Source organism: Lagopus leucura, unplaced genomic scaffold (assembly GCF_019238085.1).
Source record: "Lagopus leucura isolate 7727_CA_CO unplaced genomic scaffold, USGS_WTPT01 Super-Scaffold_100004, whole genome shotgun sequence".
Classification (NCBI taxonomy): Eukaryota; Metazoa; Chordata; class Aves; order Galliformes; family Phasianidae; genus Lagopus; species Lagopus leucura.
This window is the reverse complement of record NW_024962264.1, coordinates 63,047,496-63,119,584: the sequence shown is the minus strand read 5'-3', so window position 1 is coordinate 63,119,584 and position 72,089 is coordinate 63,047,496. Positions and strand designations below refer to the sequence as shown.

General features: G+C 41.3%; 1 long non-coding RNA gene across 1 annotated transcript; it reads left to right on the top strand.

Annotated features, from left to right (window-relative positions):
* The first annotated feature begins 25,917 nt into the window (after positions 1-25,917).
* On the top strand, positions 25,918-26,678 carry LOC122179569. Its single transcript, XR_006178747.1, has 3 exons — positions 25,918-25,955; positions 26,033-26,204; positions 26,500-26,678. It is a non-coding gene; the product is annotated as an uncharacterized LOC122179569 (long non-coding RNA).
* Positions 26,679-72,089: the final 45,411 nt, after the last annotated feature.

The window sequence follows — 72,089 nt, the reverse complement described above, 5'->3', positions numbered from 1 at the left end:
TAATTGTAGGTACTCATTTTTAACTGTCTGCTGGGATGCAGCGATATCTTTGTGATATCACAGAATTACAGAATCACAGAATTGTAGGGGTTGGAAGGGACCTCCAGAGATCATCGAGTCCAACCCCCTGCCAAAGCAGGTTCCCTACAGCAGGTCGCACAGGTCGGCATCCAGGCAGGTCTTGAACATCTCCAGAGAAGGAGACTCCACCACCTCCCTGGGCAGCCTGTTCCAGTGCTCCGTCACCTCACTGTAAAGAAGTTCTTGTGCACATTTGTGCGGAACTTCCTATGCTGCAGTTTCCGGCCGTTTCCCCTTGTCCTGTCATATGAGATCATGACAGCTATGGGAAGATGGAAAAGATTCCAGATACTGGGAGAAGACAGTGGGATTAATCCGTGTCCTTCTGAAGTCCTCTTGTTACTTATTTCAAATGATTTGGTGTTCACACAGGCCTTCCTTCAGGCTCAGAGGACCTTTCTGTATCTACAAATGCTCATTTGTCAGTACCCCATCATATAAGAATCACCGGATATCCAGAGGGAGATTTTGCAAGGCAACAATTCTTTGAAAATTCCCAAGTAATGACATTTGTAATCCCTTCTTTATCCTACAAAATAAACTGTTTAATTAAAGGAAGAATTGACTTAAAATGATAAAGATGAAATGACTCTTCAGCAGCTATGCAGGCTATAATTTGTTGCTTGGCTCGGCGCAGTTCAATGAACCATTCTGCACTCAGTGATTTTGAGTATTTAGCACAGCTTTGCAGCTAGCCTAGCTACAGCTACAGCTGTAAAAAAAGCTACAGCTTTCCTAGCTACCGCCATGCAGAAGTTTAAATAATACTTAGAAATGCCTGAGGCTTTATTTTCTCCCCATACTACTCACACTCTGAGAGAAGATGGGAGGGGGAGAAGGCAAACTTGGGTGTTTTGATTTCTCTATTAGAATAATGCTGTTTAAAATTTTGCTTAATCTTATCAGGCTGGCAGGAGTTTCTGCTGTACATTTGTGCATTCACCTTCACAATTAGAGGAAACAGTTGGAGTCATGAAAACTCTGACAAGATCACCCCAGAAATGTTCACTGGCTGAGCAGGCCATCAAAATCCACCCCACCGTTCCCCTCTGCCTGACTTCTTGCATCCAAATGTGGGCAGGATTTAAAGGTGATCCTTACTCTCTACCAATAGTGGGTGAAAATTATAACTTTCTCTGACTTCGGTGGGAGACAACTGGGTTCATCTGCGAGAGCACCACCTGGGTGCCCCCCTTGCCTGTATCTTCAAGATCCCTATTTTATAGTCCAAAATCTAGACCCCTGTATGCCTGAAACGTGATGTTGAAAGAAGAGACAATTTTGTAGGACAAAGAAGTTTTATTAGATTGCTTTATCTAGATCTAACATTACTGACAAGTTGTGAATGCATGAGTCTCTCTTTGAGGCCATAAGTCCAGCAAGATGACGTTTCATTCCAGCTTTAGTAGCCACTACCTCTGAGAAGTCTGCCTATCCCTGGCTGGGACAGTCAATGCATGTTGGCAGATTAATGTGTCTTGATAACCAGGGAGGTGCATGTGTGCATCTGGGCAGACAATGGGAATTCAAGTGAGCAGAGAGCTCAGCAAAATCATGATGCAGGAGAAGAAGAGCAGCTGTACTCATTGCTTTGAGGGAACCTGGCAGGATGGACTGTTCCCTTCGTATTTTGGCACTCCTATTTCTGGAGGGATCTGGGATCCCTGAAGAGCAGAGGGAAAGGGAAGGATTTAGAGAGGAAAGAAAAAACCCACACGATTCAGACTTTTTAAAATCCTTATCAAAGGGTTGATTTGTGTTTTGAACGTGTCTCAGTGTAGGTTGTCATTAGTGACTGACTAGCTATATTTGAATAGATACAAGTAACAACCCTTTTCCCAGACGTTTTTTTTAAACTCTGGTATGTAGGGAAAAAAAAGTTCATTGCATTCTAAACTTCATCTGCAGATGGTGTGCACTCCTTGGCTCTGGTTGGAGCTCAAAGTAAAATACCACAAAATACCCATTGTTGCTAGCACATTCTGCCCTGCGCTGCTAAGAAGCCCTGTTTGCTCTTAGCAGATTTGGATCCCAGCTATTTTCCTTAATGTTTTCATATGAATTTTTTTGGATGACATGCCAAACCCTCTGAGGTTTGCCAGTTTCTGATTATAGGCTGGTACTTGGGAGCGGGAAAAGGCCATGGTACCAATTCTCATCCTGCCCCAAATGTGGACTGCAATCCAGGACCACTGAGGTCAGCAGATCTGTAGCAGCGGATATCAGAGGGAGTCTGAAACCACAATAACTGCTCTGGAGCCCATGGAAAGTGGTAGAGTTCATTGCTGTTGTACTTCCCGTAAGCAAGGAATTTGTATCTAGATCCACAAAGGCATTTGGGTTCCTGATTCTTAGTGGTTTCCTAGCTGTGCTGCAGGTTAGAAGCTGAGTCGTTAAATAATACGTAACCGTGGATGAAGTGACTTAGGGTATTCAGATCTACCTAACATTATCTATGTTATTGCTGTGTTACCAAATTTGATTGGTAATGGTTGAATGGTTGATTGGTTGATTGGAAGCTGAGCTCCTTGAAATAGATATACAGGCTGGGATTTATCTAGCCAAGTGATGATACTTAGAGTGTGAGCTGGAGGCTAAGGAAATAGAACAGTCAATAGAGTAAATAGGAAATGGGACATCATGAAATAGTTGCCTGCAATTGATCTTCTAAGGAAAGACTATTTCTTCACTGGCTGCAAAGAGAGCTGGTGTGATCAATGTCTAAATTTAGATGTGCCATCCAGAATGAGAAGAAAGGTCTCCTTCATTGAGGTAATAATGTGGGGTCAGGACAGCTTGGACAGGGAAGCGAAATGCAGATGCAATTAATTTTAATTCTCTTAGATGCTTATAGGTACCAACTACATTAACCGTCAAGTTTGCCATCTAGTCCTGTACTGCTCCTCCCAGCAGTGAATTGCTACATATTCACATTTGGGTCAACCTGGTCTTCTTTAAACTGTTTTAGAAAATTAATTCTCCAGTGGCAGTGAATTGGCAGACTTCACCTGAACTCAGTAATGTTTCAGGCATGTTTGCTGAATTTTGCTTTATGGAGCATAGGAGACTTTTCACTTGTTTCTGAGTTGTTCAGGAATAATAAAAAAAAAAGAGCCCTCAGCCCTTGCAAATTCGGTTCAGATGTTGTCAGAGCAGATGATGAGAGAACATTTTCTCTTCAGCCCCTTCATGTACACTCATGCAATTTAGCTCAAGAGGCCTTGATCCCCACCCAGCTCTGTGGCCATTCCTGCAGTACACATGCTAGATAATAGCACATTTTCTTTTCTCACATCAAGTATTGGGTGTGTTTCTATCCCCTAGATAAACTTTATAGTGTTTCTATTTCCCTTTCCCCCATGGTACTGATTATCCCAGAAATAGATAGAAGCTGGAAATCTCTTTTCTGGATCTGAACTATTCCTGTGTTGCATCTGGCATTGTGACTGGATCCATTTTGAGGTTGTGATAGTTTAACATTTGCCCTTGTGCCAAGACTTTTAATGTTTTTAATGTTTTTAACGTTTTTTTTTTCCCCCTCCATGAATTGTATAGATTTATTTTATTTTATTTATTTTATTTTGTCTAGTGTTCCTTGTTTGAATCTTCTTTTCTTAATCTTTTCACTTCTCCATCTTGTTGACCCTCTTTTTCTTTTGGGTCTTCTTCTGTTGGGTCACTCACCCTGGTCTCACTGCACTGAGCTTAGGCTCCTGGAGGTTTAACACAGCAACAAAAGGGCATGATATTCTGCAGAGACAGAAAGAAGAGAAAAGCTGTCTTTAAGTTTGCCCTGGCTGAAGAGAAGCTTAAATCTTGGACAAGATACTCATCTGTTTATTATATGTGACCTCAGCATCCAGCAGTTATTCTGGAAGGATGTGAAACATTTGCAGGATTGGGAGATCTCCTGAGATAATAGGGAAAGTTTTGGTGTCCTTCTGGGTAGAGCAACGAATTTTTCAGTGTTGGTTGTTTTACCCAGACAAATTTAAAATGTGTCTCCCAGACTGTGTCCGAAGCTGACTTTGGTCTGTGTGAATCCTGAGCAGAAAGATTCTGTGTCTGGCATGTGGAGTGAGTCAGGACAACAATAAATGGATGTTCTTATTAAAGGAAGATGAGACAAGGAAAACATGCAAAATGATGTGCCAAGGCACATGAGAAAGGAAACTGGTCTTCACAGAATCACAGGATGGCCAAGGTTGGAAGGGGCCTCTGGATACCATCTTGTCCACACCTCTTATCCAACGTCTTTCTCCTTTCTGATTGCCTCTCTAAATGGATGTCAGTGAGCAAAGACTTTCTGCCTGAGGCAAGGGCACTGACTGTCCTGGACAGCTAACAGCAACACAACTGTGTGGCTTGCAGTCTTTGGAAGTGCTCAGACTGGCCCAAATTTTCATCTTGAGATGTCTGTTGGGCAAAGACACTGGTAGTGTTTAAGAAGCAATGGACTCCTTCCTCAGGAAGGTTGTTCATGAATAGTATTTAGAGCCTCTTGCCGTTTATGAGCAGATCCTTGATTTTGTGTGAATGATTTGAGATGTCTGAGTTTTCCCAGTTGATCCTTAGGTCCTTGGAGTGCTGTGCCTCTCCTCCTGCTTATTCCCATGGGAATAAAACTTCAGTGTCCAAGGAGACTGCTACTTTGAAAGGCATGAAGTTCCATAGGCATGAAGTTGAGGTATCTCCTGCCAAGAGAGGTAGTGTCTCTTCCATGATTTGTAAAGCTCTTTCAGGTTTTTGAGATGCAGTTAGTATTTCAACCCTATTGTGAAATCCTGGGGTCGTGACAAGAAATTATTGGCTGTATGGAAATAAGAATGAGTTATTTCTGTAGATGACAGGGCCATCCAGCATCATAGTCAAAACACTTGGAAGACTAGATAAACAAGTACTATGGGAAGGACATAAACTGTTATGTTTCAGGGCAAAACCATTGTGGTTTAGGAAGTAAACCTTTCAGACCATTCAGTCTGTATCTGATGGCTGCAACTGGAGCTGGACCCTGTCAGAATCAGTATCTCATGGCAGAGACACCTCTGTTTGTTAACTTCCAAGTTTTGCAATGAATTCATTGGAAGAAACAAACTTTTGTTTTGCTCTTACAGATTTGACCACCTCCCCACTTCTTGTATTCCCATACTTTATATTCTTCTTGGCACCAATTGCTTGCTTTCAGTCAAGTGTTGTGTTTCTGCTTTCCAAGCTCTGATGTGGGGGCACAGTCACATTTACATCCCTTTGCAGATGTCCCGTTTCTAGCAGTGTCAGTCCTTAGGGTTTATTTTTTGCTCTCTTTATGCTCAGGGCAGACACTGCTCAGTGGGTCTTTGTGATTCTAATCTTTTTTCACACAGTTTGAGGAGCAATGAACTTGAAAAACAAGATCCCTTTCTCCGGGGAGAGAAGGCACCTGAATTTCGGCATGTCTTTACCACCCACTAAGGATGTGTGTGACAGTTTAGAGAGGGCTGAGAGCAGTGTATTTGTTGTTGCTGTAATGCCCTTTGTTGTTTCCATATAGTTCCCATTTCTGCAAACACCATCTGTTTGTTGGGATTTTTTTTTTTAATTTTTTTATTTTTTTTGCCTCGTCATTGCAGGCTTCAGGAAATGCCATCTTGCCAGGTGGCATCTCTGTTTGCTACTGCTCCAGCAACTCTAGAAGCAGGTGCAGCTCATGGCACAATGTAGCTTTGTGCTAACCGATTGCAAGCCACGTCCCATTCAGAGACTTGGATGAAGTTATTGCTTTAACTCAGCTCCATTTGAGACATGGGCACTGCATCTGAAATGCCAGTGGCAGCTGACTTCTCACTTTGATTTATGCTAACCTTAGAGCTGTTGGTAATTGCATGCATGTTGCTGTATTCAGGAAGTTTATGCAGTAGCCAAGGAGCAACATGCATCACTGGGAGGATGAATTATTCATATTGATGAGCATCTCAGACACTTAGGGGCATATGAAAAAGCCTGCCTGTGCACTCCTGGTGACAATGGACAGGCTGGTGGAAGAAGAATTGATAATGCTGCAGCTCTGCTCATCAACTTTGTTTGAAATAATCTGTGGATGTTTCATTGGCCAAAATAAAACATACAGAACAGTGGTTTTGTGTATTCTGTGGCTCATTACAAAAGTTGGATGACCAGCTAGGGCTAGTTGTCCTCTTGGTATTCCTCACAAGTAGTGTAAGGGGGGAAGTGGTCAACACATATTTTCCCTTGGCAGTTTCATCTACCTGCTTCATGTGAACCCAAAGGCCCACAACAAAAACTGTCAAATATTCTTACCCCATTATGAATGTCCAGAAGATGTCACATAGCTGTTCTTTTTACATGGAAATATCTGTTCTGGTCTAGGCAGTGAACTTGCAAGCTACCAGGCATTTCATATTATACATAACATTTCTTCAACTTAGACTCTCCAATGTCCTTAGACTCTTGTTGACTTTTTTATTTTCATGCATTGCAAGGAAACGATTGCATACAGTGAGGTGATGAAAGAAGATGGGTATTGCTGGCTTCAGTGCAAAGTGATGTATTACATATCCTTGGGTAACAGTATCCTCTTTTCTGCAGCTGCTTAAATCAAATTTATAAGCCTCCACTTCAAAATGAGCTAAGGCAGAAGTTGGTGCTGTCTTCACACCTTGTCCTCACTTGCATGGACTGCCAGGGCATCTTGTACCTGCTTTGCTTCTACCGCCCTGCTGCAAAAATCACAAATGCCAAAATGAGTGCCCTTCTCCTTCCTCATATTGAGGTGAAGCTGAGGTCCTCTCTTACATTCCCTCAGTCCATCTTATCCTCATTTGTCACAGTTGTTCATTGTAGTTTTCCTATCCACAAATGAATACCAGATTGCTGGAGGAAGTTGTACTCCTGTGCCCCCTCTGAAGTCATAGGGTGAAGGTGGAATCCTGGAGGCTGCTTTTGTGTTCCATGTGTCAGATCAATCCCCTGCCATGATCACCTGGACTGGACTTCTTAAAGCCGTTAAACTTGGCAGACAGTGCTCTGATTTTCCCCAGAAACCACCTCTTCTGTCACTGCCAGGAATATATAGTCCCTCGCGGGTGCCAGCAAACCAGTAAACACGGAATTTATTACAGTCTTTAACCATCTTTGTTCACAGCTTCTCTATGGTTCAATTCTATGGTTCACAAAATATCTTCACACAAATAATCTCTACACCTCAACACTTTCCCCACATTGCCACAACTTTCCTTTTCAATACAATTCATCATGCTAATAGGGGTAATTAGATGTTTTTTTATTTTATTTTTTTATTTTAATTTCATTGAAGAAAAAAAGGATGAGCCTAGAAATGCTATGGAAAAGGCTGTCTTTGTGGACAATTTAGGTTGTTTTCATTGTTTTGTTTCTTCAAAACAAATGCCAAATTAAAATGATTGACCTAGTATAGTTCCTCTTTCTGGATCTGATCTAAATCTCCTCAAAGGTGCTGAAGTCTTTGCCCTTGTCTCAAGAGACTTTGTCTTACACATTGTTTTCATGTTCATTTCCCCAAAGTAATGATGTACATGTTGATATACACGCTGTTGAATGTATTGTGGGTAGAATTGTAATGCTACTAATAAAAGTTCAACAATTATTTTAAACTTAGTGAAAAAAAAAAAACACAAAAAAACCACAATGTGATCACTCCTCGCACCTACCTATCTTTTCTTCTTTTTATTACATGGCAAATTTCAAAAAGTATTAGGTTAGCAATTAGGAGGAAATTTTTCACTTCACTATTAGGAGGGTGGTGACGCACTGGAACAGGTTGCCCAAGTAGGTTGTGGATGCCCCATCCCTAGAGGCATTCAAGGCCAGGCTGGATGGGGCTCTGGGCAGCCTGGTCTGGTGGCTGGCAACTCTGCACATATCAGGGGCTTGAAACCAGATGGTCATTGTGATCTTTTTCAACACAGGCCATTCTATGATTCTATGATTCTGTGAAATCATTTTTGAGAAGGGAGGTCCAATATAATGAAGTTCCTGCGAGTTCGATGGAACTTGGCAGCTGGGTAGAGGATAGAGATGCAGGTAAATGTCCCAAAAAAGGAAGAGAAGTAGTTGGAATATTTCCATTCTGTTTGTCAGTACGTTATGCTGGTTGGCCAGTTTGTAAGCACATGGGACAAAGCAGAAAGTTGCTTTTCTGCTAGGGACAAACAGAAGGGGGAGAATCAGGGAGATTGCAGGGGGTTGGTATTAGCAGCCAAAGGGCGCATGTTGAGGTGAAACCACATTTCCTCAGTCTCACTCACGGAAATGCTTGCTTAACGTGGGCAAAGGAATGCATTTTTCCCCTTGCCTTTTGCACAAAACCTGAAATGTTTTGTCTTGAATTGACTTGAAACGTTTACCCTGAAGCAGATATCCGGAGCATAACATTTCAGCCCACACAGTTAAAGTCTAGCAAAATAGGAAGTAATTGAAAGTAGGGTCTGTTCCAGGACCATTCAGGAGGAGGCTGAGCTGAGGGGGACAAACTCTGCTTCTTGTTTTACCCCACTTCTGCAAAATATCATTGAAAATGCTGGTTTTTACAGCCATCCTTTGGACAGATGTAACTGAGTTCAAGTAATGGAAGCTATTTCTCAAGAAAAAGATGTACTGAGCTCTTCAGGAACCCGAAACTGCTGTGTGAGGTACAGAAGAAACTCAAAGCTACTTCACCAGCAGCAGTAGAAAACCTGGGGTCAGGATATCATTTTGGCTGAACTGTGTTTGTAAAAAAAAATGTGCCAGAAACACCGAAGAAGAGGAGAGGAGGTGGCAGCAGAAAGCCCAGAGTGGCCACAACTCAGCTCTGAACATAACACCAGCTGACCGCTGAGAGGTTTTAGGTATAGAGTTGACCAGAAAAAGAGACTAAGAAGACAGGGAGAAATTCTTCCTTTCTCTTTGACTCCCACTGTGCCCAGAGCAAAATGGGAACATGAAGTTTTTCTCCACAGATAAGCAGGACTACATAAAAAACCTCAATTTAGTTAGCATCTTTTTTAATGGTCCTAAATATCAGCTCTGTATTGTGGCTTATATAGATTGGATATAAGGAAAAAGATTTTTATGACAAGCGTGGTAAAAAACTGGCACAGGTTGCCCAGAGAGGTGGTGGATGCCCCATCCTTGGAGACACTCAAGGTCAGGCTGAATGGGACGCTGGGAACCTGATGGAGCTGTAGGTGTCTCTGTTCATTGCAGGAGGGTTGGACGAGATGGCCTTTAAAGGTTCTTTCCAACTCAAATGATTCCATGATTCTAAGATATATGAAAAGTATATATTGATGTTGAAAACAAAAGAATGTGAGCTGGACTATGTGCCATTCTATAGGTTTTTTAAAGTAATCCTACTTAAATTTGAGCTTATTTTCATCTGCCATCTGGGTGAGATACCTATGATCAAAAGTAGATGCATGGAACATTGGCATTTCTACCTGAGTTGGCCTCTGTAGCTACCTTTTCTATTTATTCATATTTTTATATCTAAAGTATAATTCTGAATTATACTTTGGCTGCTGAAGCAGGTCAGAAAAAGCCATCTGTTGAAGAGCATGAGGGTGTTCAGGTCTACCTTGTAAGCATCTGAAATTAGGTGAAATGAATTTCCCCCCCCACTGATTCCCAGATACGCAGTGCCTCTTACCTTCATGGGAGTGGGTGGTCCTATCTATCAGGTCTTGGGCAGGATGACAGGACTCTATGGAAGTGGTTTTTCACAAGCTGTCTGTGTTGTTTCCTTTGCAGACAAATGTTAGCTTTTCATCCCTTAGATGCTCCAGCCCTGACCCTGCGTGCTTGTCTTTTTACAGATGTGTGATGTGCCTCATTTCTGCTGCATTTTAGCAATCCAGCCACTGATCCTGGGCACTATTTTGCTCTCTGTGGGATGACTGGTGCCACTGGGTTTGAAGTGCTGTCCATTAACCTAGCTCTAGTAAACCTGCAAAGGAAGGAGTGTGGTGTGGTGAAAGCACCCCACTGGGTGGCAGGAGATCTGAGCTCAGCTCTTCTCCCTGCCACAAAAAAAAAAAAAAAAAAAAAAAAAAAAAAAAAAAAGCTGTTGATTTTGGGCACATTTCTTACACTTTTTGTTCCACCACAGCTTCCCCATCTGTAAAATGTGAATGATTTTTACCTACCTGGCTGAAAACTGAGAACATCACAACTGGAACTTGAGGAACCTAAAGGGAAGCTCTGGTCTGGATTTGCTCATGACAAAGCATCTACTAATACATATTTTCAGCCAGTGCCTGGCAGAGCAGAAGTGTTCAAATTTCTGTTTAAATAAGCTCTTTCATCAGATGAAAGAACACACCAGGAACTGGTCAGCAGTATGTTCTGCAGAATGGCCCCTGAAAAGGGAGCTCAGACCAAGGAATTAATAGCTTCCAGGTAAGGAGTGCAGAGCTGCACCAAAGCGAAGTGATTATCCGAGGACTGACTCAGGGAGCTCCTCTCTTCTGAGCAATCACAGTTATCAGCCACTGGTCATGTGTGCAGTGGGAGAACAAGGAGAAGGAGGCTGTCTCAGTGTGCTCCATTGTTGGATATTGAACAATAACCTACACCATAAAGCTTTTGACTTGAACTGGCACGAATTAAAGGCTTTGGTCAGGTTGGCTATGGAATTGTTTAGGATGAAAATGATTCCTTTTAGCCCTCGAGAGGGTCCAATTTAAGCTGTTTAGCTGAGCAGTGTGGAAAATACTGCAGTTTAGTTATTTTGTGGTCAAACTGAAGAACAGGCGCAATTTACCGATATTGCTAGATCCATAACCCCACATCCTCTCGGAAACACCGTACTTATTACACTTTCTATCGTGTGTCATTGTGGCCACCAGTGGTGAAAATCCAGCCTGCTTTACCCATCACGTTTCTTGGCTTCCACATTGCTTAGAGGTCTTACATGTCCCTCAGTACATTCACTGCAGGGCAACACACATGCACTGCAGGGTTTGTGCTCCTCTCGGAAATGTGCGTGTTTTGAGGCAGAAGGGCAGGAAACGCTTTTGCTAGATGTCAATGGCCTTAGAGTTTATTGGGATAAATGGAGCCACAAACACTCTTATGAAAAGCAAACACTTGTAAGAGACTGATTACTTATTCTTTTAACCCTAAAGCTATTTTAGGCTGGCTGCAGCGGCGTATTGTTTTACTTCTGCAGTTTGCTGTAATTAGGCAGTCTCTGCCTGTCCTACCAGAGAAATTGTTTCCCTATCAGCATGGGAAGTGGCTGATTTGTGCCTTGAAAACTAGAGGCTGATTCTTTTGTTCAGACCCATTTTACATTCATGTGCCTCCTTTGAATGGATGCAGATCCCTCTACATCCCAATTGAACTGTGTTGATCTCATGAACACTAGTTTACTTGTGATCAATATTTGCACGGTTGTTTACTGTGATTCTCACCTGCTATGAAGTGATGCAAAGTATGAATTAGTGAGTTCAATAAATTCAAAGTATGAATTTATATCAACTGGCGTTGTGACTTAAATTTTGGACCATGAGTGATATAGACAGAGGAAAGCATAAGTTTTGGTGGTTCTCTGGAATGAAAAGTTTTTCTTTTCACAGCTTCCCTGAGGAGCTGTGAATGTACACGGAGGAGCAAAGAGAAAAAATTAGGACAGGAAAATTCAGGACAGCTGCTAGTAAAGTGAGGTGTTAATCTTTCCCCTTGAGGATGAGGTGATCATTTATCAGCAACATGTGGTTGGAAGAGATAGAAAAAGTGAAGGAATAGAAAGGGAATCTTGGTTCAGTGGGCACATAAAGAAGCTCTGAGGAAAGCAAACAAAATATGGACTCCTCTTCAGCAGAAAATAATCCTGTGAGAGGATTCCGAGGCTGGACTGCCAGGGCTGATTGCTGTCCCAAAGGCATAAAGCCCCCTGCTTGGAGCATCTGCCTAGACTGACACAGTGAGATTTCTGATGCCATACCCAAATAAAAGTGAAGGTTCTTTGATAGAGAATTTTATACAAAGACTACATGAAAGATAGCAGAGGTATAATCCTGCCTCAGCAGGCAATGAGCATGGATGATCTTGGAGGCATTTTCCATTCCTCTCTTCCTTGTTTTACACCAGAGTAATTAAGCCTCAAAGAGGTCAGTGTTTATCCAAACACTTTGGGTCTGGAAAACAGGCAGGAATCCTCTGGAAGGAGAGAGTTCTTATAAGTTTTCCTGCCCACCCTTGCACTGGCAGTCACAAACACTGTGGGGCTGGCATTGTTTGTGATGTCTCTTTGCTCCCATTTCTGGCACAACTCCTCGGAAGAGCAGAACCACACAAACAAACAAATGAAAAATAAAGGAAGCCCTAATAACAAGGCACTTTAAAGTCAGTCTGACCGTCTGCAGAAAGGTCTGCTGGAAACGCTTTGTCCTTGGCTTGTGGAGCTAGATCCCAGCTATGAATGCTGGTAGTACAGCATCCATGGCTGTTTCCCCTGGTTAGTTTCTTATTAGGAAGGTTTTTCTGGTCCAGGATGGCCCATCATATCTTTTTCTTCCTGTGTGTGGGAAAAAAAAAAATTAGAAAGTTTGAGTTTTCATTCATCTGTAGAACAAATACAAATCTTAAAAAACTCACAAAAGATGAACTTGTTTACTGATACAATCACAGTGCATCCCCTCCAGCAGGGCCCAAACCGGAGTCTATTCCCTTAATGTCGGCATGGCTGTTGTGAAGGAAATGGTTCTTGTCCAACTGTGACAATAGATACACATGTAGAAGTTTGTAAACAATCACTTAACATGGCCATCTCATTCTTTAATCTCCTGAAAATAAACATGAAATTTTTCTATTTGGACTGCTGGAGAATCTTTAAAAAGTATAGTTGCATGTTAACTGATATAGATGGAGTTAAAACTTAGCAGTCCCTCCTCGAATAAAAATCATGTTATAATTATCATGGAGTCTAAGCAAGCACTCCCATCAATCATGTCTTTATTTAGTACAGGTTTGGGAGACAACAGCTTTATCTCTGGCTCTTCCAAAGCTGGTCTCCACTACGAAACAGTACTGCTACTACTTACAGTGGTTTGAACAAATTGGGACTGTCTGTACCGGTGTTGTTTCCATCCTAGCAAAGGGAACCTGTCTCCTTAATACTAATCACACTTTTTTCAAGAATTATAGTTTGATATCCTGGAAAATGGTCTGCTAGCTGCTGGAAGTGATGGCTTGTGTCAGCAGCAGTTGCTTCTCCTCAACCAAGGACATGCCAGATTTAAAAAGATGACTTAGACATCAGCTTTGCTAGAAGAGCTGTTCCTTTTTGGGGAAGGCTTACTTCATAGAAATGTAAATTTAGATGATGATTAAAACAACCAAGCCTTCGTCTTGGTTAGGACCTTTGATCTCAGTGGAGTATCATGACAATAGCAATGTTCTCTGAGAAACAGAGCTGTGAGCAAGCAACAGTTACATTGGTTGGGTAGATGCCAGGGAATGGCTGACAGGGATGAAGTACCACAATAGAAGAACTGGGACAGTCAGAAAATGTTTTTTTGTTCCGAAAAATCTATGGAAGGAGAAAGTGGGTCTTATTGATAAAGCACTGGCCTGGGACAAAGAGCTGGGTTAAATACTATTGCTGGCACAGACTTTGGGTTCGCATCCAAAAAAAAGTCATGGGACCTTCTGCCCTGGTTCTCAGCCCATAAAATGGAGATGTGGAAGAGGATAATTACAGCCTCTTTCCTTTATCCTTGCTTTGTATGTGTCAGACCAAAAATCTGGGGGAAGGGGCTGCATCAGAAACAATAGAGGCTTGTTCCCTTTTCAGGCCTCTGAGCATTACTGTGCAACAGACACAGGTTGTGCTATCAGAAGGTCCCTTTCAAGGTTATACGGTTGGGACCAGTGTTTAATTCTAGGCTTTAGAAATAGAAAATCAAAAGACCCAACTGTTTCAAAGACCAAATTGTCCACCTGTCCTGGGCAGTCTCCTAGGCTGATTTAGTAGTGCATACTGTAACATTTTACTTTGCTTAGAGCCTGAGATGTGAGTTCAATGGCAATTTGCAGACCAAAGTGATAACTTAATTGGCAAATCTTTAAACGAAAAAGGTTGGGCTCAGCACAATCTAACTTTTCTTCTAGGACTGCATTTCATTTTAAGGTCCTAGTTTAAGTCACTTTGTCCTGGACTAAACTTTCATCAGAAATGCTCTCACAACTGGGAAGATAACCTATACTTTGTAAAATAAGAAAAATGGAGAAGATGATTACTGATTCTCAGCTCTATATTTTGTTTTGATTTTGTGTGTTTTGTTTTGTTAGAATGAGTGCATTAGCAAGAAAAAACAAGTTCACTCATTTATTTTCATTTTTTTTTCAGCAGGAAAAAATATTTGTTTTTTTATTTGTTCACCAAATTGAAACATCTCCAATATTGCGAAGGCTTCTTGTCTTTAAATTTTGGAATGAAAAGCTTTCTTAAAAGAGAGTTTTATTTTTCCTTTAAAAAAAAAAAAAAAAAATCACATTTTTGACATCAGGTCATTCTTGGGTAGAAAACTTTGGGGTAAAATGTTTTTAGCTGGTTGCTGAACTGCACCTTTCTTGTCTGCATTCGTTGGCTGGTAGATTGCATGGACTATGAAACCATAAAGACTATGAGTTACTCTAAATTGCTTCTGTGAAAAGTCCATATGTATTTCACTGACAGTTACTTTAGAAACACTGGCAATAAGTATGGAATATGTTACTACTTACACTTCACTTTCTGTCTGCTCCTCAAGGTACCTTTTTGAAAACGTGGTGGTGGATTGTAAAGAAGAGGATCGTGTAGAAGAGAAAAAAGGATAAACACATGTAACAAGATTTGAGAAAAATCCAGAAATGTGTTTTTCCTCACCTATGATCAATGTACGAAGGCTAATAATGCTGTTGCATATGGCTGATAAAGTTTAATATCATTTTGTTTTCCTTTCAAACCATTATGGAGTTGTGCTAAGCAGAATTCCTGAGGCTGAAGGAAAACTCAGGTACTACAAACAAATACAGTTTGAAGTGAATGGTTTTTGGCAAGGTGTTTCATGGTATGCATTGAATAATTCCATCCAAGATATTTTGATACCTTGTTTTAGGAAAAAAAAAAAAAAAAAAGCTGAGGATTCAAAGTAAAATAAGACTGCAGGGCAAAGAAAACTAATCTGTTTTTTTGGAACATCCCTCAGAATGTTTCAAACCTTGCAGAAATTTATGGGTAGCCAGAAGTATCAACTGAAGACCTCACCATTCACCAGTCTGTTACTGAAAATGATCACTAGAGGATATTTCCATTCTATGTTGGTTTATATGACAATTTTTTGATCTACTGAGATCAGGTTTGGACTAGCTCCTTAGGAATGTCACTCTAAACTCACCTGAAAATTCTCAGTGTTAGGTGGTGCATTGTGTTTTAAAAGATCCACTCATCAATCACCACCTCACAATATTAACTAATCCTGCAACACACTCGTCAGAAGTGGAAATTTAAAGAAAAAAAAAAGTTATATTCCATATGGTGAAGGGATCCCTAATTCTGGAATCAGGATAAAAAACATGAATTTCCAAACAATAGCCAAATCTTGAATTCTAGGGATATCTGGACATACATCTCCTAGTGAAAACTAGAGATGATGAGGACATGTTTCTACTTCTTCTGTACTCAGTATTCCAAGCCTTTTCTCTCTTCTGTACCACAGACATGATTTATATATTTGTGGGAGTTACTATAGAACTATAGGAAACACTGAAATGCATAAAATATTTGGAGTGAGTGCACTGAAAGTGGTTGTGCATTTCTGGGATGAAAGTTGAGTACTTCTAGCCATACCCTCTACTGCTGAAAATTTATGAGTGAAACCTGATTTTATTGACTGGCAAAATGCCCATGCACTTCAGCTGAATGTCAGGTGTACTTATAGCTCGCTAGACAGAGGCAGGAGCTTGTCAATATGAGTGGGGGGATGGAAGGATTGAGCACAGCCCTGCTGAGAAGGACTTTTGGGGTACTGGTGGATGGGAAGCTGGATATGAGCCAGCACTGTGCCTTTGCAGCTCAGAAAGCCAACCATATCCAGGGCTGCATCAAAAGAAGCGTGGCCAGCAGAGTGAGGGAGATGATCCTGCCTCTATCCTCTGCAGTGGTGAGGCCTCACCTGGAGCACTGTGTCCAGATGTGGAGTCCTCAGTACAGGAGACACATGGACCTGTTGGAGTGCTTCCAGAGGAGGGCTACAAAAATGACTCAAGGAATGGAACACCTTTCCTACAGGCTGAGAGAGTTGGGGCTATTCAGCCTGGAGAAGAGAGGGCTCTGGGGAGACCTGATAGCTGCTTTTCAGTGCCTAAAGGGGAGCTTTAAGAAAGAAGGTGGCAAACTCTTTAGCAGGGTCTCTTGGGATAGGACAAGATGAAATGGTTTCAAACTGAAAGAGGGGACATAGATTAGATAAAAGGAAAGAAGTTTTTTATGATAAGGGTGAGGTTCCATTCACATTTCTCAGAGGGGTGGAGGATGCCCCGATGCACTCAAGGTCAGACTGGACGGGGCTCTGAGCACCTGATGGAGCACTGGATTCAGAGATTCTTTTATAAAGGGCTGTAGAATCCCTGTGTGATCAAGGGGACTGGCATGACTAGGGGACTTTCCTCCTCCAACCTTGAGCTGGGTACACTCATGGGACAGAAGAGGAACTTGGCTACAGACACGAGAGAGGTGTATAGTCCTGTCCATCTGCTTCTAGGATGTGTTAAAACTTATCCTAATTAACCACAAATAATTCAGATGAATTGTCTCCTAAGGTGCTTGGTTGCTCCACTGGCTGGGACAGTCTATAAGTAGACATCCCCTGTTCAATGGAATGCAACTCAGCTCAGCAGATTTTGTTTCAGTGACTTGCTCCTACGTGAGTTGCTGAACCCTTAACCTGCTTTCTTTCTCTAGCCTTTAGGGTGACTGATTCATTGGCAAAAGCAGTGGTCACTGATGCTCTAAGGTTAATCTGCCAGCTGTAGAAAACTTCCTCTGTGCCTTGTCCACAAATAGGATGTGAAGGGTCATAAGGTCCCTACTTGGGTCTTGAGAGACTCCCAGATGTTTGGAACTGTCATCAACATCATTCAGCTCCATGCCTGTAGTGATGGGCTCCAATCCAATGGATTTGTGGCTGTAGCAGAGGCACCTCTCAGTCAGGCACAAGGTCTGCACGAAGCCTCCTGTATCCACATCATGCCAGGATTGAGACAAGGCCTTGAAAAATGATGCAGCCAGCATGAAGACAGCAGGGGGAGGCTTCTGAAGACCATTCTGGAAAGCTGAAAACAGGAAATGTTTAATCAATGTCTGAGAGAGAGAGAGGAAAAAAAAAAAAAGAACTTAAAAATATCTCTGTGCAGCCAGGATGTTTGTGAAATCCTTGCTCCGTTTATTATGATGCTGAGTTTCAGCTGGCTGTTTTATTAAAGACAGCTGGGACACATTACTTGCGCATTAACACTGAGCCAGTTTTCATTTTAAAACTTACCCGTTGCTGGGAGCTTTCCTTAATGCGTTCCTGCTGCTGCCAGCTCCATAATCCACACCAGCGGTCATGGGGGAAGATCACTTCGCTTTACCATTCTTCTTATTTCCGGACAAAGGCCTCATAAAAGCCAGCCTGGCTGCGCTGGAGCAGGATGGCCTCTCTCCTTGCTGCAGCTCCAAGATGGAGCAAGGCTTGCTGGAGCAAGAGGTCGACTGTGTATCCGCCAAAAGGACATCTGCTCACAAAGCAAAACCCTTAACACTCATATGCAGCTCTCTCTTAATTGCTTTCCAGGGACATATTAGAGCTTTTTGCAATGTAAACTGTGTTTCAGTACATCACAAATCACTGCATGATGGCTCCAGGGTAGATTGCTGTGGAGGCTGGTGAGCCCCATTGTGAAAGTTGGTGGGGATGAGCTGGTAAAAGTTTGTCCATGCAGTGCATCAAGAGGAATTTCTTGGGGTTTGGTGGTTGCTGTCCCTGTCCTCCAGCACATGTCCTTCAGGAGCTTGATCTTGTCAGAGATCTGGAAAATAACTGCAATCCTTCATCCAGAATCTGCTCTCTATAGAAATATTCAGGTGTGAATGAAAGGAAGTGAGTGTGTCTCTTATGCTCTCACCCTATAGTCTAGGATCATAAAATCAGAATCATACAGTCATCAGTGTTGGAAAAGACCCCTAAGATAATCTAGTCCAAATGTCCAGCTATGACCAATACTGCCCTCTAAACCATGTCCCTAAGTACCATATCTCCCCGCATTTCTTGAAAACCTCCTGGAATGTTAGCTCCACCAGCACCCTGGGCAGCCTATTCCAATGCATTACCACTCTTTCAGAGAATAAGTTTCTCCTAAATTCCAACCTCAACCTTAAGCCAACCCCACCTTGCTAAACCTCCTTTAAGGGAGTTGTAAAGAATGATAAGGTCTCCCCTGAGCCTCCTCTTCTTCTGACTAAACAGTCTCAGGATGTCAAAGGCCATTTGACCCCTACCTGCTATCCTGATCCCAGCTCTAAACATGGCTATGGATGCTGTCCCAGAGTGCAGATGTAAAATGCTGCTGTGGATTCATGTCCAGATTTTGGGAGGGAGTGAAAGATGTAATGTTTCTGTGTCCACACTGCTGTTTAGGCTGATCTCATAAAGGTGTAACACTTGTGCCATTGCTCAGTGTGTTGTATGTGTGCATGTATGTGTTTATGTAGCAAGCTTCTTTCCTAACTAGTTTTGAACTCATGAGTCAATTTCAACTGCATGTAACAGAAGGGTAGAGATTTCAAACATACTGAGTTCTGACAAGAGTAAATAAGCTTTTGGATAGAGAAGAGTTGCTTTGTTAACACCCTGCCTGACAAACAGCATCAGGACCTCAGGTTTTATCAGACATATAAGAATTCACTCAAGCATGCTCCATTGAATGTTTTAATTGCAGAAGACATTTCCATTCCTGTTTATGCCTTATTAGATACCAGAGGGATCACACAGAAGGAGAACTGTTATCAGATCTGATGGTATCATCAGTGCTGCAAAACTACTGTTCTCTTCCAAGAAGGAAGGCGATAAAGATGTCCAGCCTACTACAGTTCCCTGAAATCCCTCCTTAAAACTCACCTTCATCATGGTTTCTCCAGAGAATTTGATAACTGGTGAGTACTAGCATGCTGACACTGCTTTTTAGTGAGATATTCTGTAATGTCTCATCATCTGCTTTTACTTCCCCCATTGTTTGTACCTCCCTGTTGCCTCTTTAGACTTGGAACACACTTAGATTAGGAACTGTTGGGAGAAGTACTGTCTTTTTTTTTTTTCTACACCATCTAACACAAGAACCAAATCCAAGTTTAGGGTTCACCTGTGGTAACACTACTGCCTGGAAGTACTCATGCCCCTTGGCTGCTGCTGCTGTCATCAGTAAATCTGGTGCAAATCAGTATACAAGGGTCCTTTGTTGTTTTTGATGCAACCTTTTGGTTATTGCTGCTCCTACTGGATGGCTACTTAGAGTGCTGCAGACAAAGGCAGGTGAGCACTATCCATATGATCTGTTTTGCTAGATCTGCCATTGATGGAGTGACAGAAAACAGCTGCAAACAGCATCCATGGGCCCCATTCCTCTTTGAGAAAAAATAAATTTCCACATTAAAGCATCTTTACACCAACATAACTGCTCCTAAAATTGGTCTTGTCCTGATGAATCAACAAAATTCTCACCTAACCAGAACTAATCCAGTACGGAAGGGGATTTTTGGTCAGATTACACTTATCCGCCCTGTAAAGTTTACAACCTAAATCTTTTTACTTTTTAAAATAGTTTCTGTTTTTCTAGTAATTTATGTAGGCGTGAAGCCATCTTATTCTTGAGTATCCATCCTTACTGTCATTCAAGGTAAGCAAGCAGTTCTTAGAGATGCCCAGGAAGGTGGCGTGGAAGAACAGAGATGACCACAAGGAAAGATTTTAACCTGAAATATTGCACAAAACCATCTGTAAAAAGGGAATATTTCATAATGAATAAAAAATGCCCAGTCTGCCAAGTGGCCCTTGAAATTATTGGCATAATTATAGGTATTCATTCTACACTAGAGGTGTCTCAAGTCCTCAGTGGCACTTGATAGACTCCTTAAACTCATCTCCCATGACAGAAACTGGTGTGAAACCAGAGCCATGACCCAGTGTCAGAGTGGCTACCCAGTGTGTGCCTCAGCACGATCGGGTTGAGCTGACATCGTAACAAAGACAAGAGATTCCTCCCAAGGATTAATTTCAGCAGTGCTGTGGTTGCACATAAGTAAGTTTGATGTACTAGCAGCAGAGGGGGTTAGGTGCCTGGGGAAGCCAGAGGTACTTATCAGAGCCCTCCAAAAATGATGTTTGGAAGATAAACCACTGAGTTCTTGGAAATTATTAAGGATGTTTCTTAAATATTAGGCAAAATACTGTAGGGGAATAAGTCAGAATGGAACTGATATGTGTACACAGATCCAGAAGGGTATACATTGTGCATCTGCCTGATATTTCCAAAACCTTTCCCCCTCCCTGGTAAAACACATGAATTGGAATTGCTCATATGTAATTTTGGTTTCACTGGACTGGTACTTGTCAAAGGAAAAGTCGTTCTCTAGAAAATTCCTGACGGTCTCCAAAGAGCATCACATGAAGTGAGGGAGAGGAGATGGGAGGTGAGCACACAGTCCTGCTAGGGTGTACGCTTTCCCTATCAGAGGCTGTTAGAGGAGTGACTTGAGCTTCCATGAAATGTCACCAGTTTTTGGTGAAGCAAAGTGCCACTGAGGCGAAGGAGCTACTCTCTCGTATTTGTTTTTGGGTAAAATTTTCCTTTCTTTCTACCTCCTGCTCAAGCAAGTGACAAAGTTGCCCTATGGTCTTCAGGCTTTATACAGTGTGATCTTTCACAACACTCCTTCATTTCCTTGCCTTGAGCCACCTCGTCTTCTCATGCTTCTCCATCATTATGTCGAAATATTCATCTGAATAAAAGTAAATGTGCTATTTCGTACCACATACTTTGCTCTAGTAGGGAATTAATTACTGGAGTTAAGTATAGAAAAGAGCTCTGCAGTTCATTCATTGCAGTTCTATTTAATGAAGTTGAGGACCATTGGTTCAGACCCTGGGCTCAAGTAAATCTACATAGCTGCACTAAACCAGGTGACGATCTGCCCCATTATTTTTCTTACAGTGCTGCAATTTGCCTGGGACACTTAGTTTAACATTCACATCCTGAGCCTTGCAAAAAGTGCCAGGGGAAATTTATAACCACAAGTTAATTAACCATGAATCAGTTAATATTTGGGCATGTGAAGTGCTATATACATGCAAGGGATTAAGCTGTCAGAAGGAACTTTGGTTTTAAATCTCCCAGGAAAGCCGTCACTTCTGGCAGCCTGCTGGGCTCCAAGTTGATGCTGTGCAGGGTGGCTGCATGAGCACTGGTTTAGGAGAAAGGTAGTTTTTGCTATTTTCTACAGTTTCTGGTATTCACAACCAAATATTCCCCATCTTGCCTTAAAAACAGGCCCAAGAAAACAAATACCTTTGATTTGGGATAATTAACATGCAGTTCACTGGGTGAGATGCATACACCTGCACTGTACAGGTCACAGTGATTGTAGTGTGTCGTTCTAGCTCTGCAAGATGGACACCTGTATGGTCCCTGAAGGCCCTGCTGTCTGCAAAGATGCTGGCAGTATCCATGAGCTCTGCAGAGAGAGAGGGATTTAGCAATGAATTTAAGAGCCCATCTGCTCTTGCTTCTCTTCCTGGCTGGTTTTGCTGGAGGATTTATGCTCTAATCAATCCCACATTGCCTTTTTCCTTGACCTGTGCTAATAAAGAGTTAGCATACTGACCATCTGCTCCTAGCTAATCTGTTCTGTCGTACCCCAGACCAGACTCAACGAATGCAGGCAGAGGTGGGCATCTGCACATAGAAGCCAGTTTCTCATACCACCTTGTTACTTGGACCACTGTGCTTCCACCAGAACTTTAAAACAGATGCTGAACTGATTGGTCTCCTTGGTTCTCCCTCCATTGTCTGCTTTTAAGGCCCCATCTGGAGTACTATGTCCACAAGAAAGGTGTGGAACTGTTGGAGTGGGTCCAGAGGAGGACCACAAAGATGCTTAAAGAGCTGGAGCACTTCTATGAAGAAAGGTTGAGGCAGTTGGGCTTGTTCAGCCTGGAAAAGAGAAGGCTCTGGGGAGACCTCATTGTGACCTTCCACTGAAGGGACCTGAAGGGAGCTCACAAAAAGAAGGCGGACTGACATTTTACACAGTCTGATAGTGACAAGGCAAAGGAGAATGGCTTTAAACTACAAGAGGGGAAATTTAGGTCAGATGTTAAGAAGAAATTTTTCGCTCAGAGGGTGGTGAGGCCATGGCACAGGCTGCCTGGAGAGCTGCAGGTGCCCCATCCCTGGAGGTGCTCAAGAATGGGTTGGATGGACCCTGGGGGTCAGGCCAGCTTTCCCATGGGCTGCAGGTGACCCACTGGGAACAGGAAGGGATTAAGGGCCGTGGACAGTACTGCCAGTGACTATGCACTACTGTGAACCCAAAGAAACTTATATAACCCTGCATAGCCACCCAAATTGTGAGAACTTGTCAAGCTCAGGGTGCCGATGTGGTTGCTCCCAGCTCCCCAAGGTGGAAACAATCTCATTCACAGAACTTCATGGAGCCAGGTTTGACATAAGAAACCCACTTTTTTTCCTGCCCACTTGAATCCAATGAGTGCACAGCATCTGCAGAAGTTGTTGAGTAGTAGTGACAGCCTACATGAAGAAAATGAGCATGAATGGAGCATTAATAAAGCTCTGCTAGAGCCATTTAAAACAGGCACTTTCCCAGAAGCAGGAGCTAATGTTAAGTTGATGGGGTAATATAACTCATGTAAGGGACTGGGCTGAATTTCTCCTCATACCACAGTCGTCTCTAAAATATTTGGAGATTTAATGTCTTTGTAAAGACATATACCATTGTTTAGGGACTCTTGCTATCAGTTTTCTCCACTGGTAAGGTTCACAAACCTTATAACATTTTATGATCAGATAATATTATAATAATATTAACAGTGATTTTCCTTGCTTGGTTACAGTTTGGTTCATAGGTAGGAAAATACCTCAGATAATGTGGTGACAGCCAAGGTGTCCTCTCACTAGGACAACAACCACATCCCCAGTCGCTTTAAGTGTCATTTTTCCACCTTTTCTGTATGGAATAGCAAGCTATGTTTACTTGCAGACCAAAGAGTGTAGATTCATCTTCCCTTTCCTCTCCAGCTAACTACATGAATCATTAACGTTGCAGAGGCTGCTTTAAAATGAGCAAGTGTTATTTGCAACACCGTCATTTTAACAAAACCTGCAGAGTTGTTATTGCTCTAGGAGGCTGATTTCTCAGTATTTAGGCTGTTTGCGAACTTGGGCAAAGCAAAGAAAAAACTAGTAAAATGCAAGGCCAGATGTTGTCCTCTGCTTCTGTATGAATAGTACCACTGAAATCTGGGGATTGCTCCTAAAGCAACATGCTTGCTCCAGAGCATGATGCTGCTTCAAGGCCCCAGCTCTCAACTGTGAAAGAAACAGAGGTGTCAGCCCTTGCGTCTTTGTTACAGAATTGCTTACCAGTGTGCATCTGCAAAATCAGACAGACTGTGGGCAGAACAGGCTGCTATTTACTCTATTTCTCAAAATATTTACTCTGCTGTAACACCTACCAGACCACCTCATTGTGTGCACTTGATGGAAATGTATGTGCTGAACTCTTGACGTGACCATGGTGTGAAAGTTTTCATGTGAGCTGGAGAGCAGCATGCAATGAAGGAGATGGATATCCACTTGATTTCCCACAAAAGAAAATAGTTATTAATGATTCTGCAAGTTCCCCTCAACACTAATTTCCTGTTTAATTTAGTAGGTGGAGAATGTCAGTGCATTGTAGACTTAAGGGCTCATTTTTTGTCCCTGATTCCAAGTCCCTGAAGAACCAGACCCCTACATCAAGCCTGTGCAATCGGATGCAACCCAGGATGTTTACTTCTTGTTCCAACACGTGGTTTCTAACTTTTTGCCTCCCCTTATTATAAATCTCTTGGCTGCCAAGAACCTGGAATGTCACCCAACACACACAGGAGCTGGTCCTGCATTCCCTTACTGTGTATCCATCAGGAGCAGTGTTACTGCGGCAAAGAAAATCACAACCATGAGATTCCACAGTGTGAGATTAGATTTCCTGGAGATGTTCAAGATATGTGAAGACATGGCATTTAGGGACATGGTTTAGTGGGCACGGTGGTGGTGGACCGACAGTTTGACTAGATGATCTTAGAGATCTTCTTTAAGCTTAATGATTCAATGGTTGTATGATTAGAGTCAGATCAGCTCATGACCGCTTATTCTGAAACAAAACCAAACAAAAACAAAGGGAAAAAAAAAGAAGCAATAACAAAAGTTACTGAGTTAGCTCTAGGATGAACACAGCACTTGACTGCTAGAAGGTGCCTCTGTGCTAGGGGTTGGTCTGGCATTTGGGAGGTGGTGCCCTCATCAGTGTGATGGCTGAAGTTGCAGGGAATCCCCGTGAGACACCAACAGGTTGTTAAGGTGGTGTATGACCAAGATGTTATAATTGCAATATAATCAAAAGAGTAAGGCAAAAGCAAACAAGGATCACAAAAGAGAATAAGTAGAAGAGCTTACCCTTGGGTTGAGCTCACTAGAAGATACCAGAAGAGGGGATCTCCAGAAGAGATCCTTCCCCTCTGGTAGCCAGCTCTTAAATAGGTCCAGGAGGGGTGGAGCCTGGCTCCACCCCTTCCGGCAGCACAGGTGAATTGCCTTCACCTGTGCTCCTCTGGCTGACTCAAGGCTCACCTCAGGTGATTAATCAGAGGTTCAGGCCGTGACTCAGCAGTTCCCATACAGGTGGCTTCATCACATTTTTCTGAGACCCATTTGCCTGCACTGTTCTGAGGGCCTAGTTCTGCTCTGACTTGAGCATTTGTTCTGCAGGCAGTGATTTTGCAGGAGCACCATCTGATTCAGATCAGTATAACCCAAATCAGACTGTGGTCTCCTAAAAGAACTCTTTAATTTCTATTACAATCCATCCTCTAGTTTTCAGTCTGTTGGCAGCTCTGAGCATGCACATGTACTTTTGTTACAAGATCTCTGATGACCACAGGGAAAAGGCCCTGGGGAGATACTGGAAATGCATGTGCTGCATGGAAACCATAACTTACCCAGGTGCACAGCTCTTGAGGAGTCTTAGCCTCTGAGAGATTGAAAAACCCTATTTCCTGTGTGGGAGGAGATGGTTTTGTGAATGTTTTCAAGTGGGAGAAGCAACACTTAAAATGTAGACAAGAAATAGGTGTAATTTTCCTGGCATTCCTTTGGATCTAGGTTTTTTGGAGGTGTTCATACAAAACCAAAATGCATCTCTCACAATGAAAATGAAAGCAGTGTGAAGGAGGGAGAGTGATTAATTTAAAAAAAAAAAATTGTTCCTCTGCTGCTAGTATCATCTGTATCATCTTGTTCATCACCTCCCAGAGCAACAACAGCTGTTTCCTCTGAAGGTAATGAAGTATTTACCTTACCCAAGAACTGCTAAATACCTCTGCCAGTAGCACTACAGTAATCCCAGGCTGAGAAGAACATGAGTTATGTAGTCATTGTTGCAGGTACATACAAAGGAGGCATTTACTGCTCTGTGGCGGAAGCACATGCAGATGGCCAACCTGAATGTTGATTCTCAATGATCTTTTCCTTCCTGACAGTGATCTGCAGTTAAACTAGAGGTAGTATCTCCTGCATCTAGTGGCTCTAACATGGCTTCTGCTCCCATGAATTTGGCTAGTGCCTTTTTGAATTGCAGAATGAATTGGATTGGAAAGGACCTCAAAGACCATCTAGTTCCAGCTCCCCAGAGGTAGGCAGCACTGCTTGCCAACCACTGAATCCAGGCACATCTATGGACACCTAGAGCATCCAGTGTCAAGGTGCCTCTTCCTGTGCTTGAAGCTGCTGTTTTTATGTGGTGCTTAAAGGTGAGCACCCACCTATTTCTGATGGTCTCCATGCCAACCTGAGCTTAGGAGCTTCCTGCACCTTAACTTGTCTCTTGTAACTCAATTGCTGCAGCCACTGGCAGCTGGTGAATCCAGCTGTGAGGGGTCAAAGTCAGTGCTATTTCTTTTCTTGCTTTTTCCTCCTAGAATTATCTTTCTCATGATTAACACAGTTAATACTCAATTAAATGTTTAGAAATACATATAAGCGACTGTATTTTGATTATACTAATCCTTTGCTATCTTTTTTCTTCCCTTTTCCAACTTTCCTCAGGCCTTCCCCACAGTTTGAAAAACTGCCATACTGCAAAGCAATGAAGACAGTAGGAAGTATCCTTAAATTGCCTTTTATGTGACTGAAGCATTTATATATGATCAGTCTGTGGTTTGAATTGGGATTTTACATCTCCTCAGCAGCTCTTTCACAGCTCGTAGAGCAACCTATCGACATTAATGGGCTTAAGTTTACAAAGACTTATGAGATCAGCGAGTATTAGACATGCTTCATGTGTTGCCATCTCACTGAAATGATGAAGTTTCAGCTTTGGAAAGAGCCAAGAAAAGCTCTGTTAAATGCTTTCCCCTTCTTTCGATCTCCATCCAATATTTACCCTGGTTATAGGGAGCTGGTAACTGAGTTATGAAGACTTTGGGCTCAAACCCTGGGCAGAAATGAGACTGGGTAACAATTCCCCTCTCTTTAAAGATCCTGAAAATCTTAGCTTAAATGGTAATGAAAGCAGAGGAATCTCACAGCATCATAAGCCGTGTTACTATTTCTGTTATACCCTGACACTTCATTTCACGTGCAGTGACATATGCAATACACAGAAATTCCGTAATAAATTACTATCAGGTGATATACCTCTGAAAGCAGAACAAACAGCAAGTATGGTGTCAGATGCTTTGAACAGGAAAACACACCAGGAGATGCCAAAGAGAACAAGCTTCTACCACAGGTCTTTTTACTGCTATTTACTCAGCATAGGCTGTGAATAAATAGTAAACAGCAGAAAGCAACATGGGATTAAACTCTAGTAATGACAGACATTACAGACAGGATGAACAGGCTGGAATGCCTCCCTTGTCACATGAAGCAGAAGTAATTAAACCTGGCTGGACAAATGCCAACAGAGCATTTTCACAGGGAAACACAATCTGGTTGAAACATAAATACTTCCCTAAGCCACACAGTATCTTTTAGAAACCCTTCCTTTAGAAGAGGTGAAGTCCTTAGAGTTTCAAAATGAACAGAATATTTTTTGTTGTTGCTGTTCATAAATCATATTTTGTTTTGATTTGTTATCATTGGACAATTTCAAGTAAAAAAAATAAATAATTTGACCGACACTGTGTAATCAATCCTAAACACTATTTCTTCCTTTAGAGGAGATTTCTATGCTTACAACATGGTGAAAAAAGAAGGAATTATATTTTAATGTAGCGTGAAGGCAGATGTCAGCTTCTCAGAAGAGATTTATCTCTACTGTCAGTGGTACCCAGTTCAGGGAGTGACCTCTGTCTCAAGAGGTTCATTTTCAGGCATAAAAAAGTTAGTGAGTGTAGCAGTTGGTTGAAATCTTTCAGATTTCCAGGTATTGATAACATGTCTCATGGGAATTCTGAATTTCCATCCAAGAAACTCTAGGAAACTGGGCATTTTTACACAGAACTCCTCTCCACTTTTGACACTGGTCAAAATTTCTATGGAGTGTGATTGGAATGGAAGATTGGGATGCACTGACATAAGAAATCAAGTGTAGGCTGTCTTTCACCCAAAATATTCATGAATTCTCTGGAGCAAAATGACTGCATCTCTATGGTGTGTCCAGCATGGAGATCTCTGTCCTTTTGTATATCGTGCAGACACTGGGATGAGTGAGCCAAAGCTGTGTAGGTGTCTTCAGTCCTTCCTGAAATGAGCTTGTAGGGCTAACTCATGAGCACTGTAAGACGGCAGCAGTGTCACCAAACAGAACTTCTTGACTACAGCTTTTAGGATTTCCAGGTGAAGAACATGTCTCAAAGGGCCTCAGTTGTCCCCTGCTGGCACCTCTTACCTATTTTCCTTCTGGACAAATGTGTTTAAGAGGACAGGAAAGGACAATCAGATTGTCACACTTATCTGTTATCATAGTCTATTAATGTCAAAGTTGTTTTACCTGGTACTCCCTAGTGCCTGAACGTGTTGCACAGCCAATAAAAAAAGAGGGTCTGCATTGCAAAATGTTTTTTGTTTCTGCAAGGAAGCCAAAATCTTGAGATTTTAGTCAGTTGACTTGAGTGATTTTTTCATTTTTCTCTCAGGAGCTATTGTGACAAAGAACCATCTCCGTCTTGCATAGTTTGGTTTAGGTTTTAAAGTATCTTTATAATTATGTAGATAAATCTGCAGAGAGAGAATCGCCTCATCTATCTTTGTTTAAAGTCAGAGAAGCTTTCTTTGCAGCCCATGTAGGGATAAGCATCTTCAAATGTCAATCACTCCAGCTTCTGTAAAGCACTGAAAACAAAAACTATATAAATGTCTCTTTGGAAGGTATCAAAATGAAGTACGTTAGTGTCTAACCCTAGTTTTCTATGACTTTTAGATTGCAACATTGAAAAAACATTCCCAAGTTAATTGGTTTATTGGAATCATGAAAACCCTTTGTGAAGGAAAACCCTCATCTGCAGTTAAGAGCTGCTTTCAGCAGCTGGGGAGCAAGGAGGTACAGGCACTGCAACTATAGAGCAATATGGATGGTCTGCTCACATGTGATTGCAGAATGCACTTTCTGAGTGAGGCGTTTTTCCATGACCGTGTGTGTGTTCCAAAGGCTCCCATTTCCATCCAGGCATGCAGAGCCCACCAGCTGTGTACTCCACTACAATGTGATGGGTGCAGTATATACGTGACTTGGAAAAAAAGACCCTCAATTTTTTGCTTGCGTTCATTTTTTGAGCCTTAAAGACATCCATTCAGGTCATATGTACAAGCTTGAATCTGTGGGACTCAAGGTCAGAGATGTCTGTCCTTGGACAAAGCTGAGATTCTCTCTTAATCGACTAAGTAAAATAGCTGATATTTAGGAAAAATGCCAGTTGTGACAGAACATAATGAAATGATGAGAATTGGCACCACTACACTGTAATGTGCTGCTTATTCCTGACAGTAATTCTGAAAGACATTTATACATGGAAAGTAGACGAAAAGCCACAATTAGACCATATGGATGAGCGGTTCCTCTGGTGTCACTCAGCAGAGCAGCACCAACTTCTCATTTACTGCAGCGGAGTACATGGAAGGGTTTGGATGCAACCTGGAGGATTTCCATTTTCTATTTTTCTGCAGAATTATCTTTTCCATCACTGTCGAAACCTCCCATTATTGGATTTCTAGGGTAAAATATGTCTATATCTTTGATCTCAACCACAGCCCACATGGTCTATAAAACTTGGAAAGCTGGAGTACTGGCACAGCCTTTCTTCTCTCATCTCAGAACAGAGCAGCCATTCTTCACATATATGTATTTTTAACATTCTTGTCTTGGGAAAGATACAAGGCACTAATGACCCAAATGAAACTATTGGCACAGAGCAAAATATTGTTTATCCATATATATTAGCTTAACACACTCTGAAGAAAAATAAAAACAAGTCAGGAAGCTAAATGGAGTGGAAAGCTCATGTATGAAGGGGAGGTTTGGAAGTCACCCCTCACAACAGGCACTGTGTTATTGCTCAGAGGAGGGCAAGAGCTATAAAGAGAAATAATCACAGCTGTTTATTTCATCTAGAATGTGAGCTGGGGTTGATTGTCTTTGCTTGGGATGGAATTTTGAGCAAATTCTCTGAAGACAGCAGAGACACGGTGAAGGTGAAGAGGAGAACCATCTGAAACCATATCTATCAAATCTGTTTGTATACCACTAAAATTTAGGATTGAAAGACTTTGGGGAATCCAATATTCCAGACCTTGGAAAACTGAAGTAAAAATAAAAAGGGTATATTTCCCATGGAAACAACATTGATGTTGTGCCTGTTCTGTTGTCACAGCCCTGGTGATTATATCAACATCAGCATCCAGCCCTCAGAAATATTTATAAGGGTCTTGAGTTTGCAAGGCCTAACCACCTTATTATCAATATTAGTTTATATTCACTTAGTACTTAAGTAAGGGAAGGGAACACAAAGTATCTTCCTATGGACTGTAAAGGATGGAGTCCCTGGTAAATGGATAATGGTGTCCCAAATTTTCTCAGTAAATCTTTAACATAATTGGTTGTTGAATTACATTTGGTGCCCATTTCAGTGTATGGGATGTGGTTGGGATGAAAGACTGAGATATGTCAACAAAAGTCAGGCAGACAGTGCCTAATACTTGTGCAAAGTCAGATCTTCAAATTTATTCAACTGTATTTTTTCCTGCAGCATAGATGAAGTTTATAAAGATCTGTAATAAACATAGGCCACCTCATGTCTTAGAAACAATTTGGACTATTCAGAGGCAGCCTGGCTCAGAAGTCCTGGTGGGAGTGTGTTGTTGACACATTTCAACCCTTTTAGCATTTTGTAGAATAGGCCATTGAGATCTAAGCAGTGAGCAAGTGTGGTTTGTCTCCTCAGGCTGCTGAGCATCAGAAAAAAATGAGATTCAGTCTAGAAGGGTTACAGAGACGCCAGAAGGCCCCAGTGTTTATTAGTGCGGTTGGTGCCTTTATTTCTTTTGATACCTCGTATGTTTTTGTGGTGGTGGCGAGTGGGGAGGGCTCCTCTCCTGCCTTGTGGGAAGTTCACCCAAGGAGAGGGAGAACAAGGAAAGGGCAAGGGTTCAGCCCTCTACAAGCGAAAAAGCTCTTGTGGGGCACTGAAATTCTGCTTGTGACCGATACAAGCAATACTGGGTTTATCAAATTACAACTGGGTGCAGTTCTTCAAAGGGACCCTCGCAATACGTCACAGCAACAGCACGATCAGCTATGATTTATGAACGTCTTGCAGCTTTTCTGCCAGATGTGCCTGCCCTTTGTTTTCTGCAGGAGTTGGAACCCTTCCATGCTGGAGCTGTCCCACGCAGAAGGAGTGTGCAGAAAAGACAGCTCTTGGAAAGGGAAACAGGGCGCTCTGGGAATGGCAGAGCCCCTGGGTGCAGCTTGGATGTCTCAGCAGCCTTTATGGAGCTGTATCTGCTCTTTACAAACTGTAGATTTCAAAGATGCATAGATGGAATTGTGAAAGACAGTTGTGACTGGGATCTGCAGCGGCTTGCAGGTAGTAGTAAACTTTTGGATACCTGACAGCAAATGCTGTTCCATTTTTTCCACTTGAAAATCAGAAGGGAAATACCTATGATTATTTGGGAGATGTAAAATACTCGAGGCTTGTTGAGTCTGATGGAAAGATTCCTATTTGTATCTTGAGGACAGAAATAAAATTTGAACCTGTGATTCCTGGTAATATTTTTAGGCTGAAAGGATGCACATATGTAATTACCTCTGCGTTCATTCAAAATGCTGGTATAGGTACCCAGTCCATCTCCCTAAGGCATACCAGATACTAACCCTCCCAACCTGGTTGAGAATTTCTCTTCCCAGTCAATGAGGACAGGTGCCTCTCTCTGATTGGCAAATGCTCACATTTCAGACTTCAGTGGTGTCTTCCTCTCTCTCCATAAGCAGACTTTACAAACACTCATTCACAGGGCAACTACAGTTGTTTTACACTTGCAAAAGAAGCAGAATCTGCATCTACCGCATTCCTCCTGGTTTTGGGGGAGAAAATCAAGCTATGGCTGAAAGTTCTTAAAAGTAATCAGACCCTGAAAGGAGAATTGCATATATGACTTCCCAGTCTTCTGGAACTCATTTCTATGAATCACAACTGCTTGCTGAAAAGGTACATAAATAGAAGAAAAAACATATATGGGAGTGTACCTTGAAAAAGCACAGTCTGAAGATTATGTAGTACAGGAGAGGACATGCTTTTGTCATGGGTATTTAATAAACACCAATGGAAATTGACAGTGAGGGCAGGAAAACTTCCACTCCCCTGTGTGTTCCCAGGCTGTAGATGTACAAGATTCTGTCATCACAGATCACAGCCAATGCTGTCTCTAGGCACAAGTGCAAATGATCTGAAATCCCCACTCTCTGTGAGAAAGGCAATGCAGGTATAATAGTAGGAAAAATAACTGGTTTTAGTCAATATTTAATGCTAGCATGCAGTGCGATGAAAGAATTGGAAGTAAATGAGTTTGGAAGCAGCCCAATTCCTATCAGTTGTTGGCCGTTGATTCCTTTCTAAATACAATTTATTGGACAGCTAGACAACAAAGGAGTCTCACCTGGGACTTTCCACCTTCATGTGCTTGGCTTTCCTTTATGGAAAGGGAAAATGTCGGAAGAGAAAACTGGAAATGTAATTCTCCAGGAACAGCCAGTTTCACCTGGATTACATGTAATTCTTTAAGATAGAGACAGTGACCATATAACCTGCCTCTAGAAATTTATCATCAGCAACAAAGGTTGCAAAATCCACACAGCTATCAAGATTTGTTGCTGCAAAGAGAATTTGCAAGTTGTGCAAGAAGATGGACTGTTAGTTGGATGATGCAGACTAGGTTCCTTTCACTGGTCAAAGAGGACTCACCTAGTAAGTGAATACACTTTTTACTATATTCAATGTACTTTAGGTACTTTAGTAGTGCTTTTGGCAAGGGCACATCCTCTGTTCTTGGTTATTCAATGTCAGATTTTTATTCTGGAGACTCACAGCACCCTCTAAATAGTGCAAAGAGCAGCAGAAATTACTTCCTTTCCTTTGAGTATTTGAGGAATACAGAGGGCCAAATTCTGACATGTGCTTCCCATGACATGTGAAAGTCATGGAAAATATTGGGCACTAAGCTGTCATTTAGCAGTTCTCAATCCTTGTGGCAGCTCCCCTGACTGACCTCTGGCTGCCTTAAGAGTTGGACAGCCTGATGATAATATAGAGTGTTGTACTCTCTCATCACATAAGCATGGAGCTCAGTGGAAGTGTTGTCTAGGCATGGTGGGAATGAGGATTTGGGGGCTCAGATCGTGCCTCTGTGATAAAGTACAGAGAAATTAGAAATTGAGAAATATTTGTGAAAAGTTTTAAAAATCTTAGAAACAAAGTGATAGAGGTCAAAGTCTTATGAAGTACTCTTAATAAGGTTATCTTTCATTCTTTACGAAAAGCTATTCTTGTATATAAAGAGGCCAGGATAGTATTACAAGTTCAAATTGATCTGTCCCTACATCCCCAGCCACGTAGATCCCAAGGAAATAAAATATTGAGCCAGAGAGATACAAGGAAGGGGAATTTCACCCTTGAGTCATAGAGCAGTATGATGGAGCAGACTAGGATTGGGCTGGTAGTGCTTTCCCCAGCCAAAACAGGCTATCGGCAGCAACATGCACAATGTAGGCAACAGTGCATAATGATGAGGTGCCCAGAGGACCCATCTGCTTTAGGAGAGAAATTTTTGATTCCATCTGAGACTGCAAGACTCTTAATTCTTAATTCGGTATCTACGTGCATATGTGCATGTCTATAGGCAGTGTTTGGACCCAGATGACAAAAGGTATGGCTAATGCTAAAACATAAACACATGTACACACGCACAGGGGGTAAGGCACTGATCTGAGCACTGCCTCAGCATTTACTTTGGCATGTGAACTGCTGTCAGTAATGACAGGGGCTTGAAATAGTGCCAAGATCCCTTTTCTGCAAGAAGTGACATGCTTTGCTGGCCATGGCAGTGGCAGCAGAACAGGTCCTCGCAGGCACAAGCAGCTGCCAGACCCTTGTGTTGCGCCAGCATGGGCTCTGTGCTTCCCATCGAGCAGGAGGGCAAACATCATGCAGCCGCTGCAGATTTCATACTAAATTCATCCTTTGGGCCAAGAGCTGCCAGGAGAAACTTGAAGTGCAATGGGTTGCATGAAAGGCTCCTGTCCACTCAGTGCAAAGCCACGTATCAGGGCCAGAAGGTGGGGAAAGGGGTGAATTAGTTCAAGATTAGTTGCTTTTTGTTCCTTGAGAAGTAGCTGACATTTCAGACATGAGACACAATAAGGGTCGGATCTGACTGTATCATTTCAGGTGCTGTGCATAGCCAAGTAGTGTTTGTAGGGGCAGACTGAAGTTTTTGGAAGAAATGAATCAAGCTATGCAACATTTCATCCTCCCAAGGCTGGAAACTGTTACGTTACTAATGGCAATGATTAGTGTGTTTACAGTCATAGACAGAGTGTTTGTGTCATATCATTTCTCTCCTACCCTGATTTTCTGTTGTGACTCCTTTTCCGCTGCTGCTTGTCATGGTCTGTCACTGCTTGTTGTACCCTGATCTGGCTGATAAATCTCATATATTTGATGGGGCAATTAATGCGTCGGAAGGTCTGGTCTTGCCAGCTCTAGTGCCTTTCTTATGAATCATGCAACATGCAGTGTCTCCTTTGTATCTTCAGCAATGGAAACAAACAATTATGTGCCAATATTTACATTCATTGAAAAATGCCTAGACTGTCTGGGAAAGATCTTGAAAAACTGACCCAAAGAAATCCAAAGACTTAGAAAAAATTGATATTGAGAAAATTCCAGCTTTTATTTTATTTAACTACTATCATGGACTTTTGAGCTTGACTTACTACTATGGAACAACTGTTAGAAAGCATCCTGAGAGCTCCTTCTTATCCAGATCATGCTTTAAAGATCACTAAAACATATATTATGGAATGCATTGTAGTGATGATGACTTTGGAGCACAAGGCTAAAAAAGGTACATGGGTCAAAAAATCTAGAGCTGTGCCTTTGCAGGCAGCTATATCACAGACTTTGGGGTTTCACTGCGCATCCACTTCTCACCAGCCAGAAAATTTTAGCCTTTTGTTCAACAGTTGCCTTGTACAGTGTAACCTGCTGTCATTCCCTTGAAATGAGATGTTTTCCCAGCATCGATGTAGATATTCCAGCCACAGAGCAGAGCCAAGCTCCTACCCACACCTTTATCCCACTTCTACAGAGAATAGCGGCAACCTCAAACCCTGATGCTATGTGTGGTGCCAATAGTCAATGTCAAGAAATAGGGAATATCTTCCTTTAGTGGCTGATGTCACACTCCCAAGACCAGCATCTCATGTCCCTGACTTACTTCTAAAGCCATTAATGGATAAGTTCAGATGCCTACAAAAGAGTCAATAAGTAGTAAAGCAATCTTGGTTTTTTGATATTGAGGATTTCTGTCTGTTTTTGAAGTGCTTTCAGGCTCTAATTGCATTGATCATATTTATCCAAACCTCCATTCAAATTTATACTGCAAGGAAAAACACTAAAAGCTTTAGGAATGTGATTCAAAGCATGTAACCATAAACCCTTATTAACTTGACGTTGAGCTCAGTGGTCATCTGTATTGACCCAGAAGGCAAATAAAGACTAAGGAATAATAATAATAATAATAATAATAGATAAATATTCTCCTTATGGGACAATGCATCTTTATATTGGCTAGAAATCTTTAGTCAATTCTTCTTGCACCCTCAATAGAGAAAAACTGAAAAACAATCAAGAGAAACAAGCACATTTTAAAAGAAATGAAAGATATGTTTTTTCAAACAACATAGTAATTTGTTCTGATTTCAAAACCACTTGCCTCATTGATTTTTGATCCAAACCACATAAATGCTACATAAAAATGCAGCCTATCTCTATAGGGCATTTAAAAATATAAAGTCCTTAGTTCTCTGTCAGTATAGAATGTATCAGTGCGGAAGAAAAAAAAAACACACAAAAACAGAAATAATAAAAATGGTAAAAAAGAATAATCTGTATTAGTTGCAGAGATGCTGTGGTGGTCTAAGGCCATGACAGGGAAATCAATGGCTTCTTTGTCCCCAGTGTCAGTGCTTTAAATGTTTTCTAGCTTGTAGGCCACAGAATGTTAGTGCAACCTGTCAGCAGAGTTCAGGATAGGCAAGATGTCCCAGTGCAAGTGTGTTGATGAGCATATGGGAATGTGACAGCCTTTTCTCCTCACAAAGCTCCATTTTTGCACTTGCAACCAGGAATTCTTTGGGGTCTTGAGTACTGTATTCCATTAAAGCAATCTTAGCAGAGGAAAAAAAGAGCTCTTTGTGACTGAACACTTAGAAAGTGTATCAAGGCGTTTCTTCACTGCAATCCTTTTGGAATGGTGCAGGGGAATCAGACCCGGTCCTGGAGAAGCAGATGCACCAGATGACCCCTCCAGCTCCCTTGGAGCCCTGTTGTATATGGATGCTAAAGTCCATCAACCTCAGGGTCATCTTTGATCTCCAGCTTGCTTTTGTTTTCAATTTTCTTTACATCATAAAACTCCGTAGCATCCAACATGCTGCTGACCTTGTTGTTTTGGGAGCACACCAAGTCATTTGTTTAGAACATACAGTTATACCAGATGGCTATATATGATATTCATTTATCATAATCATTTTGGGTGGACTGAAATTTCAAGTATGTGACAGGTTCTTGGGAATGATATTTCATGATATTTCAATATTCCTATCCTTGATACTCCTGTGTTGAAATATCTTTGAATTAACTCTGAGAACTAATTTATATTAAGTGTGTGCTTTAAATGTGTATTCTGAGATTACAGCTTTACTTTCCTTTCTATCTTGTTGACTCTGTGCAGATGTGCACAGGATATATAAATATTCCTCTTGCACTGGAATTTGTTTGTCCAGCTTCACTCTGCCTTTGAAAATTCACTTTTGAATCTTTAGTAGCTCATAACGTGCCACATCTCATAACTTCATTGCATGTTCCTAAAATACGAATCCAAAATGGATTTTGAATTAAATGTTCTCCCTTGGGCACTCTTAAATCATGTAGAAAAATGAAATCAAGAGGAGGAGAATGTTTTAGAACTGAGATTATTTACTTTTTTATTCTTGTTATAAAAGCTCGATCCAAAACTCATTAGAGACAATAAGAGAATACTCCTACCCTTTTGGTGAGTGAGAGACCAACAAATCAAGCACGGAGGCCCTATGTGGAATTGTGTCTTACTGTTGACTCTCTTGGGCTTCCTCAGCACGCTTCAGTGAAAGGCCTGGAGATCCTTATCAGCTTCACAAAAACCCGCTGGGTGTTGCTACTATGGCAGGGCTGTCAGTCACTGGGGTGAGCGTCGGGGTGCATCCTGCGGAAGTGTTTACAGGAGCACACCTGGCACTGAGTAGGTGTGTTTGTTCAAACAGTGCTGGGAAGGATGTTCCCGACTAGAAGCCAAATGCCTCCTGGTTCAATGTGCCGACATGCTGCAGCACCCAGACATTTGCTCTCAGCTCTGCTCCTGCTGCAGGCCTTCTGTGCTGTGCCAAGAGATGAGGCTGCTGTCAGAGGCTGACAAAACTGGCAGGAAGAAGTGTGCTTTCCTTTGAAGCTGAGCTACTCTGTCCTACTCTGCTCCATCCAAAAGCCTCCTCTTAGGAGGAGTAAATCTTATATGGGACATCAGAGAAGTAGTAACAATAGAAGTGGAGTGTATTAACAGTTGTGTGAGTGCAATTTCAGCAGCCTCAGCTGGGATGCAGTATGACCAGGCACATACAGGTCAAGAACAGGAATGTCTCAACAATTGTCCAGATGGACAAAATATCAAAAGAACTCAAGAATCACTTTCAGATCATTTTGTGGTGCCTTATTTAGGCTGTAGGATTTTTTTTTTTTCTGGTAACACAGTGGAACTGGTGACCTGAAATCTTCAGGTCATATGAGCTTATTCTTGAGCTTAAGAAGACAGCTGCTTGAAGATGGAGGCTGACAACACGTTGCCCAACCACAGCTGAAGGTGACTTTAGGAGCACACATCACATTTGGGGGCTTAGATTGTATATGAACAATAGGAAATTACTGCCCAATGAGGTCTGGGCTCCTCTCTGTGGGACATTAGGCCACTTCAAACACCACATTTAAGATTAAATTTTTATGGAAATGTTTACTTTGGGAAGGGAACAGACAAACAAACAATGGAAAGAATTCAAAGGAGGGAAATTTTGGGGGCTGTAAGCAGTTCATGATCTGCCTGTGCAGGTTGCAGGCAGAGTTGGGCAGAAAGTATATTAATTCTTCCTTAGGAATTGGGAAAAAAGACCTGAAGTAGTGATTATTGTTAAGCACTTTGTACATAATTGGGGCTGGAGGTCTGGAAAACCTGGTTTTTAGCTTGCTGTAAAGCAGCTCATAGAGTTACGTGAAATAGGTGAAAGTGGTCTGATTTGCAGCAGTAAGGCATTTGAGTGAAAAGACCCTTGGAATAGTTTCATTGTAACTGCCTCTAGCAAATTAATAAGGAGCCTGAAAGAAAGATGCAGCATTTTAATCCCCAACTGGAGAAGTCTAAGTGTCAAATCACTGACTGACACTGCAAACGGGTTAGAAAACAGCAGTCGCTCAGGTCAAAGAGAACAAATAACCACGTCTGGAAACTGTCTCGGTGCCACTCATCTCGGTAGGAAATGCCGCAAAAGCGATGATGAAACAGAGCAGACTACAACTTCTCCCTGGGAGGTGGGGAGCCCAAGGGAACGGTCCTCGACAAATTCACTAAAAACAACCAGACAACTTGTTTTTATTATACAGAATAATATATTATCCTGAAATTAACCTGCACATTCATGCTGGCCAGGTGGCTTACTGTAAGCCTGAGATGGCATGGAATTACAACAACAACAAAAAATACCCTCTATAAACACAGGCATTCAGCTGGGATAATTGATAGATTGTATCACAAAATGTCCAGAGCTTTCTTGACAGCTTGTAGGTTTTCCTCAACAGACACCATAGTGGTTTCACAGTTTATTCTCTGATCATTCTTCAGTGTTATCACATGTAGTCCTCTCCAAGTTACACGATGTTTCCTGTTTACAAAAACAGCAGATCGCTCGAGCAGAAAAGGGCAGGTTGCAACAACTCATTTATTACTGCTGGGTTTTTCTCTCCTCCTGCTAACTACCCCAAAACCAAAAGAAATGTTGGCAAGAGCACGCTCCATATTCACGGCAAGGGATGTAGTTCACTGCCTCTCTTGCTGGCACTGGGCTACACTGCCATTTATCCATGCAGAGACAAGTTTTGCTTTACTGCTTGTAAATGCAAATGCATTTCCTGTATTATTTCTAATTGATGTGGAATTGAAATGAAACCATGTTTTAATTATTTTTCTCTCTGAATGCTGCCTGCAAATTTCACCAAATCACAGTAGATTTAGGTTGTGGTTGGACTCAATGATCTTGAAGATCTTTTCCAACCTGAGCAATTCTGATTCTGTGATTCTATATCTGCTTTGGCAAAAAGCAGCATCATCGTATGCTCTACATAAAACAGTTTGGGCCAGAATATATTTTCTTGCCACTTGGATCTTGCAGAGTGCCACCTTGGCCTCTAATCTGCGAGGCTGGGGATGGTTTGAATTGATGCATAAGTGTCTGTGGACAGAGCCGCAGGTGTAAAGGAGATCCATGTGAGCCTGCACCTCCTGCAGCATGGTACAGGGTCACTGAGGTTTTGTCCCAGCAGCTGTTGCAATGTGGGACTTGAAGCAAGGAGAAAACGCGCTGATTCCAGCTCCCATTATTAAATTTGTCATTCAAATACTGTTTAATCTAAGAAAAAAATAGTGAGCTATTACCCTTGAGAAGGAAGGCAGAAGAATGGAGATGCCCTGAATACCAACTCATTTTGCACCTGGGTAGTGTAAGTCACTCACTTCCTCATTCTGCTGCCTCTATAACAAGGCTGTCAAGGCTTCCAGAGATACCAGTACAAGCTGCCTGTTGTCACGAGGCAGGGAAAGTGTTAAACACAAGACACATTTTCTGTGGGTCCTGCCTTATCAGTTCCTGCTGTTAAGTACCACATTGGTAAGGGTCCTCTACGTGTGGGGTAGGAGGTGTTAAGAGGTGTTAACTCCTGGCTAGGTGCTGAGAACTGTGAAAGTTGCTCCTCACTTCCCTAGACACCCCCTATACTCACTCCAGGTTTGGGGCTGGTTTCTGCTGATGGATCTGTCATGGGCAATTGGTGCCCCTTCCATCATCCTGCTGCCTGCTGGCACCCACGGGCTGAGCTCCTGGCTCACATAGCCTGTTTGGAGACACTGTCATGAGAAAGTGCCTTTTCCACATCGCCTTAAGGATTTTCCACAGAAGCACTTGAAAGGGAAAACAGACAATGGCCATTTCCAAAGGAGGCTTGGCAGCACCATCCGCACAGCCTTGCAGCCAGTGCCACCCCACCAGTATGGGACAGCCTGGGGCAAGGTCGTCTCAGCTCTGGGTCTGAGCTGTGAATATTTTCCATGAGATTAAAAAAAAAAAAAGAAAAGAAAAAAGCCCTAATTCCAAAAACAATGATCTCCTCAGGCAGTCTTTCCCATCCAGACAGGATCCTGCAGCCCCACAGCCCGGGAGTAGCATGTAGGCAGAGCAGATAGTAGCATGCATAGCTAGGATATGGTACATTACGTGGGATTTTCTTGGAGGAGTTTTGAGCCCTTGGAGACCTCAAACTGCTTGATCCTGGGTACTTTGTTCATAATCAAAAGCCCTTTGTGATTGTGTTGTCCTCGTCCCAAGATGACCCAGCTGCTGTCCCCACTCCAGGACGCCCATTATTCCCCATTATTCATACAGCTTCCTGTTGAATGCTATGGAGTTTGAACTGGCAGATGGAGAATGCATGGACAGGAGAGACCCCCTTGCTCCTTCCTTCCCTTGATCCTCTTGGATCTGCTGGCACATTGTGTCTCAGGGGAGTGCATGTTTCTTAGTGCACTGGCCTGTGACTATACAGCTGTCTCTGTGAAGCTGGGCACACCAAAACCCAAAAACCAGCCCCCTCTGACTGCCTTTTAGAGAGTTGGCATGGGGGCTCTGCTGGCTGGCCTCCTCTCACTGGCAAAGCCATCTGCTTTCACAGCCAGTCTGTTAGCATTAGAATAAAGGAGAAGGGGGAAATACAGTTCTTCTGGTGCCAAACTGGAAGGAAAACTCTACAGAGGACAGGAGGAAACGAGGCCATAATGCACAAAGGGACCCAAAGGCAATGGGAACTGGGGCATTTCTGTGGATTCAGCCTTAAACAATTCACAGGGTCACAAAACAGAACTTGGACCTGTAGACCTAGTCTGCGTGTTTTTTCTCCACCTCTGCATTTTGGGAGGAGTTGGGCTAGATAACCTATAAAAGTTCCTTCCAACTCAAATGATTCTATGATTCTATCACTCTACAGCAAACTTTTCCATTTTGGATTTAGAAGCTCTCCTGTAGAGATGCTGCCCCATATTCTTCCAGTGGGACTTGACGTGGCAGCAGTAAGACTGGGATGCTGCGAACAGAAGCAGCTCTGCCTGGGAGACTACAGCAATGACAGAGGAGTTGACAAGAAAATTGCATGCTTTAACAAGAACAAGAGTGGTTTATTTTGTGCTGCTGAAGCAATCTCTCCTGGCAGAGCACATCAGCCATCTCCGGCTGATAGATGGTGGCAATTAGCAGTGTTCGCAGAAGGGCAATATTCCCCAAAACCTTATTTGTATAACCTTTACACAGGGAGCAGGAGTGCTAAGAGCCAAGACTGCATTTTTTAGCTTGAGCCAGCCCTTTCTCTTTCATATTGTGCGAGGAGGAAAATATATAGATTACCCTGGAGAGAAGGAAACAAGGCCTGTGTGAGCACACAGCTCCTCCTGTGTTTTGGAGAGACTGGCATTGCTATGGCTGGTTACAGTGAAATGCTATGGCTGAGCTGTTGCAGGTGCCACAGATCTGTCACATCTCACACGGTGAAAATGGTGAAACAGGATTATTTCAGTGTGAGCTGGACATTAGGCAAGTCATCCAAGCTACTTGTTCAGGACCCCTTTGAAAACAGTGGCGAGAATTATAGAGCCATTAAGGTTGGAAAAGACTCCCATGATCATCTGGCCCAACCATCAACCCATCCCCACTAAACCATGTCCCTCAGTTCTACATATTTCTTGAAAATCTCCAGGGAGACACCCATGTCCAGAAGGATACTCCTTAGCATCTAAATGGATCTGGAGATGCATGGACAGACAGTGTATTTGTATCCTTATCTCATTGTACATTTGTATGTCTCATTTGTATGTTGAATTTCTCCCTTAGCAAACAAACTCCCTCCAAAGCCACCTGAGAAAGCAAAGCAGTTGCCTACAGAAGGCAGAATAACCACTCTAATTTTGAGGGAACAGCCCCATGCTGCAGCTATTGCTCATGGATTGAAATTGAAGGGTTTCACAAGTGAGTTTTTTGCCAACGAAATGCTGTGGCATTTAATGAGAAAATGGATATCTTTAGAGTTTATCTAGAACTATCCTCCATCACTCAGTTTTTTTGGAGAAATTCAAAGTAGGTTTGCGATAAGTTGCAAAGGCAGATAATTGACTTATCCTTTAGGTTTGGAAGGTGCTGAGCAAATTGTTTTTCTCTATTTTTCTCTTCCTCAGAATTAAATTAATTTCACTGTTTTAGAAGTTTGCAGCACCAGAACCATCAACATTTGCAGACTGCATTGCTGTTAGCCATGGCTGTTTAGGTGCTTTCCAACAGACTGATTTTTGCCTATGGAAAAAACCACGGTGGGAGATAATGCTGTAGCTGCAGGAAGCAATGCCAGTGAATCTTGTTTTGGGGAATGCATGGATTCAATTACAGATTAGAAATTGTTTGTGGATTGCTACTGTGGAATATATAGCAATATAATGCAACAATCAAAATTATATGTGCTTAGCACATCACAAGGCTATCAGTTTGCTCAGCAAATCTGCACAAAGGACCATTTTCCAGCTGGGCACTGTATCCAGGTGCCCTTTTTCCAATGGTTGCAAACTTCTGGTTGCAGCTCCAACTCTATCCCTGTCCTGCGGAAAGCCTGGTTCTCGTGGAGCTGCAGAGAAGCTGAGGTGTTTCTTGTGGATCTGCTGGTGGGGCAACTGGCTCTGTGCATGGATTGCCCAGATTATTGGTGTGTGGGAAGAAGAAGGGGTTACTGCCAGCCAAAATACAAGTGCATAGAGCTTCTTTTTCAGCCTACGTATAACAGGCATCCAAGAAATAAAGGAAATACACCGTGGGCTGTAATTAGGTTCTGCTAGCTGATACTTTTTGTTCTTAGAGGAACACTTTTCTGAAAGTTCTTATGTGTTATCAAACCATATTATCTCTTTAAGAACAATCATGCTTAGGGTCACCAGGTAGTAGGAACAGACCAAGCACAGTAACATAAGCTGGGCTGCTAATGCAAAGCAGATTGCTCTGTCTCTGCAGCAGCATTGGTGCACATGGCAGAACATCACACTTCCAACCTCAAGGCCCAGCCAGAATAAACTGGGTTCCAGTCATACCTCAGAATAAACTTAAGTAAGCTTAATAAATATTATATTTAAACATATGCGGCTCCGTGTGTAAACCACTGTGACCAAATTGAAGCAAACTGGAGCTTGTGTTATGAGCACTGTGGAAATATCAGCATTGGCTCTTTTAATAGCCTGCTGTTTGTACTACTAAGCAACAAGCAATCCAAATAAGATGCCATAGCAAACCTTCCCACCTCCTGATGCCTGTGGAGAACAGATGCAAAGGGATATCTTGCCTGTAGTGAGCCTGTAGCAAAATGGTGGTATGCATCCAAAAGGGACCAACACGATGTTGTGGGGACCTCATAGTTAAGGGGACTTCTAGTTGCCTCTTCTGTCCTGTATGAATTCATTGTGAGTCCAACAGTCTATTTGCCCAAGCTGTCATCTCTGGATTGCAAGGGAAAGGGATGAGATAAAAGAGCTCTCGGAGCATTATTAAAAGTCCTCAGAAGTCTATGATGGGATATGTTGTGGGTTGGTGTGGTTTTGTTTTCAATTTCTGTCAAGATCTTTTTGACTGCAAGTTTCCCACTAATTCCCCCAGGACTTCAGTGTTCATGCTGAAGTGTAAACATTGTACTGAAAATGAACAATAGCCACTGCTTATTTAAAATTACTATTCAGATTCCTGAAGATAATCCCCTTGATAAGAGGAAAACCAGGCTTATTGTGGAGGAAGGGGTGACCTGTCTGGCATATGCCAGAACATGCCACTATCATAGAAATCTGGATGAAAATGCTCAACACTGGGCAAAAATGGATTGGAAGTATTTACTCAGAAAAGAGCTTGCAGTCAAATTGAGTATGTACTAGGTTGACTCCCTAGGCAACAAGACAGAGATAGGCATATCAGATGCTGAGAAAGCACCAAGATGGGATGAGTTAGGAAGAGAACATCAAAATTTGCACTGTAGGACTGTTTTAGAATTTAAAATTATCTTTACAAATTGTAGACAAAGACTGAAAAAGGGAGCAACTCAAGAAGACAAGGCACCCCATTTAGGCATAGATAATTGTCTGAACAAATACAAGGGCAACTGGTTAGACAGCAGAGAGTCTAAGGACTGCACTGAAATGCAAGTTAGTTGGAGGAATCAGTATCGGGCTGTTCCAAAGAAGGTATGGAAGCATTTATAAGCACAAAACTTCCACAAATGAAGATTTCCATTCTGCTTAACAGTGGTAAAAACTCTCTTAGAGTAATATATTTGACCCTGGGCAGACTTCAATGTGTTAAATTTGGCAGAAAGTCTAATTTTAGTTCCTGGTGGCCATTATGCACGGTACAAGAAGTCAGCTAGTTCATAACCATCCTCCTTTGCTTTTCTTCCTCTATGTGAGCAGTGCTTTTTGTTTTTATTCTCATGCATGTCTGGCTAGAACAAAATTTATTTGAATAGTTATGGATGCATGTAGACATCATATAAAATAATGTGCAAAGATAGATGTGTGAGATTGTGAATGCAAGTGAAATAAGAGCTTGGACAAACACAGGAGTAACTACACTTATCACCAAGATGAAGTGGCTCACTTTACATTCCTAGCAGCATGTATGAAATAAAACCCTCTTCAACTGCCAGTTGGGATGCAAATTTAACAATGGGCCAAAAGTGAAGAATTCCAGCTCCACTGATGCATATGTCCCAAGAGGTTATGGGAAACTGGGAGTCATGCTGAAGCCTGATGTGTCGGTCCATCTCCCCTCTTGTGCACACACGTGCAAGAGACATGCATCTTTCCCTTAAAGGCCATCCACCACCACTCCGGGCAACCTGTTCTAGATATGTCCTATGGGATCTCCTTAAGATATTTCAGGAAAAGGAACTTTGGATCTATCTGATGGACAGAAATTGGGCATGATTTGAAATTACTATGGGTAATTGAGTGTTTTCTAGCACCTGCCACAGCATCCTCCTTTTCATCACCATTATCTTGCTGAGCTGAGTGGTAGAAGACGCAAAACATTAGGAGATAAATGGGCTATAATTGAGCAGTATGTGCTTGATAAATAAGTTGTGCATCCAGGGTGCCTTTCATCTCTACAGGAAGGAAGGACATTTCAGAGCTCTGTGATCTCCTAGCCAGGGGACAGCTATCTCTGCAGTGCCAGAGGCAGCCAGTGCGTTAGCCCCATCAGCTATCAGCACATTTAAACAAAGTCATCCCACAATTAGTACTTTGTTATTTCCTTACCACTGCCTGCAATTTGGGAATGTCAGTGGACTGCTTCAAAGGAGGTTCATGTCCTTCATGTTGCTGTTCATGAAGAACAGCTTTTTTCTAGGCATCAGTATGTGAGAAACTAGTTTTGCAAAGGTTGCTTGTGTCCTTAATGGGAGAGGTGCAGTCCTTCTTGGTGGGAGAGATATCTCTGAAAGAGGCAGAATCTATGCAAAAACTGGAAGCCTTGATTCACCTTAAAGTTTTATTTCTTCCAACATCTGCCCAGGAAACTGAGGTGTTGCTTTCCTACAAAACGTCCTTCTGAAGGAATATAAGCACTCTGAATAAGTCACTTGTGAGATTTGAGGGTTTTACATCTGTTCCCAAAGTGGACTTAACTAAAACTTTGTGGTTTACCATCAAGTTTGCAGAAATTCAGATTAATGTAGTGAAAACCTCGCAGGTATAGGATCAAGAGGGCAGGATACTAGTGACATCAGCTGATTCTCTAGATATCCATTATTTTGAGCATATGAAGATGTTTTTTGCTATTGCTTCTGCCTTCAGGTCAGAATAAGAGGTAAAGTTTCTGACCAGTTTGCATCAAGGCATTTTAAATTGAATCCTCTGAAAGCTAAGCGCGGATTCACACAAATTCAATTTTTCTACAGCAAAGCTATGTGCTTAGGTCCTCCAGTCCAGCTGAAACACACTGTTGGACCTCCAGAAGTCAAAAAAAAGCAAGACGAGGAGCTTTTACATTCAATGCCATTAGAGGTCCCAGTTCACTAGTAAACAGAAATCCAACCTCTGAAGGCAAAGTAGACTATTGCAGAAGAAAACAACCTCATTAACAGAAAAGGCATTAACAGAAAAGGCAACACATGAATTCTTTGTTTTTTAATACAGCAAAATCTCTGGAAAACTTTATCCAGGGAGAATTGAAGTGGATTATTTTCTGGCAGATCAGGATCTTGAATAAAATGTATTTTTCCTTGATATGAAAGTATCAAACTAAAGGAAGATTTTAAGCTAGATAGATTGGAATTCCTTACCTTGATTTCCCTGATGGACATTGGCAGCTCTCATGGTAGTTATAGACGTTTCTCTATGTATGCATATATATATATATATATATATATATATATATATATATATATATATTTGTAAAGCACATTCCTGTTAGAACATCATTCGTATTCTAGTCCCATGAGATCTAGTCCTAACTGCATCCTGTGTAAGGATTTAATTATGAACAGGTTATAGGAGAAGCAAATCAGGCCTCAATGGAATCTATGCAATTTCATGCAGAATGCTAAATGTTTATTATTGTTGTTATTATTCTTTGAAGAGCAACGAATACTTCCAACTAAGAGGAAAAAATGTGCTCTTAGCCTTTTTTATTAATCTCTTAGTTGCCCTTTGCTGAACATATCTCAAAGAATGAGATGTACAGTCTTGATTCACAGCATGCACTTTCCCCCTATTTCCTTTCCTGCCTTGGGACTATCTAGCAATTAGTACTGCTTGGTTAATTGCTATATTACCTCTTTAGACAAGGAAGGACTTGAATTAAGCTTCTTGAATGCAATTGAAGGGCTCTTAAACAGCCTGAAATATTGAGACACCCAAAATGCTGTGCTTGGGAATATGTCAGTTTTTCCTGCAATCGTGGAAAACAAGAGTTTGCAAACTTCATGAGAGTTTCTTTGTCTTGAGACAAAGACAAAAAGATGCACATTTACAGATTAAAACTGTCAAAATATTTATGTCTTCTTTTTGGATCCAACAAGCCTGGAATTAGGAAATTTGCTTGTGACACACATTTTACATACTATATGCAGCTAGGAGATGGCTGGAAGGAGACTCTTATCTGCTGACTATTCCCAGGGCTGATCCTCAAAATCAAAGATGGAAAATACATCATACACCTTGAGGAAATACCCAGATGAACAGCGATTTCTTTTATCCAATGAAGAAATGTCTCCTGTTTAAAACAGGGATAATCTCAGGCATCTTGCTTGAGAAATACATGGCTCAATGCCAGCCCTTATGCATCCATTGCTGATGGTGGCCAAAGAGCAAAACAGAAGTGACCCACTGCTCATCTCATCAGTGTTCACCATCCTACCAATGTGAGGCTACAAGGTCACCACTTTAGCAAATAATTATTGTTATTCCTAATATTAAGCATTTCTACTATTGGCTCTATTCATCAGCAAAAAGTCAAGTTTTCCATATTCGTCTTAAGGATCCAGCTGAAGGACTTTCAATCTTTAATGCTTCTGTTGTTACCACATGATATATATTCCTCTGTCTCCGCTGCTGTTCTTTGTGCTGGTCAGGACCCTGAGACCTGAATCATCTCTGGGAAGTGGCTGCTATGAGTGTTCCAGCTGTAAGTGTGAAGCTCTTTGGTGGTTGCTGTGGTTTCTTCTCTCTGTTTTCCAGTGTTATGCTCTTTCCTGGTGTTCAGTAAATGGCAAAAAGGTCTTTTTAGTGTGGTTTTGTAGGGATGTGTGAGTTGTGTCTGCTGATATCTGCCTATCTGTTTAGTCTTTCCAGTAACTGTTAAGCTTATTTCCACTAAAATTTACAGAGGGATGGGACTCCCAAAGATAATTGCATTTCCATAGACTTCTTGAAAATCAGCATGTGAGAAGGAAAGAGAAACCCAAACTTGCATCTCCTCTTGTGGGAAAGCAAAGAAGACTTACCCTACACAGCTCTGTTTGACAGCATCCAACTAATGAAGTGGCCAGTATCTATAGCTAGCCAATGTGCATGTGAGTGTGTCCAGCACTGCCTCTTATCCTTGGGCATATTTCCTGGGACAGTCAGGGTGAGTAAATATGATGCAGGGGACACAGAACAATTTCTTTGAAATACATAATTGAAAGAAATCATATTGAGCTGCAGCTTAGTGTGGGGAAAAAAAAAAAAAAAAAAAAAAGTAATTGAATCTGTATGATATTGAAGCCAAGAGCAAGATTTCCAATCTTGAATTTTGGCTGCATTTCGTGATAGTGACAGAATAAGCAATTTCAAAGACTGAGAAAATGGAGATGCAGTCCTTCCTATACATAATACCTGGATCATGTGATTCAAAATAGTTTCTCTTACAAAGATTGGGCTTTTGTGTTATTTCCTGAGAATCACCCACCTCCCTTGACTACTCACCTAAGGGTGCCCAAATCTCCCTCTGAAGGTACTCATCCCTCTCCAGGAATGTGATGGAAATCTTGTTGTTGGGCTGGAGTCTTCACCTTTGGACAGCTGCGAGGAGGAATGGCATGCAAGGAGCTTCATTCAAGTATAAAAAGCCTGAGGACTCTCCCCAGGCAGAGTTTTATGGTGGAAAGCAGGGAATAGCAGTCTTTGCCTGTCTGTTTTTGATGCTCACCGTACAAATTTACAAAGTAGTAAAAGTCAGCACCATTCTGTATTACGCCCAGGCAAGAGGACAAATTCACTTGGTTCTGGAACACTGAGACATACCGAGATGTTTAAAAAGTTGTTTTCAAATGAGCTTACTCTTTTCTACCATTTAGGAACAACCATGAGCTATTAGCTGTCCCTCCAGCTTTTAATGCCCATGACCAAATACTTGAAGGTATTTCTGGAGTGCCCAGAACTATTTTAGTGAAAGTGGTAATTACAGAAACGATATTGCTTCCAGCCAGCAATATCCCACAAGATGAGAGTACCAGACAGCCTCAGGCCACAAGTAACAGAAATTTGAAAGAAAATAAAGGGTTTATTTAAAATAAAAAAAAAAACCCATAGCTTTATAATAACATTATTATTCAAAGAAAAACACTTTCTTATGAATTTGAAAAACCAGGCTTCAGCTTTTTTTTTTTTTTCCATGCCCCAGTTGCAATTAATTCCAAACCATGAAATAGATCACACAATAACATTAACTGGATGTGGGTGCTGTTGGTTCCCCAAAGGCTGTCATTTCTCTCTAGTATACCAACCAGCATTCAGGATTCCACCCTGCAGACTTTGAAGGTGTACTAGCAAAAGCAACCTAAAATATTGCTCTTGGCTTTTTTTTTTCTTTTCTTGCTGAAAAAATAAACTTTCTTGGGCGATACATGGATATTTGTAGCTCATGATTTCTAGTGAGTAAAATAAGTTTTGGTCAATTTCTTTTGGTTCCTCCCAAATAATTTACACATTTGTTTCAGATTTAAAAAGCACTGAAGAGTTGGCTGGTTTTTTTTGGGCACTATTCTTCTACTCATTGTATCTGTGCAAAATAGTATTGTTTATGTGGGTGTAGTGGAAAGTCATCCCATGCTGAATTCTGTTCCAGAGTCTTTATAACAGATACCTTCACATTAAATCCAATTTGGAGACCTTCCATGAGATTTAAGTGCTGCACAGATATTTTTCTGTCTTTATATGCAGCAGTAAGCCTTTTTTCCTAGAACAGTGAAATGTCAACCCTTTACCAAACCACTTGAGTTTATAGATGCCCAAATGATTTCACAGGCAATATTTTGACACCAAGCTGTATGGTGCAGCCAACATGCCTGAGGGACAGGATACCATCCAGAAGGACCTACACAGATTGATCAGTGGGCCAGGACAGCCTTGTGGGGTTCAACAAAGCCAAGTGCGAGGTCTTGCATCTGTGTCAAGGTGACTCCTACTATCAATACAAGCTGGAGGATGAAAGGATTGAGCACAGGCCTATTGAAAAGAACATGGGGATACTGGTGGATGGCAAGATGGACATAAGCCAACACTGTGCCCTGTGACCTCACCTGGAGTACTGCGTCCAGATGTGGAGTCCTCAGTACAGGAGAGACAAGGACCTGTTGGAGAACATCCAACAAAAAATGATCCAGGTGGAACACCTACCTACAAGGACAGGCTGAGAAAGCTGAGGCTGATCAGTCTGGAGAAGAGAAGGCTCCAGGGAGACTTGATGGTGGCCTTTCAGTATCTAAAGGGGGTCTATAAGAAAGAAGAAGACAGACTTTTTATCAGGATCAGTTATGATAGGATTGGATAGGAATGATTTCAAACTAAAACAGGAGAGATTTTGATTGGATAAAAGAAAAAAGTTTTTTACAGTAAAGGTGGTGAGGAACTGGCACAGGTTGCCCAGAGACGTGGTGGATGTCCCATCCCTGGAGACACTCAAGGTCAGGTTGGACGGGGCTCTGAGCACCTGATGGAGCTGTAGGTGTCTCTGTTCATTACAGGAAAGTTAGAAGAGATGACTTTTAAGAGTCCCTTTCAACTCAAACAATTTTTTAAAATTTGTTTTACACTGCAGAAAACTTTCCTGTTTTTTGAGAAAAGCTGATCCATTAGTTACAGACATAAGGATTAATGACTGATAAAGGTAGCTTTCCTTGGCGCTATGACGTAGGTGGAAGAATAATAATGCTAGTAGCCAGGACATATATTGTATTTAGTCCTAAAGGAAATGCCATCTCTGGAGATTAGTATTCTTATTGCCTTTTGCCATATTACATTTTGCTATATAGCTATTTTGCTTCCATTTTTTCTCTGGTTATAATACTCATCATGCTATTTCTGCTTCAGGGCCTTATTTATATATATTTATCCAGGGAAGCTTGTTCTTAGTGGAAGAGGAGACGTGGAAGAGTTACTACAATACCAAGTTTAATGTAGTCACCTGCCAGAAAAGCCTCACAAGGCATCCTAGCAAAATGCAGTGCACAGAAATTATCATAGAATCATAGAACAGTTAGGTTGGAGGGGACCTTAAAGATCATCTAGTTCCAATTCCCTGTCATGGACATGGTTGCCAACCAGGAGATCAGGTTGCCAAGGATCCCATCCAGTCTGGATGCTTCCAGAGATGGGACATCCACAACCTCTCTGGGCAACCTATTCTATCACATCTCCACCCTCAGTAGAAAATTTCTTCCTAACATCTACTCTAAATCTCTTTTAGGTTAAAGCCATTCCCCCTTGTCCTATGACTGTTGGTCCTGCTTGTAAGCTCCCTTCAAATACTGGAGGGCTGAAATGAAGTCTCCCTGGAGCCTTCTCTTCTCCAAGCTAAGCAAGCTGAGCTCCCTCGGCCTTCTTCATTGGTGAGGGGCTCCTTGTGGTGTTAAATCTGCTGCACAGACACAAGGCTGCAGCTTTTTCTAGAGAGAGAGAAGAGCTGAAGGTTTGTTACTTGGGCAATTACAGGAAGAAGAAAAAGATTTATGAGCTTGGAGAAATCATGGATGAGCCTGGCTGCAACTGGTGGGTAAGTGTTGCTTGCTTGATGCTGTGTTCAAGTATGTCACATTACGTTGGGCAAAACATAGAAACTTTTGAGCATGGTCAGCATCACTGTTTTGCTCTCCCACGTAGAGCCCTTAGGTTATAATGTCATGTTTATTCATTCCCACATGTCCACAGAAATCTTTCATTTTTATGCATAATGACAGAACTTCTACTGGGTAAAAAGACACTGCTTCACATCCAAGTTATCCTGTAGCTAGGGTTTCAGGGCAATTTTCAGAGGACGAGAAAATTTGGATTTAATTTTTCTGTGGCAAGGAAAATTTCTGAACATTGGTTTTCATGTTCTGAGGGACCTCCTACCATCCAACTATTGTAAGGGGGAATTGGATTTAGTTTGGGATTTTATGGGTATGCAAATTTTCTTGTATGGGACAAATGCAAAATTAGCAGGACATGTCTCTGTGCCTTATCTCCCACACCTACTCAGATGCCTTGAATGCTCTGGTATATCTTGGACAGCCCCAGACTGTTTAGACAAATTAATCACACTTTAGCACTCCACTGAATATTATGGGAACTTCTACATACGTGCGGACTCCTGTGTAGTATACACCTCAAATTAGTTGAGTAAGTGGCACTGTACCAAGGTAAGGTATGGTGCAGGATGCTTCCTAGGTATACATCAGCCTTGGGAATTACATTAATGATCTCCACTTTTCTAAAGTTGTTGCTGATTTTAACCACTCTCCATAGGAATACGTGTCCATTTGGGGTTCTCTCCTTTCTTCAGTTGATACAGCCTATTGGAGTGAGTGTGCCAAGCCTCGTGTTAGTGAGATTCCTAGTGATCCCTATTTTCTGTACCATGCCCATTCTACCTCTTTCTGAGAAGGGAGAGGATTCTTTCCTGTGCTCCCCTAGTATAGGCAGGAGGTTATTTATAATCTCCATTCTTGGAGTAGGTGCTGTCCATGTATCAAATGCCCTGGCCAAATAGCAGTTGGATGGAAAACCCATTTCTGTCTTCTTTGGGCCATTAACCACCCCGTGCTCCAGCACCTTACCCAGACAGCAGGCGTGATTTTACATAGAACTCAGAGCTAGCAGCTTTCAGTCCTGAGAGCCAGGGCTGGCTGCAGTTCCTCTGATTTCTGTGCTTGACACAAGAGCTGTGATCCTCTTAGCATTCTTTACTCCTGATCATGGCTTTATTAGACATTATGCCACTTGCATATATCCAAGGGACACACTCACATTTTGTTGTTTTAGACCTCTGTCCATTCTGGTGGCTCATGGCTCCTGGCTTGATATCTTCATTACTGTATAGATACATTGACTTTGTCTTTCTCCTCCATAGCTCTACATGAGGGAAGCTTAACATGCCAGTGAGGTAAATGATAACATAGGGCTGACACCATATCAAATTTCCCTTTACAAAGCTGTAACATATGTTTCAATACCAGAGATCATGTAATTCCTAAAATGTGATATTCTGCTAAGACGTGCCAAAGATATGAAGGGAGAATTTCTGTGTTTGAATAGAGAACAGGTTTGAATATTTTTTGCTGTTTACTCCACCATTGCTACAACTGTTGAAGAGTGACACATTTGGATACTATTGTGATTAAACAAAATAATTTGCTCATTTCTGAGTGTGAATAGGAAATCATTCCATTTGTGTGTGTGTATTCACATAGGGCTGTTGATGTTTGTGGAATTAATTTTGTCTAAATGTAGAGGTTTACATCTGATAAAATGTCCATAGTTAATCTTCATAGTCAGTGGAGAGAAAGAATCACTTTCAAAGTGTGATTCATACTATCCTGAGAGAAATGGTCAATATAACTGGAGAAACAACATATCAGAAATGCCTCTCCACTCACTGTCGATACAGAGTTCTTGTGAAGGGGGCTAGCTTAGATGTTAGTGAGATGGGGAATTCATCCCACCTCAGTGGCCTCAGTGGTTGCAAAATTACACCACTGACAACAGCCAAGCATGCTGTGTTTTCCTTTTACCAGGAGTGGAGTACTCTTGAGTCAGGACAGAGTTTACATCATAGACTCATTTTCCTCAGCCCCTATTGGTATCTTGAAAGCCTGTGACTATCCAAAGAGAGAAGACAGGGGTCTGCTACTTGGCTGAGGCTCCTACATGCTGCAACAACAGTGAAAGTTTTTTCCAGAAAACAACACAATATAGTAACAGAGGCTCTGCCACCTCTAAGGTTCTCATAGTATTATTCCAGAGAAGCACCTATCATGGTGCTTTAAAAAAGGGGGATTAGATTTATGCTCAGGACATTTAGCTTCCACTTGTTGCGCTTACTTTCCCCAGAAGCCAAGGAAAGGTGGATAGTTGAAACTATTCATAACACATGTTAAGAAATATCCGTAACATAGAGATCTAAAACCCAAAATCAATACTTGCAGAGGGTGGGTTCCACTTGCAGACATGGCATGGGAGGGGAAGGAAGGCAGTGAAAACAAGCTAGCCTCCACATGGCAGTGGGAAGTTCTACATTTCCGTCCTATCCGGAAAGGGAAACCCATCTATCTCTGGTATTTGTTCTTTCAAAACATTCTTGAAACACTGAAGCAGGTGCAGTAAAAACAAACAAACAAACAATCTGATGGCTGCAGGAAATGTTGTTCAGTGAGACCTTTGGTGAACTCCAATTCCTTATTCCATTTATCTTAAAAGTTAAAAGAGGACTTCACCGTAGTGTGTAATTCACTATATCCCTTCAGGAAGAACATGCTGTCTATGCAAGACAGGAAGCTTAAACAAGGCAATTCCAAACTGGAAATAAGGCACATTTTAACTGCGAGGTTGATTAACTGTTGCAATGAACCATGGAAAGATTGATAGATTCCTTCATTTCTCAATGTCTTCAATTAGAACCGGATGACTTTCCGAAAGACTTGTTTTAGCCAAACAAAACTTACTGGCAAAATTAAAGGCTGCACAGTACAGGAGTTGTTGAGGGCTTTTCCACAGGGAGGGAGAATTTATATGAACTGTGTAGTTTATTGTTTCTGTTTACTTTCTGTAAAACAACTCAAATATAAGAGAGATGCTTGACATAAGTGCATAAATAAACAAGCCAATTCTTGTCTTTTTCCTAAATATGCATGTCAGCAGAAGTTAATGTGGCTGAATCAGAGGTGGAGTTTATCTTGAAGAGCCTATAAGATGAAGTTGTTCTGGAGAATATTTATTTAGCTATCTTCATAGGTTTTCTCTGAATACTTGTGGGGGAAAAAAAAAAGAACATTAGAACTTCAGAGTTGCCATAACCAATAGCTAATGAATTTGTCTCCTTTCTCCCTGATTTATAAGTTCCCTTAATCATAAACATTCCTCCAATTTTGCTAGCTGACCCAAATCAAAAGGACAAAGTCAAAGATCATTGTTGCACATTTTAAAATGCAAGACTGTCTCCTTCTCAATAAAACATGATGGATTCATGGCCCAGCACAGAATTCACAATCATAAAGCCGGGTGATAGAGGTTAACCACCACATTGCAAATTCCGGGACTTTAATTTATAAATTCAAGAATAAAACATAACTGAAGTTTGCAATTTTGCAAACTATTGACCTCCCCCAAAGCTGGACTTGCCTTTTTTCTGCTTGTGAAGTACCTGCTTCCAAAATGAAATAAAGACTAAGTAAACTGGGCTGTATTTCTGAACGCATGAGAGTGACATACTCAAGAAGTCAAACTCAATTCCTTTCATTTGTTTCTCTGTTTTTAGCTATGTACAACAAAGCAGACTGTTCTCTTGATCTATTTAATAACAGATTCAGGTATTGCTTCAGAGATCACAAAGACCCTGCTCCTATTTTTGAAAAGCAAAGAAAATCTAAAGATGTGCTGAGCAGAGCAGCTGTCATTTCACTAATATTTCAGGATCTGTATTCCCTGCTGTAGAAATTTCCACTGCACGGTTTACTGTATTTTTTGCATTTCTCTTTTTGTGATGACACGGTAAAAGAGAAAATACACCAACTGCAGAAAGTAACCTGCAAAGAACCTGCACCAAAGCTATTTCCACTTTTGTTCTCTTCTGCAGCACAGAATAACACAATTTACCATAATTGTATTTTTATCCTTCCTCCTTTTCCAGAGATTGGTCCTTTATGCTCTACTAGTACTCTCTCAAATAATGGTTTATGACTAGTCTCTGCCACGTGCAGAGTCCCGAGGGGCAGACTGGGGCCATTAACTTAATTTTGGATGAGTGTATGTGCGAGATAAATGCACTTGAAATAGCATCATGTATACAAAGATCAGCTTCATGTGCACACTGCAATTTCCCATAGCTTAAATGAGGATTCATTTTATTAAAATAAGAACTTAATTAATACACATGGGCATTTGAGGATCAAACTCTACATAATGTTCATATGGACTTGATTTAAAGATCCTGAAATTAATTAAAAGTACTGGTAGAGGAGTTTGTTTCTGATAGGAATAATACACTGATAAGTTAAATTGGGTATGGAGGAGGTTATGACTGTCCTCTTACAGACCAAAAATGAAAATAATGGATTGCTAATGTCTCATGGAGGGCTTGATTCCATTCAACCTCGCTTCCCAGCACTAGACTGGGTCCTATACCCAACCTCGAGAAATGAAAAGGGGTACTTGAGTTTCCAGTTTGCCTGTAAGGATTGTGGTAAATTTTCTGCTGATTGAAAACATCTGTCTTTTGTCCCTTTTGCATTCTAAATTGAATGCATTTCATCTTGTTTGTCTCAAGAAGCAGAGCAGTGTTGGAATTGTGTAAGACTTAGATAGGTGACCACATGGAAGACCCAGATACTGTGGGAATGAGGAAACAAGGGAAAATCCTTGGTAAACAATAGACCACAAGCACTAGATGTTCTTGTCTGTCTATAGTGTCATTTGAGGTCTGCTGGGAAGTTCTCTTAAGGACCAGATCTGTCGTACTTTCAGATGGGGCACCTTGAGGCCACCGGCCTTGCGATTGGGTATTGGGGCACTTCTGGGAAGATGCCTGCACAAGCTTTGAGCTTTTCCCGCTGCTGTCCAGTCTCACTGCCTCTGAACCTATTTGAATACAGAAGGGGGATAAGCTGAGAGTGTATTCTACTTAAATGGCTTCACAGGCTCTGCAGACTTATCAGTGACTTGCCCTGCTACATGAGCTAAACTGGGAAGAAGAGAAGAGGAAGGTTTTCAATGCCACAGCTCCTGCAGGCAGCTAGAGTAGTGGCACATCAGTAGCTCTGTGAGTGAGGGTATATCAGGCTTGACAAAATAAATATCTAATGAAATATAAATGAAATACATCTTCTAAATGAAGTCCTACTGGAATAGCTTCTAACATATCACAATATCTCCATGGGTTTGAAAAAATCTGATAGTGATAAGACAGAATGTTTTTAAAGAGGAGAGATTTAGATTAGGTATTAAGGGGAAATTTTTGCTCAGAGGGTGGTATTGCCTGGGCACAGGCTCCCCAGAGAGCTGTGGATGTCCCTGGAGGTGCTCAAGGCCAGGTTGGATGGGGACCTGGGCAGCCCCATCTGATGAGGGGCAACCAGCCCATGGTAGGAGGTTGGAACTGGGTGGGCTTTAAGGACTCTTTCAACATAAGGCATTCTACAATTCTATAAAAAGAATAAATCAAATATCCAGCATGATGCCTATACAAACTGTGGTTTAATTTTGCCCTAAGTAGCACTTTGGAGTTGCACAGACCTTCCTCCATTGGATATTTTCATGTGTTTTACTATAACCAAAGTAAAATAAGTACTGACTCTTCTGAAAAATAGTTAGCAAATTCAGTTATTTATGATTGTCAGATGAAAGAGGAGGGAGTGTGTGTGGGGGGAACTCGGTGCTGTTGTGCTTGGCCTCCAATTAAATAAAATCTCTTTTTGCAAGTGCTGAATGACTTTTTGGTACTGCCCATGAGGTTGGCACTTTAGACAAGTGTGTGTAGCCTTCTCTTGTTTCAAATTTGCCAAATTTTGGGTACGGTAAGCAGAATATTTTCTTTCTCTCAAATATTGTGCTTCCTCTTGGGCTTAGAAAAATAATTAAAAGAGGAATTCTCTCCATCACTTTTTGCAAGAGCACGAAATGTTTTTAGCTCTCTCATCAGATACCGCGCTAATTTTTTGGGAAGGTTTCCTGTATTCTTCTTGCAAGTAGGATGTATTGGTAGCCAAAACAAACACAGAAAGAAGCCAAGGAAAGAATAAGATATATCTACTCATATAAATGGTCCAAAAAGGGAAATCTCCAAGAACTACTGTAAGTGCTATAAGATTTCAGATGGCAAACTCATTCAAAATTAATGGTTAGCAAAATATTTAGTTCTTAAACACCAATAGGATAAAAAGAACAGCTTCCAACAATAAATTTTTAAAAATTCCTTCTTTTAGTATGGAAGTACTGTCTTGTGGTTAAGGCATTGTCCTTCGATTCAGGAGACTGAGGTTTAGTGCTTCTCTCTCTGGAGGGATCCCATGTATGTCAGTCTATCCTGCTGCATGCTCATTCTTTATCTGAAAACAGTGCTAGCACTTCTTTCTTATATATTTATTTATCTCTGATAACTACTTTCTTGCACTATAAGTTCACTACTATTATGTTTGTATAGCAGCTCAAGCAAGAGGCTTATTCTGTGTTTTCAAAAAGAGAGGACAACTTTTTTTTTTTAATTAGTTTGCAGTTTTGATAGAAAAACATCTTTGCTGAAAGTTTTTGCATATGACCACAAAAAATACATTTTTCATAAAAGTTTGGAAGACATCTCCCACATAGTAAAAGTATCTTGAAATCTCAGTCTAGCTAAACTTAATTTCTTCTCACGCATGGTCTTCCACAGGAAAGGAGCCGGACTGCCATAATGTTATATTTTTATTTTATAAATTGCATCTCATTGTATTAACCTTTTAGAAATGTGGCAATTGCCAATGCCTTGTATTAGATACCTAGTTACAGGGAATGTATGCTTCCTGTGTAAAAACTTTTTATTTTGATGTTCTGGTGTCATTTTTATTTGGAGATAATAGAACCAACAGGATGTGTACACCTATTTTTTCGTGTAAGGGACAAACAAAGACTTAAGAAAATCCCATTGTACACAAACTCTGAACAATTCAGTTTGAATAAACAGAGCTTCCAAACTGCTGAAAATACACACATAAAAACTGGGCCTATGCATTGTTGCATGACGATATTTATGAAAGCAAGAGCAGTTTGAATAAACTCAGTTCATCCAGTAGTGAGTCAGAACGAAGCAGCATTTCAACAGGAAGAAATGAGCAGAGTTTTCTGACACACCCCAGGCTGAATGGAGCATTGGTTGGGGGATGGTGTGTGCCGACATTTTCCTTTACCCATTTGCCAGCTGGTTGAAACCAGACACAGAAAATATTAACCTCCAGAGAGCTGCTCTGCGAGAATTAGCCAAGCTGAATATGCCATATCACAATCATTTACAGCCATTGGCCCTGCTGCTGTGTCTCTATTCCACCTGAGCATTCGTGCTCAGGAAAATCCACTGGCAGTATAGATTTCATAAACTACATTGAAAACAGCTGTAAAGATATCCTTGGCAAAATCACTTTCTTCTTTAGATATCATAGAATCGTAGGATTACAGAATCATTTCAGTTGGAAAAGACCTTTAAAGGTCATCTAGTCTAACTCCCCTGCAATGAACAGGGACACCTAATCTCTCTGGGCAACCTGTGCCAGTGCCTCACCACCCATTTACTATATAAAACACACAAGCCTAGGATAATTTTCTGACTGGTCTTGAACAAATGTCTGCACAGAAGATCTGAAAAGTAAATAAGGTCTCTAGACAGAATGGATGGAGAGTAAGTCAGGATCCTGGATGTGGAGCAGACAGCATCCCCAAAGGTCATTTGCAGCAACACAGCAATAGCCATGCTCTTCAGCCAAATCACATTATAGGGATCGTTCACTGAGGTACTACCCTTCAGCAGCCCCATGCTTTTCTCTCGTCAACAGCATCTGCCTCATGCACCACCATACAGATGTGCAGCTGCTGGCAGAGAGTCAAGACAAAGCAGTTAACCCTGCAAAAGCCTGGGAAAGATTCCCCAAGGGCTGCATGGCAGTGAGAAGACACCGGGAAACCTGTCTGCCCTCTGCTAACTTGACCCACCTTTCTCCATCTTGGCTGGCCTGGCTGACCTCTCTGCAGTTACTGCAAAGTTGATCTTGGTTCCATTTCTTTTTTTTTTTATTGGTTCTTTTTTCCCCACGCCCCCCAGTATGCAGCAGTTTGTTTTTAAATAGGAACTGATGAAAGCTGTCGCTGTTCTTATTTTTCCTTTCTATGAACTGAAGTGATGACAACAAAGTTTCTAGTAAATTATAACATAAGCAGTCAGTTCCAATGTTCCAGATTAGTTTTGAAGTTGGACTTTTTTTAGAGGCTTTTTTTTTTTTTTCAAGGGGAGGGTGCAAAATGCAGCCAGACAAGATTTAATTAAATACTTGTATTTCATAACTGTAATTTATCTAGCTCAGTATGTCCTTTCCCATGGGTCTGTTTGGATACAGGGAATGTTTAGTCTTCAGACTGCCAGGCCTGGAAAGTTCTATTTGTCCCGAGGATGGGTAGAATGCAGCCAGTAGCAATGCCAGTGTGCCCGCAGTGCTGTCTTCTTGGGTCTTCTCCCTCATCCAAAGTGGCCACCTCTAAGGAAGAGAGGATAGTTTTGAGGCCACTTAGCATCTGGTCTCTTACTTTGCCTGCCAAGATTCTATGTTTACCAACTGAAACAAGCCAACATATTTTCATTATATCTCCTACTACTGTGGCTCAGAAATAATTCCATATGGTTGCAGTCTTGCTACAGCTCTTTATGGGCTGGATCTGGATCTTGTTGATGTCAGTGGAGAAAGTCCCAGTGATTTCAGAGAGTTTTGGAACTGTTATGTGCACTTGAGTAAGTAAACCTTAGAAAAAGATACACATGAAATGTTATCTTTGATCTTTAGTAAAGCTCTTTGCTCCTCACCAATTATAAGCCCGAATCTGGTTGAGATGGCCCAGGCATAGCTGGTCCATTGTGCAGCAGCTGCTGGGGGCTACACTGCTAAACCTGGGTTTCCTTTTTCCAAGACTCAAGGTAGGTAGGTTTAGTGTTAGGTCCAGTCCTTCTCCTACACCTTTCCTATGCACACCCCTTTACTGGAGTGTAGAAATATATCTCTTTTGTGATATATTTCTACACTTTCCTAATGAGCAATGTAATAACACTTTGAAGTTTCATCATTGGTCTGCAACAATCACTCTAGCTGTCCTTGCCTTTCTCTAGATTAGCTCCAGAACACCACAGTTTTCCTGCCAGCCATCCCACAATTGCCTAAGAAAAGATTTGCGTGTCCATACATTTTCTACTTTCTAATACTCCGTGTATGAAACTCATTCTTAGAAGTCATTTGTCTGGCAGCCTGGAAAACACCAGTATTCCTATATGCAGTGAGGATAAATGAAGATTTACTTCCTGCTTGTCATTTCTCTGGAGTTCAGCATGGAAGGAGATTGCTAATGCTAATCTGGTCCCCTGTGGACCACTGCCTTTCGCACAAGGAAGAGCTGGCAGCACAAGGAGGAAAATCATGCAACTCTTCTTCCATAGGGATAATTCCTCTGGAGAAGGTCGGGGTGCATGGGCACAGTATTGGGAGGGAAGTCTTTCTCTGTTGCAGAGGAGAAGTAGAGGACTTTGGTGCTCATGACCTTTTACCTGGCAGCCCTCTTCAACCCACAGTCCTAAAAAATTTTCTGGAAAAGATATGAAACAGGATTGAATTCCTCAAAGGGACTCTTCTCTCAGCTCCTACAGGACCTGTTGACTGCAGGCATTCTGTTCTCTTTCTTGCCTGGCTCCCACTTATCTCCTTTCCTCCTAGAAAGTTTATGATTTTGCTTTTGCGAAATTTCTTAGCTTCTCACTTGGGAACTGAAGGATGTTTCATGAACAGAAACACAGTGAATGAGCTTCCCTATAACAGATGATACCGGATATCAACAAACAAAGAAAAAAAAAAAGATAGGGAGACAAGCACAGACATAATCAAAGTATGTCTGCAATTTGCAATGGGAAAATGATAAACAGAGGTTTATCAGAGGTGCTGATATTTTCTTTCTTTTTTTTTGCCCAGGAAGATATTTGGTATCAGAAGTTGTAGATATGATGTATAGTTGGGATGGGTCATCTATTCCAGATGTTAGAGGCTGGTCTTTCTTGTTGCTTAGTCCTTGCAAGAAAGCTACCAATTTCATTGTATCGTGTTGACATTAATAGAAACCAAAGGAAAACAGCATATTTTGGGGTTGGAACTTTAATGGCAGGTTCAGGAAACTGTTGCAAAGTTATGCATCCTGGTTTTTGACACTTATGTGCTTCTCTTCAAGACTGTTCTATATGGAAGAGTTTGAGTCTAGGGGTGATCACAGAATTGGAGAGCTGTTGTGGTTTAATCTGGAAAGCAGCTGAACACCACACAGCCTTTCACTCACTCTCCCTCCTCCTAGTGGGATGGTGCAGAGAACTGGGAAAAAAAAAAGTAGAACTCGTATGTTGAGATGATAAGTATCTAATAAAACAAAAAAGGAAGAGAGAAATAATAGTAATGATAATACATATATATAGTACTGTGTATGTATTTTTGAATGTATGTGATTGTACATATGTACATATATACATATACAAAAAAAAAGTGACGAACAAACAGTTACTCACCACTTGTAGACTGATGCCCAGCCAGTCTACAGGCAGCAGCTGTTCCAAGTCCCCACCATTTTTGAAGGGTTTTTTCATATGATATCATATAGTATGGAATATCCCTATAGCCAGTGTGAGTCAGCTGTCCTGGTTCTGTCTCCTCCTAGCTCCACATGCCCCCCAGGTTCCTAGCTGGCAGAACAGTACTAGAAGCTGAAAAACTGGGATATCCATGGCTCTCTACTGCTGAGCACTGCTCAGCAACAACTGAAATATCAGTGTGTTATCAACATTGTTTTTCTCCTAAAGCCAAAACATAGCATCAGATCATACAGCATGAAGAACAACTCTGTCCCAGCTGAAACCAGAACAACAGCCAAGGAGCAAGGTACAGCAGGGCTGAATTTATAGTATTGTTGGATATTATAAAAGTCCTTTGTACTGTAGGGCTTGATTTTTAGAGGAGCTGTGAACTCTTAGTTCCTGTTGAGATGAACAATACTGTATTTGCATTTTTGTTTTTTGTTTCTTTTTTTGTTTGTTTTTGTTTCTTTTTTACCACTTTCTTCACATTCCTGATATTTTTATTCTGGAGAAAGATAGCAACTCTTTAAAACAAGATTTGAGTTTATCTGTGTACAGGATTAACACAAGCTCCCATGAATATTGCACAGAGTGGCTCCATTTTTTTGCACTGCATGATCAAAGAAGGGCTAGAAAATGTGTGGCAAGATCACAAGATTTTGAGGTAGAGTTCATCTTATTTGGTTCCTCTTTCTATGAATGTACTGTGAAGGGACAGTAAAAGTACTGCTTGGAACCAGTTGCAAAGCAATTTATAGCATTTCACAACAGTAATTAATGGAAGAGATTATTATATAACCTGCTTTATGAAAGTTCACTATCAATCCAACATTTAATGCTGACAGACTTGGCAGGGTTTCATGCAAACTGGATGCTAAACATTCAGTGAACTTTGTTTACAAATGCAGTATATGGTGGTTAGGAGGTCTTCTAGCCAGAGGCCACTGCCCAGGAGCAATGAGTTTATAAAGGTTAATAACAGCAAGAGTATATGTATTTGTAGAATCAATTCTGTGTCTGAATCATAGAGCAAAAAGAAGTGGAGAAGTTGCTAAGCACAGACAGGATGATGTTGTCACACACTGAATCTGTGTCACTGACCCCTGAAGAGAACTGCAGGGCTTCCTGAAAGGAAGGGTTGTGAGCAGAGAAGAAAATCATGAACGAGTGATCGTAAGGCAAAGAAACTACCAGAAAGCTAAGAGGGAGGCTCACTTAGAAGGAAACACTTCCGTTGTTTTGTTTTCCCCTTTTATTTGGCTGTGGTTTATGGCACAGCGATTGACTGTATGATCTTTTACTAAGATGTTTATTTTGGAATGGTGCTATCACTATCACATCCCACTTACTGTGAATAGCTTGTTTTCATCTTAAATAAACCCAGAACAAAAAAAAAAAAAAAAACTTCATAGATTCATAGCTCTTGTATTTAGCTGTGGATGCAAGGGGAGAGCAGCAAAGCCATCAGTTTATGTGTAAAATGGGCCATTTGCATGGACAATCCCTGCTGGGCAAAATGAGGCCCAAGCATTTACAAGATCAGAGTCTTTTCTGCATCGGTTCCATAGTGCAGAGCACAGGTTGAGGGTCCTGGCACCAGATCTGCGTATAAATGCAGTGACTAATCTTTCACACTCCATGAAGAGCTACAGTGGCAGTCTGTGTGTGTGAGAGGTGTCCGCAAGCACAGCATCTTTCGTATGCATCTTCCAAACACTGGAAAATACTGTTTAAGTTGGATGCCCAGGGTAAGGGGTTTAGCTATCCATCCCTACTCAGTAATGCTGTCATGAGTAGTCACTACACGAGTGTTCCTCCCCTTAACACCTCAGAGAATTAGTACTATGCCTATAACACTGTACTAGGAAATCTGATAGGATAGTCAAGGCTTCTTTGATTACTGTGTCCTTTAGAAAACTAACTGAATATCTAATCAAATCACTGTTCTGAAATTCCTTCCATTAAATAAAAATGGGACTGGTTTCTGAACATTTAAACTAAGCACATAAAGTTAGAATGTGTGTCCCACCTCCTTTACTTGTCTCCTGCATTCAGTCTTGAGAAATCTTTCTAATAAGTAATCAAAGATTAATAATATTAATTCACAGGATTGGTTGGGAGGCTGTTACTCAAATTTGCAGAGTTGCACCAAATGGGGCCTGCCCTTCCTTCTGTAAAGCATCACTGCTGGCCAAGAACCTTCATGCTTGGCAATGTCTCTGGGCCATGCTGTTCAGGTGGTGCCCCCAAATGATCCTGCCTGTAAGGAACTCAACAGACAAAAGCACATGTATTTTTTTACGTGGATTACTTACTTTCCTTTCTTAGTCCTGTTGATCAATAGGAAAAGAGACATCTGCTGGTAAACATACCCAGATAGAGCTGGAAATCACCACAGAACCATTGTGTTGTTTGAATGGGTCAAAATGGTCCTCAGAGGTTTATTTATGTGCTTACTTTAGACTCTTGTGGTCTTCAATTATGAAAGAGGGATGGGAATTAATTTATTCCTTGTATTTTTGTTATGACATCTTTTTTGGAATTGCTGGTAGTGATAATGAATTTACCAAAACTGAGGTGGAGATAGAAAAGTGAAGATGGGTTTTTTGAACACTTTGAACATGATTTCACTTATTTCAGTATTAAATGATTGTTAATACTTATATGTGCCCAGACATTACACACACACAGACACAAAAGCTATCAATAAGTATTTTTGTCAATGTTATCGAATCGTTCTTATGGTAAAAACTTGGTTGGTTCCAGCCTTCCATAACTAGGGTAGGCTGAGCTAATTGAGATGAATTGATACTCATCCGCAAGCTTCCATGAAAAATACTGAGATAAAAAAGAAAGATCTGTTCAATATTTGCCCCTCCTTATTCATTTTCTTTTTGTTCTTCTCCTCTGGCCACTAGCCAGGTCTTAAGTATGTACACACATCCAGACTATTCAATTGTAACTAATCCTGACAAGGAATAACACACTTAGAGCTGCTGTACTTTTTCTAAATACTAGAAATCAGCCCTCTGCAGGTTATTCTCTCTTCTGTCTCTGCTGTGGTTTAGGGCTGCTTCTGAACCATCTCTATCAAGCACTCGGAGATGATTCGGAGTTAGAATACCAAACAGCATGAATGCTAACCCAGGAAGTTCTTGTTTCTGAGCAAACATGAGGAACAAATGAATAGCAACAGTATTAATCTAAGTCAGGTCTGGAAGACTAGACAATCTGGAAGAGGTGGGTCAGCAGATCCTGTACCTGGTGTGTGCATGCAATGGATTAGCACTACTTGCACAAGTCAGAGCAAGCTCAGGCATCAGTGATAGTGTATACAAGACAGAGTTGATAAGCAGATGGAGAGCAATCAATCCCTCCCAACAGCTTATATCTTCAGTATTTGGATTTCTAGAAGATCTACGAACACGCTGTGTTCTACTTAAATCCTGTTTAGGCTTCAGAGTCAGCTGCGACATAATAGTAATAGTCAAGGCATATGGATAATGAGAGAGAATGCAATTTATCTGAAACTCTTTCCACTGTGAGTTGAGTTAGACTGCAATAATTCACATTTGTTGGGCAAGGATAGCCAGTCCCAGCCACCACAACTAAGCTGAATTGCTGCTACTTCAGAGGAATGTGCTTCTGTGTCTGTGCCTGCAGTGATATCAGCATCCTTCAGCTCTAATCTCACAATTCAACTGGAAACATTTGGTCCTGTTGAATTCTGATGAGCACCACGATCTCCTCAGTGTCTGGAAGAATTAGATCTCTCAATCTTTGAAGAGCTCTGGTACTTAGAGATGAAGCAGGTCTGCGTGCAAAGACCTGAGTGGCTTTTTGCTGTAAATGATTTAACCTCTTTCCTTCCTCCAGCAGCTCAGCACTCTGTGATTTATACCAGCCCAAAGCAACACATCCATCTGGATGAACTTCTGCAGATTACCCTATATCCTCTCCAGACTTTTTGGGCAAACACAACATGCTAACAATCTATATCTGCATCGGGCTGAGTAATGCTTCCTTACAACAAAACTCTGTGTGTTCAACCAAGATAAACAGTGAGAGAGCATCCTGTTGGGCCACTGGGAGAACATGCCTCAGTCCTAATTTATTTTTAAAATATTTAGATTTAGTAAGCATCTACAGAAAATAGGTTTTCGGCTGCTTACCCGAGCAGCCCGTTGCAATCCCGTGCTTGCCAGCAGTATGTCGTTCAGTCACTAGATGTCTCTGCGGGCTGTGCAGAGGGGCCACCAACTTTGGGGTCTTTGGTAAGCAGACAAGAAAAACCTGAGACTTGGGCAGGAGAGCTTGCTACGTGTGAGTATGACTGTCATAACTCTTTGTGCCGAAAGACCTAAAAGTATTTCTTCAACTGTGCTGTGCCCTTCTGCGTGAGCCCATCAGCCCTACAATTCAGCAACAGTACTTACTTCCTTCAAGTAGAAGTAGGGTTTTTGTTTGTGAAGGCTATTTGTTTGTGAAGCACTTGAAGAGCAATGAGAAATTCAGCTTCAGGTGCGTCCTTGAGAAGCTGGATAACAGTATCACAGGAAGAAAATCAGGCAGATAACACACACACAGTTTGAGCTGTGGCTCCCTAGGGAGACAGGAGCCCAAAGAAGGCTGCAACATACCCAAGAGTCCTCTTTATAGGGACTGTGTACTGGCAGATCCATGCTCAGCCACATCTCGGACATCATCCAGTAACGCAAGGAGAAGATGACAGCACCAGAAATCCCACAGCAAAACTTGGCATTTAGAATCTTCCAGTCAGTTGTGACATTTCACTTTGGTGGTTGGGAATGCTATAAAGAGCAGAAAAACGAAATGCAAGCTCTCCTTGTACATCTGGTGACATCTCTGCAGAAAGGTGGAGGATATAAAGCACATGTTTCCTTCTGAGAGAGAAGACTCATCTCAGAAAAGCAAAGTCTAGAAAACTCTAGGGGAAAGCTCCTTTCAGCCACAGTAGGAACAGTTATGATTCACTGTAGTCACAATACATCTTGCTGGTACCACAGCATGTGTGTATGTGTGCATACATGTAGAAATTATGTCCTTCTTAACCCATGTGAGTGAGTCCATGTATAGATAGGCAGACAGCTAGATGCTCAGTTGCCTGCACCTATCTCTAGCTTTCCCAAGGTAATCACATGAATTGCAACAACACAGAAGTTTAAAAAGCCTTTGAAAGGAAAGAAAGGCTGAGCACTCAGTAGTATAAGAAAAAAACAGTAAAACTAGAGGCAAGCACAGAAATTAGAGATAATCCAGGCTGGTAGCAAAGGGAACATCCCACTTCCATCTGAGCAGTGTGTGGCCTTTGAAGGAAGCAAAAAAAATGAATCTCCTGAGATTACTGTGGAGTAATCAATGTTGCATTAATTATATTTGACACTTCTGAGCCAAACGAAGCAACTATTTAATTAAAAGCATAGCATCACCTTAATGAGAACAACCCACACTTGTCACATCACAGGAGGGTTTATAGCCTCCCTCCCCACCCTCTATTCTTTGATTCCAAGTTCAAATTCAAGGGAAAGTTTGTCTATGGATTATGTCCAGATGTGGCTGATGTTTCAACTCTTGTTTTCAGCATTTGTGTAAAAGATTTGGCTGTTTCTGAGCATGCTCAGATTTCCTCTGTGAAAGATTTTCACAGAGTGCAATTTTAAACTGAAGACTGGTATGTGTAGATTAGGGGACTGGTTTCCCTGGCTTCCTTCATAGCCGTTGGCAGGATAAATGCCATGCCAGAGGTCTTCCCAAAGAGAGAGCCTGATTAATCTCCTCTGAATCTTCCACTTGAAATCTTTCTCTATAATAAATACAAATGGGTTGATATCTTAATTTAAACAATTTAATTTCTAAAATGATTAATGTGGGCATTACCAGTATTGCCCAAAGCTTGGCTTGCTTGCTTGCTTACCTCTGTAATTCACTCCTCCCATTTTGCCAGTAAGCTTAATGACGCTGTGCTTTGGGAGCTTGCAGAGTTTCTAGAGGAGCTGAGAACTTACGGCTCTGTGTGGGTTTTACGGCTATGTTCATTGGTCAGCATATTCATTTGTCTACAACAACTCATTTCATAGAGTTGTTTTGTACTGAATGGAGCTCTTATTGTTGGCATGAAATCCACACCAATATACAGTGGTATATCTTATACATTTATACTGTAGACTGGAAATAAAAGCAATACCAGAGGCATCACATTTTACAGTCTCTTTACCCGAGATAATCACAACAGTTCCTGTACACCTGTTTACTTAATCAAAAAGACGTTAAATTGGATACAGGTCCTTCTAACTCTGAGCCTACAACCAGCTGTACAATGCTCAACATGAAACTAAACCTAAATTTAGAGTAGGATGCTTGATATCTCAAAGTTTGGTCAGGACTGCTGCTTTCAAGTTTCTGAATAATTTAAGCACTAGTGAGAAAGTGGCAACTGCCACCTATAATGTGTCCAAAGGCTTGTTTACAGACTCATACATTCCTGATTGCAGCACTGGCAACAGCACACCCACCAAAATCAGTTTGCTTTATTTCAGCAAGAATTCAGAAGAGTCTTAAGAAAAACCCACAGTGCTGGTTAAAGCTATGGAGACTGATGCAGCAGAAAGAGGAAAGTCTTGCAGAGCACATATATCAAGACTGTGGATTGTACGTAGCTTAATATAGATACAGTGTTTTTTATTTAATAGGATTTTCATGTTAAGATTTATAGAACTCAGTGAGTCAGGGCAACTACTTGGTCAAACTTATATAAATATAGGATAGTTTTCTGCGTTCATTGTTTTCCCTGTGAGTTTAAAAATGTCTGATTTTCTTCCAGTGGTCTGGATGAACTCTTATCCGGCAGCTCTGGTATTTTATCTTCCTTAAGTTTTTGACCCAAGAGTCATGTCAGTGGTAGCACAGATTCTCCTTGGAATTGTTTTCTTTAAAAACTGAATTACAATTTCTTCTCTTGACAAAAGGAAGTGAATCATTAACAGGCAGCTCTCATAAGTTTGTCCTAAATCAGCAGTGTTGCCCTCTCCTCAGTGGACTGTATCTCAAGTAGATTCTAGTAAAATTAGAAGGAATCCTGGAATTTAGGACATAGGACATGTTGCCCCAACATATATATATATATATTTCTCTTTTTCTGGCCTTTCAAAAGAAACCAAAGGCATTGGTATCCCCATCACATAGTCCAAAGACCTCATCAAAAGTAGAATTAGCAAATGTCTGAAAATCCTTACAGAACAGACATTTTGAATTTGTGGGGAAACTGATGAAAATTGTAATGGGTAGAGGAATAACCTGAAGGTGCTTCAGGACAGTGAGGTTATCTCTGCAGGCTTATCTCTGCATCCATGGCTGGAAGTTGAACTGTTGAATATTTGACAGTGGAACTACATACAGTTGTATTTAATTATATCAAAACTTGATTGAAATCTTGATAGAAAAGAAAGTATCATAACAACCTCAATGCTCAGCTTTGTAGAATAAAAGCTAAAGGAAAAATTCACTTATAACCACAGCTGATAGCTAACTTTTGTTCTTAAGTATGATGCCTCTGATTTTTCTGGTGTTACAGGCAGTTCTCCCAGTAGGCCTTTGGGTTAGGCTAAAAAACATTTGCAAAACTTACTGAAGAAAGATCGCCTGTAACTCCTTAAAATATTAACAACAACATCAACAACAATTTTTTCTTTCAACATTTATGTTGTATCTGTTATATCTTTTCTATAATGAGGACACAGAGGAGAATATTTTAAGCAGTAACTGACTGGAAATGCATGCTCCTGTGCAAAGGCAGCATGTTTGCTCGTGCAAAATTGATCTTTAAGCACAGATCTGCCTCTGCAATTTTTTTGTGTTGTACATGCATGCACGTTGTTGAGTGAAGGAACAGAAGCTCGAGCCAAGCAGATTTAGTGTATGTTTTATGGCTGTTTTTGGAGACGTGCTCCTACTATCACCAATATACGGCTCACATAAGAGTAGGATGCAGTGAAATAACAAACCTGTAGTCACATTCAGAGATGTCTACAAAATGATGCAAGTTCCCCATGCCTTTGCTATGGGTCTCAAAGCTCACATCATTGCCTTGAGAACAGGACTGGGTTAACCTCTCCTACTGTCTCCTAAAGCTGCCTTGCATCTGCCTGCAAAGATGTGATCATAAGATCTGAACAAATCTTTGGTAAATTCTGTCAAGCTGTCATCAAGGAGTTGCGCATGACTTACCTCTCCATCATTAGTAGTACAGCTGACATCAATATCTCGCAGCTGGAGAAGGTGCAACTTTCAAGCACAGCTTTGTTGGGAGAGCTGAGAATGAGTTTAACAGTTGTTCAGCCTGATGTCCCGCTTACCAGTGCTTTCCCTTTGAGCAGAAGGAGTGGGAAAAGAATCAGTGCAGTCATTCATCTCTCATTTTGCTGAAATGTCATAGGCAGATGTTATGTTTTTGTGGAAATCAGAAGGGAAGATAAACCAAAATATCCAATTCCTTTAAAGGTTTTCTGAAACCAGGACAGAATTCAAGGATTTATTTTTTTTCTGTGCTTAACCTTGTTGTTTCATACAGCTCCATCTGAAACACTGCATGCATAGGAACCAGAGAACGCACTGGTTACTGCCACAGCAATGTTGGCCACTGTTAAAAATCCCACGAGGGCAAAAACTGCACCAAGAATCAAATTTGGCAGCTCTAATTATTAGAAAATATCTGCACACTGTGGTTTTATTTTCTTTTTTTATTGACTTGTTTGTTGCAATGATCCCATACCTTGAAATTTCATAGTCAGTGTGTTCTTGCTTTTGGTTTGATAGTTAAATTCAATAAATTATTTTCTAATTTCTAAAAACCACATTGTGCCATTGAAGTGCCATTTTATTTAGGTTCACTAGAAGCCTGTAAATGGGTGCTCAGCACAAGCGGTGATGCAACCAAGAGAGAAATAAAGACGCTAAGTCACTGTCAAAGTTTTTCTTTCAGGTGAAGACACTATGACTGACACTTGTTCAATATTTAATTGTAGAGATTTTTGTAATACTGAATGACAGGCAAACAATTTTCTCTTGAGAGATAAATCCAGGGAGCTGCTCGGTCAGAAGCAGGGAGCCAGAAGGCCCTGAGCAGTGTTTAAAATAAAAACATATATAGATATTTTATTTGCTGCTCTGTGGCAGGACAGCAATCTAA